The sequence below is a fragment of the Oryx dammah genome, unplaced genomic scaffold, assembly GCF_014754425.2.
Source record: "Oryx dammah isolate SB20612 unplaced genomic scaffold, SCBI_Odam_1.1 HiC_scaffold_5, whole genome shotgun sequence".
In the NCBI taxonomy this organism is placed as follows: domain Eukaryota; kingdom Metazoa; phylum Chordata; class Mammalia; order Artiodactyla; family Bovidae; genus Oryx; species Oryx dammah.
In genome coordinates, this window is record NW_024070189.1 from 50294447 (window position 1) to 50366535 (window position 72089).

The 72089-nt window shown below is 39.0% G+C and overlaps 2 protein-coding genes and 1 pseudogene across 2 annotated transcripts; all 3 read right to left on the reverse strand.

Moving 5' to 3' along the window:
- The window catches only part of LOC120864465, a 20889-nt pseudogene extending 19264 nt beyond the window's left edge, over positions 1 to 1625 (reverse strand).
- Positions 1626 to 4947: 3322 nt separating this feature from the next.
- SPINK9 (serine peptidase inhibitor Kazal type 9) lies at positions 4948 to 10345 on the reverse strand. Its single transcript, XM_040239656.1, has 4 exons — positions 10200 to 10345; positions 9412 to 9440; positions 6471 to 6595; positions 4948 to 5127 (listed from the first exon to the last, which is right to left on the reverse strand). The coding sequence occupies exons 1-4, from the start codon at positions 10252 to 10254 to the stop codon at positions 5082 to 5084; spliced, it is 255 nt and encodes an 84-aa protein (XP_040095590.1). The 5' UTR covers positions 10255 to 10345; the 3' UTR covers positions 4948 to 5081.
- A 16726-nt stretch (positions 10346 to 27071) lies between these two features.
- Positions 27072 to 31122, reverse strand: SPINK7 (serine peptidase inhibitor Kazal type 7). Its single transcript, XM_040239657.1, has 4 exons — positions 30983 to 31122; positions 29723 to 29748; positions 28820 to 28944; positions 27072 to 27386 (listed from the first exon to the last, which is right to left on the reverse strand). Exons 1-4 carry the CDS (start codon positions 31098 to 31100, stop codon positions 27341 to 27343), a joined length of 315 nt encoding a protein of 104 aa, XP_040095591.1. The 5' UTR covers positions 31101 to 31122; the 3' UTR covers positions 27072 to 27340.
- Positions 31123 to 72089: the final 40967 nt, after the last annotated feature.

Consider the following 72089-nt stretch of genomic DNA (forward strand, 5'->3'; position numbering starts at 1 on the left):
CTGACTCTTAGGGTGGGATCAGGCATGGGTTATAGGGTGGGGCTGGAAAGAAGACAGGGAGGGGCCAGAACCTGAAATAGAACAATCCATTGTGCTTAGGATACAAATTTAGGGCAACCACAAGTTTTTGCTCTGTTATTTTTAAATCATTTATTAATTTTTTGGCTAATTATGTGCCAGGCACAATAGTATATGCTGTATGTATAGTGGTTCATACCAGTTCACGAGCAGTTGCTTTTGCCCCCATTTTGAAATGCAAGAACTGAGACTCAGAGGTTAAATCACTAACTCAAGGTCTCAGAAGTAGCAAATCTAGATTTGACCCCAAAGTTTTCTTTCTTCAAAACCCCTCGTCTTTTTTTTCAGCTTCCTTAGAGTTTTTTAATCTGTGTTTCTTTAAAATTGAGATGTAATTGATATATAATATTAGTTTAATGTATACAACATAATGATTAGACATGTATATATACCATTTTGCAAAATGACCACCACCTTATCCATTGTATCACAGATAATTTCAGTCTGATTGAGGGACATGTTCATATCTAAAGAGTGGCAGCAAGCAGATGGTAGTCCAGGCAATGTGTAGGCCTCATAGGTAAACTGGAGCCCAGACAAGCAGTCTAAAAACAGGCAGACAAGGCAGGTGAGCACCACAGGAGAAGTCTGCCAATATTTTGGGGGTGTCTGCCACTGGGCTTCATTTCTAGGAGCAGTAAAACAGAGAGGAAGAGAGAAACAGGGAACACAACCTGGAAGGGCAAAGAGCCAAAAGATCTGGCTTCTGGGCCAGTTACAGAGGTGGGGCTTCAGGTGGGGTCTCCCACATGAAGAATGAGATTCAGGAACTGGGATTAGGGAGAGTGAAACCCCAAAACTGGGCTTGTTGATGGATGAGCCATGGAGGACTTGGCTAGGCCTGGCTGTAGTTCTTTTAACCTCAGAACCTATTTTTGAGTGTTAAATACCTTACATCCCAGAAGGAAGTGCCTAGGAGTCTGGCAACAGGTAACGATCCAGTAGTTTTCAGATCTCTCCAGAAGCATTTTTCAGAACTCTAGTAGTTCTATGTAGAGTTTTATTAGGCACTCTTAAAAAGCTTACTTTTCTGTGAACTCAAAGTTTCTTTTCTTCAGAAATTCTGAAAAGTTTTCAGTGTGTGTCCATGTAGATATTTTGTTGAGGTGTGTTTTTCTGGCTCTGGCTTACATTTCCTTGATCTGTACTATTATTGTTAATTAAAATTCCAAAGTCAAAATCAGTGCTTCCACTTAGCTTTGTTTTTGGAGAGAGACAGGAGTGACCTGTTCCAGGAGGACAGGTTTATTGGATATAGTAATACCTGCTTTGCTTAAATATGAGGAAGAAAAAGAAGCAGAGTGAGATTTCTTAGAATTTTAATAGGGAACACGTTTTGACAATGTATTTAATTTTACTTTATTTTATTTGAGAATCTTTAAAATTTGATGGCAGTTTTCATGCTAAAAATCATAAGGATTGACTTACAAGACAGCGTTGCAAGATACAAATATAGAGAACAGGAACATAACGGAGAGTTTTAGGCTGTGGGTGTGCAAGGTAACCATCATCTCTGTCTTTATGGCAGTCTCTAGGAAAACAGTCATTGCTATTATTTGTGTGTCTGTGGATTCTGTTTGCAGGAACTTGAATAACCATTCAGAGCTTCAGTTGGTGTAGAATGCAAACAGATGCAAAAATTTCAGGTGAATCAGGAAGTGACATCTGGTTTTAGGGTTATCTGGGAAAAGACACCATGGTTTGCTTCCTTACTTGTTGATAGAAGTAAAATTCAATTAATTTTAGTTTAATTCATTAATTTATAAAGCATTATTTGAACAGCTGCAGTGTGCCAGCTGTGAGCTCACAATGTAACAAAAGAGATAGGTATTTATTAAGCTAATGAGAATATAATGTGAAACATGCTGATCTAGCAGGACTGAATACATAGGAGGAGATTTTTAGAGAAGATAACCCTGGGGCTGAATCTTTAATGAGTGGAATTGGTATTGGAAATTGAGAAAGAGAAATACTGGAAGAGGGAGCAGCATGTGGAAAATTGCAGAGTTCATGCAAGGTTCTGAGAGTGGGAAGCAGTTCATATCAAAATGTGGAGTGGAGAGGGATGCAGATGGAGAGCGAGGTGGCCGGTACTGATGGAGGATTAGGCAGTGATACTCACTAAAACAGTTTTTGCAGGAAGATGACAAGATGAGATCAGTGTTTCAGAAATATCACTTTGGAAGTAATTGGAAAATAGATTGTGGGGAGTGGATTATAGAAGGGGCTTAGGAGGAAGAGTGGTTTAAAAATATGAACTCACCAACCGTTGGTGTCAGTTACTTTGTTCTCTCTGCTTGTAATGATGCTTCTTGCTTCTTAACCCCATGACTATTGCCTCCCACCCTACCCCCAACTACACTCCTGCACCAGACATCATTTTCTGCTTAACTAGTCTCAAGATTCGCCATACACTCAAACACACATATATTTGATTGGTATCTTATTAATATTATTATTCCTATATAATCTTAAAGCTTCATAAAGAAAGAATGAATTTTTATATTTGCTTATTGCTGGGATAAATATCAGTAACCTCAGATATGCAGATGACACCACCCTTATGGCAGAAACTGAAGAGGAACTAAAAAGCCTCTTGATGAAGTGAAAGTGGAGAGTGAAAAAGTTGGCTTAAAGCTCAACATTCAGAAAATGAAGATCATGGCATCTGGTCCTATCACTTCATGGGAAATAGATGGGGAAACTGTAGAAACAGTGTCAGACTTTATTTTTGGGGGCTCCAAAATCACTGCAGATGGTGACTGCAGCCATGAGATGAAAAGACGCTTACTCCTTGGAAGAAAAGTTATGACCAATCTAGATAGTATATTGAAAAGCAGAGACATTACTTTGCCAACAAGGTCCGTCTAGTCAAGGCTATGGTTTTTCCTGTGGTCATGTATGGATGTGAGAGTTGGACTGTGAAGAAAGCTAAGCACCGAAGAATTGATGCTTTTGAACTGTGGTGTTGGAGAAGACTCTTGAAGGTCCCTTGTGCTGCAAGGAGATCCAACCAGTCCATTCTGAAGGAGATCAGCCCTGGGATTTCTTTGGAGGGACTGATGTTGAAGCTGAAACTCCAATACTTTGGCCACCTCACGCGAAGAGTTGACTCATTGAAAAAGACTCTGATGCTGGGAGGGATTGGGGGGCAGGAGGAGAAGGGGATGACCGAGGATGAGATGGCTGGATGGCCTCACTGACTCGATGGACGTGAGTCGGAGTGAACTCTGGGAGTTGGTGATGGACAGGGAGGCCTGACATGCTGCGATTCATGGGGTCGCAAAGAGTCGGACACGATTGAGCGACTGAACTGAACTGAACTGATTGATGCATTTCTAGCATCTAAAAAAATGTGGATATTTAATTAGTATTTGGTGAAAAGGTAAATTACATTCAAGTCAGTATTTTCAATTTCTCTAAAGAGTTTCTTTAAGGAGTGTTTTTTTAAAACACTCGGGAAAACAAGAAAATAACCACTATAACAGACAGTATCCTACTTGAAGTCCTACTTCATGTCATTGTGGTGGACAGTCTCAGTCCCTAAATTTCTGATGGATTTGTGAAATCAGAACACAATTCAAAAGAGCTTAACTTTTTCTCCCTCTTTGCAGAGATCACGTAGTTAGATTTTCGTATGTTATATACTTATATAATATGACTCTGTTATAATACAATTGAAATGTTGCTTAATTTTGATTCAGTGTTACTAAACATATTTGTATAATATTACTTTTGTACAGGATGCTGTACTAAGCATGGCAAATAACTTTTCCACAGAATGTGAACTCTAAGAGGACAAGACCAAATCAATTCTATTCACTATTATATGCTACCAAGTCTAACATAGACTCAAAGTAGGCATTAATAGATATGTGTTCATTGAATAGAAGTACAGTTAGATTTAAAAGTTTGCAAGGCACACTCTGTTTTGGGGAACAAATAATATGATCTTTGAAATATATAATAATATAATTTTGTGATACATAATGTATTAGTAGGATTTCAAGTTTTAGGTCTTAGACCTGAGATCAGACTTTAAAGAAAGAAAAACATGGGAGACATCAACTAATTCATGGGAACTTGCACAATTTTCCTGGCTGTATTTACTTGAAATGTTTTACAGACATATTCTCTGGGAAGAAGTAGCAGTCTCAACCCAGGGTTGCTTTCAGTGTCTTAAACACAAGAGACATATAGCAAAACAGTATTTCCTGATTGTTGTGCTTGAAGTCTCCCTCTTTATGTGTTCAGGAATTTTTCAGAAATAGGCCAGAACTAAGTTATACACAGGGAATGTTTTCCTAGCCTGGGCAAGAGAAGGCACCAGCTTTAGCTCTTTTGATTTTTCTGGTTCCTGCTTTGTTGTTGTTCAGTCTGACATGACTGAGCAACTGAGCAAAATAACAACATGCTGATTTTAATTTAATGTTGTTATACTTAGTTGTGGGGAGCAGTGTGTACTGGCATTCTTTATTTTTATTTTATTCTTTAATTTTTATTGGAGTATTTGTTGCCATTCAGTCTTTCAGTCGTGTCTGACTCTTTGCAATCTCATGGACTGCAGCATGCCAAACTTCCCTGTCCTTCACTGTCTCCCAGAGTTTGCTCAAACTCATGTCCATCGACTCAGTGATGCCATCCAACCATCTCATCCTCTGTCATCCCCTTCTCCTCCTGCCTTCAATCTTTCCCAGCATCAGGGTCTTTTCCAATGAGTCACCTCTTCACATCAGGTGGCCAGAATATTGCAGCTTCAGCATCAGTACTAGTCTTAATTGGCCCCTTTCCCCCAGGATGTGGCCCTAAAGTTGTCTTACAGAGATTATGCAAAAGTGAAGCAAATCTAGAAGATTCAACTCCTAAACAAAAAGTTAGACATATATTGATTTCACTTTATTTTACAAGCAAATCAAGACATAATAGTGACAAGATTAGGTAATATGGTATAGGTTATATGGGAGAAAAAATGTGTCTCTTGTGTTTGTAATCATAAGACAGATTCAACATTTTCCAAAGTGTACAAATTTAAGTTTGTTGTTAGTTTTCCTGTGGAGACAAAAATAACAACAAGTGAGAAATGCTGAGGCCATAGGCATTTCATTAGCATCCACATTTCACCAGTGAGCCCCTCAAAATGTAGCCAAGTCTCTCCATTTATTGATGCTTTTAAAAGGAGTGACGGCAGTTTAGGGATTTTTTAGCAAGTGGTGCTGATTACATAAGGAGGGGCTCATAATACATCACAGTCAGTTTATGTCCTAAAAACATATTTTAATGGATTTTTTATTTGAAGAAGATACATGTAAGCCTTTTTTATAAGAGTTCATAAATTTTTCTTAATAAAACAGAATCAGAACAATATGCCATATATATTAGATGCTAGTTTTCAGTCATGTTTGTTTTAAAAGCACTTAAAGGGAACTGTAAGTTTCTAAATACACTCTAGTATATTAGTCATCATTTTGTGCTTTTTGAGCTGATACTAATATATCTTTTGGATGATTACTTTGTAATCTTTAAACTGCTTCTGGTTATTTGATTTTCTAAATTTAAGTTTATTATACCTCCAGCATACTTTTTTTTTTTTTTTTTTGAGAAATTATACTCAGAACAAGTTCTTTAGGTTTTTCAAATAGTATCCCCTTTTGGACCAGTCGTTAAGGAGCTCTGACATATCCAGACTTAGTTGTTGAAGCTGAACAATAAACACAGATCATCCTAGCAGTTGTGGACTGGCATGCCTAGATAGAGGGATAGTTCTTTTTTCCTAAAAATAAACAAAACATTGACTGCGAGCCAAACTGGTAAATCTTTCGTGGGAAGAGTTTAAGCAAGAGATTAATAGGTAGAAGTTGAACTGCTGCTAAGTCTGCTGCTAAGTCACTTCAGTTGTGTCTGACTCTGTGCGACCCCATAGACGGCAGCCCACCAGGCTCCCCCATCCCTGGGGTTCTCCAGGTAAGAACGCTGGTGTGGGTTGCCATTTCCTTCTCCAATGCAGGAAAGTGAAAAGTGAAAGTGAAGTCGCTCAGTCATGTCCAACCCTTAGTGACCCCATGGACTGAAGCCTTCCAGGCGCCTCCGTCCATGGGATTTTCCAGGCAAGAGTACTGGAGTGGGTTGCCATTGCCTTCTCCTGGATGACCTTTAAATTTCTTTCCACGATTCCTTCCTTCTAAGGTTTTCTACTCACTCTTACTGTCAATATGTAGTGACATAGTAATACCAGTGACTCCCAAATCCTGTAAATTATGAGAATTCTATTCATCAGAGTCAGCATGAGATGATTTACATATTCTATACCATAAACAACTCCTTCTGTTTCAAGTACATTTGTCTTAACACGTAATTATTAACCCTTAAATGTAGAAAACTATTTCAATACTTACTCAACTTCATAACAAAAGTAGCAATCATTGCCATAAGTTTTGCCATCAGATCCACAAATTGGTGTATATATGTCATAACAATATCTTTCTTCTAATGGTAGTGTTTTATATTTACTACAGTCAATCTGGAAATACATATAAAAAGCCTTGAATTCCTTAAGCAAAATTTTTATTCTCAGGATTTAGGATTTTCCAAGCAAGTTCAGAAAGCTCTCAGTGCATTTGTGTCTTATTCCAATTGTCTATTCTCAACTAACCCCAAGATACAGTAAGTAAAAAAAAAAAAAAAAATTATGTCATATATATAATCATGAGTGATAAAAGTTCTTTATAATAACTGGTAACTGAATCATTATTTATTTTAAAATAGAATCTTTTCCACCATACTGGTTGATGCATCCATTCTCAACACATAGCATATTCACAAGTACAACCATTCCCATGGGATTAATTTTCTACATATCTCATGTAGTAGTTTGCTACTCCTCTCTTTCACTTTAAAAGTTCTGCCTGAATGTAAGTATGAGATATATTATGAGGATAACTACTATAGTTATAAGAACTATTACATCATAGCAACATTTGCCATTAATTATTGGTAACAAGGTACTTGATATACACTTCACTAGCACATAGGTAAACAGATATATTTTAACATTGTAGTTGAGATCCACTAATCTCAGTTTCTGGAGCCAAAGCCAAGGTGATAAGTTGCCTGCAGGAGCAAGTAGGCAATTACCAAGAAAGAATTTTCTAGGTTTTTCATCTTTGAGCAAATTGTGCAGTGTGGACATTAAAGTCAAACATGTTGGAATTCAAATCCTGACTATATAACTCTGGGGCAATTATTTTTCCTCTCTAAGCCTTACTTTATTTATCTGCAAAATGAAGGCAATAATAACTGTATGGTAATAGTAAAGTAAAACATACATAACTGAGAAGATATGTATGAAATACTTAGCAGTACATGGCATGGTAAATAGTGAATACATGATAGCTATTAATTTTGTTCTGGCTTTACTTCAAATTCTACACTAACTCCAGTTCTTTACCAAAGACTCTACCTTTCCAGCTCCTTCTGTCCCAGAGTTTCAGACATCATATTTTTCTTCTTTAAAAAATTTATTTTTATTGAAGTATAGCTGATTTACAATTTGCAATGTTGTGTTAGTTTCTGGTATACAGCAAACTGATTAAGTTATATAGACATTGAATATAGTTCCCTGTAGTGTACAGTAAGACCTTGTGTACTCATTCTATATATATTAGTTTGTATCTACTAATCTGCCCCCCACCCCTAGCAACCTGTCTCTTCTCTATGTCTGTGACTCTGATTTGGTTTCAAAAATGAGTTCACTTGCAGACATGCTATTTTTCTAATGTTTGAGTATCTCCACTTAGATAACTCAAAATATGCTTAAATTCAAGTTCCCCTTCAGATATATTTCATTTAATTCATCTACTCCTTTAGTTACTATACTTTATGAACCTTCTAAATTTTAGAGCTGAGCTGAAGGCTGCCAATACAAAGATTACTAAGCATGACATGATGGGAGGGGACTTCAGAGGCTAGTACAGCTTGGTGGAAAATGGAACCGCAGTGCCCCATGTCAGGTATGGCTTCCCTGTGGTTTGTGAAATGTCCTTTTCATTACAGGGGACTGGAATGCAAAAGTATGAAGTCAAGATATACCTGGAGTAATAGGAAAATTTGGCCTTGGAATACAAAATTAAGCAGGGAAAAGGCTAACAGTTTTGCCAAGATAACATGCTGGTCATAGCCAACACCCTCTTCCAACAATGCAAGAGATGACTCTACACATGGACATCACTAGATGGTCCATACTGAAATCAGATTGATTATATTCTTTGCAGCCAAAGATGGAGAAGTTCAATATAGTCAGCAAAAACAAGACCGGGAGCTGACTGTGGCTCAGATCCTGAACTCCTTATTGCCAAATTCAGACTTAAAGCTCCAGTACTTTGGCCACCTCATGCGAAGAGTTGACTTATTGGAAAAGACTCTGATGCTGGGAGCGATTGGGGGCAGGAGGAGAAGGGGACGACAGAGGATGAGATGGCTGGATGGCATCACTGACTCGATGGACGTGAGTCTGAGTGAACTCCGGGAGTTGGTGATGGACGGGGAGGCCTGACGTGCTGCAATTCATGGGGTCACAAACAGTGGGATATGACTGAATGACTGAACTGAACTGAACCTTTTCATTCTCATACAGCTAATAAATCATGAAGGAAGGCTTGAACTCAATCCTGACTCCAAAATTTACAGTCTTAATCTCTTATTTTCTTTAACAGGGAAACTAAAAATTTTGACTTAAAGAAGTGGAAGGGACTGCCTGGGCCATAGGGTCATGCAGCTGGAAAGCAGTAGAGCTAGTATAAAACCCAAATTGCCTGGTAGCTAGCTTAAGTCTTTACTACCACACCTAGATTGTCTCAACAGTAGTCATTATTTAATGAGTAATGAAAAAAAGGTTAAATGAAAATCTTCATTCTTTAAGATAGAGAACAAAGATGTATGTGACCCATTTAGACATTTTAAGTCATGACTTGTCCTTCCTGAGCTTTACTATGTGTCAGGTACTCTGCTAAGCCCTTTTTAAATATTACAGCTTTAAATTTCACAATATTGTGAAATATGATGCAAGTATTGTTTCCCATGGGCACACTATCAAACAGCTAGAATTTAATCAGCACCTATTCACTCTGATGCTAGGTGTCTAACCACTCTGTTCTGCCCCTTCCTTTTTAGAAAGGTCTACCTACAGTTTTTTAAAAGAAACAATTTTTGAAACTTAAAAAATAAACCTTCAAACATGTAGAAATTTAATTAATATATAGTGTTGAGTATTTATTTACTGATACTAGCCTTTAAAATTATACAAAAGTAGTACTTTCATGTCAAGATGGGCATACAGACCTGTTCATGGTGTTTGACACAGTCTACATCTGTAAGATAAAGACAAAGAAAGTTAAACTCTGGAAGAATCTAATCTTAATAGAAAACTAATCTTTGTTTTGTTTTAGCTCTCAGACTGTCATCAAAATATAAGATTCACTTCAAAGCTGTGTGAGCATAATATTAAAGGTTGAAGCTCTTCACACAGAACTTTTCATTTTCTTTTTTGAAGTGGGTTTTAAGTGTAGCCCCAAAGATGAAATAGCTATTATAATAATGAGTTTGTGCTGTTCTTTCCTACTTCATAATCTGAACTTAGAAAATATTTTTTTAAAAACCTACAAGTTTTATATATTGGAAGTGTCTGCTGTTATGTAACAAGCCTAGAGGCAGAAATTGGACTAGCAGTTGAAAAGTCTAGGGAGGCAGATTTCAACTCAGTAATGGAAGAAGAAGAACAGTAGTTCATGCTGCCAAACTATAGATTGCCAGTCAGGCATTGAATTGTTTTATGATGAAATGAGACCCCAATAAAAAGTGATGTTAAGCCCAAGGATACATTGGATAGACATTTCCCAAAGAAGTTTTACTAAATGTTTATATGGATAGCAATTTGGCCTTGGTTGACCATTTAGGTCCACTTGCACCCTGATGATATAATTTGGTCATTTATTGGTACAAACAAAAAAGTGCATTTCAAAAATTTTCCTTTATTATATGTGTTGCATATATTTCAGAATTATATGGATAGAAGATAACATGAACTCTCAATATCAGTGCAGGGGCACGGTTATGAGGGAGATACTCACTGAGGATGGTTGGAAGCACCAGGGCTGAGAGCAGGACAAAGGCTGTTGTTCTCATGCTGCTGAAGTGGCCAAGGGCAGTCCAGTGGAGGAAAAAGAAGTGACTTTCTGGTGTCTGCCCAGCCCGGATGGGTTCTGCCTTATGTATTGTCAAGAGTTCTGTCTCAGTTGTGAAATAGCTATTTCCAGAAATGGAAGCCTGGGAAAAGGGCAGAAACACCTGCTAAGGAGGGACTTTTTTTTGTTATGAAAGAGAGGTGATTATATATGACATTTTAATAGATCATAGGACCCAATAAAGTTGGCATTATTTCCTCACCTCTTTAAGTTTGTGTGCTTTTACATCTGTTACACAGTTTGCTCATCATAACAGATAGTAACTAACATTCTGACAGATAGTAACTACCATTTTCTTTGTTCTACAGATGAGGGAATGAAGTCACAAGGAAGTTAAGTGATTTCACTGGGTTTACTACATATTCTTTGGTGTACTGCTTTTTCTAGGCAGAGTCATCAGTATGGCAGCTTTATAGGTTTTAACATTTTCTCAGGTTCCCCTCTTTCCTCTTCTCTCCTCTAGAACCAAAGGGGTAAATGTTGGCAGTTGAGACCCCAGACAGGGAACAGAGAAAAGGTATCAGCATCCAAGTCTTGATTCAGCACAAACAGGCAATAATTCCTGACTTTTAGGAAGAGGGTAATTTCCCCCCAAATCCCATATTTGGGGAGATGGTATAATGGGTGGAGTTGGGGAGCACTCATACCTCATTTACCCACCAGATCTCTGGTGAAAGCTTCTTTATCAAGAGCCCTTAGGAGGAGGATTTCCCTAAAGCCAGTAATGAAGAGGTATGTAATGATCATAGCAAAGAACAGAGCTAGTGGATGCAGAAGCTAGACTGTCCCTGGAACTCTGGCCATGATTGTCTGGTCCCCAAATGCAGGCTGATGATTCAAAAATGAGATGGTAACTTGCCCTGGCAAGTTGTTACACACAGGGTCAGTGCTGGTGGTTTAGTTGCTAAATTATGTCCAACTCTTGTGAACTCATGAACTGTAGACTGCCAGACTCCTCTGTCCATGGGATTCTCCAGGCAAGAATACTGGAGTAGGTTGCCATTTCCTTTTCCAGGGGATCTTCCTGACCCAGGAACTGAACCTGGGTCCGCTGGTGATTGCAGGCAGATTCTTTACCGACTGAACTATGAGGGAAGCCCTGCTAATAAATAACTTTCAATAGATAAGCCACCAGCCATTTAGTCATGATTTGAATAAGCTTAATTGTGCTTTCATCAAACTATGCTTCACTTGAAGTCTTTGATAAAGGCTACAAGAACACTTTTTGGAATGTGCCAGTTTTTGAGTAAAGTGCCCCTGTGAGAAGACCTCAGAAGCAATTCTTGCAGTTTTGGTAGATAAGAGTTGGAAGACACGGTCTATACCACTAATGAAGGTAGTGCCAAAGGCTGAGAGACTAAAATTCATATTTGTTTCCCTTCAGAAGGATAAAACAACTGGAAACTGTGCTGAGATGGTTTGGAGGGCAGGCATCATAATGTTATATGAATTCGTTGCCACCTCCACCATTCCCGACTTCCCTGGTGGCTCAGATGGTAAAGCATCTGCCTACAATGCCGGAGACCTGGGTTCAATCCCTTGGTTGGGAAGATCCCCTGGAGAAGGAAATGGCAACCCACTCCAGTATTCTTGCCTGGAAAATCCCATGGATGGAGGAACCTTGTAGGCTACAGTCCACGGGGTCCCAAAGAGTCGGACACGACTACTGAGTTTCTTCACTTTCACTTTCCACCATTCCCTGTGTGACCTTGTGCAAATTATTGAGCTTGTAGAAGCCTTAGTTTCTTTATTTTCATTTGCTTACTCAGTGATTATTAATGGAGATTCACTATGTCTTAGAGACTATAATACAACTAGGTTATACCATGAATAATGAGAAACTATTGCCAGTGTCTTCACTGTAGCTTTACTAAGATTCTCTTCTTTATCAAACTTGAGTTAGGCTTCTCTGAGTTCTCTTGTCAAATGGACCTTGACTTCCCCACACCTCGCTTCTCTCTGCCTCCCCTCTACTTCATGTCTTTGGCCTTTCCAGGCATGTCTTAGCATAGAATTCTGCTAAGTTGTCTCCCTGCTTTTGATATCTGATCACCCTTTATATTTGATCAAGTTTTTCATACCCACTTTAAATATATAAGTCCTTGGCCTGACTTTAACAAGAATCCCCTTAGTATCTCGTATTAGTAATTTTCCATCTACTGAGTACTTAACCCAGCTCCTTGGCTAAAATATCCATTTGCTATATTTAGAGTTAAGCCCAATCTTTCCCCATTGCTATAGGGGTATTACAGTAAGGATATTCAAGACTATACCTTGAATAATGCTTTCCTTACCATTTTGACAAGTGTCAAATAACTTTTCTTTAACAAGCTTTCAGAATACAGTTAATCATGGCACCATGGCCCAAGCTGATTATGATTTTCATATGTGATTGTAAAGCACTTATATACATCCTGTTAATGAGGGTGAAAGAGGAGAGTGATGTGCCTCCAGTTTCTTAAACTTACTCTGCTTCTGATGAAGGCTGTCACCAGTTTGGAGCCTATTAGTGTGCACATATGTGTTAGGTGTTCACCTCTGGGAAGAGTAATGTTGCGGAATCTGGGAACCAGGAAATCCTGGATAGAAAGTCCCTTGAATATCTCAGAAATCTCTTTCAAAACAATGGCAGTCCTTTCTTCTTATGTAAACAAGATCTTTTAGGCAACTCTGATTTATACTGAAAAACAACTTAAAATGTCACTATGAAATTGAGATTTCCTAAGGAATTCTAAAATGTTTTCAGTGTATATTAGAGGTGGAGGAGATAGGGAGAATCTTATAGTTTATTTGAAAATTTACTTAAAAACTCAACCTAGATAGCATATCCTTTCCATATTATCTTGATATTTAACATTTTGAAGTCACTACTGTGCTTTGACTTTGAATTCTTGTAAGAATGATTTTATCAGATTACTAGTACCTGCTTTGCACAGAAGTTAGGAAACACACAGTTTTAAATTTTAACTTTTTATTTTGAGATAATTGTTGCAAGAATATAACAAGTAACTTCTTGTGTGCTCTTCACCTCAAGACTCTAATTTACATTTTACCATCTGTGCCAACAGTGCCTTTATAACAAAATGATCCAATCCAACAAAATTTAATATTGTTAAGATGGCAGTGCTGTCTATCAAAGTTAGCTGCCCTTTTTGGAAAATGGATGAGCTAATCCTAAAATTCTTATGGGAAATACAAGGTAGCTAAAAGAGTCTTCAAAAAGAAAAAAGGTGGAAGGTTCACACTAAACACTTTAAAATTTTACTGCAAGATTATAGTAATCAAAACAGTGTGTAATAGAATTGGGAATTCAAAAAATAAATTCTAATATGTACATTTAATTGATTTTTGACTAGAATGACAAAACAAGTTAATGAAGAAAGAATAATCTTTTAAAAACTTTGTCTGGGACAACTGGATATTCACATACAAAACAAATGAGATTGAACCCCCACCTCATTTTGTGTTAAAAATCATAACATAAATTAACTTGAAATACATAAATGTGAGAGCTAAAACTATAGAGTTCTTAGAAGAAAATATAGGTGTTCATCTTTGTGACCTTTGAATAGTTGATTATTTTTTAGATATGACACTAAATTACAAGAAACAAAAGAGGAAATAGATAATTTGGACATCATCAAAATTAAAGACTTTTGCATGTAAGAGGAGAGACCACAGAATGGGAGAAAATAGTTGCAAATTATATATCTGATAACAGACTAATATCTAGAGTATATTTTAAAAAATTACATTTGCAGCTTACAATGACCAGAAAAATAATTTATTTAAAAACAAAGCAGAGGGTTGGAATAGATATTTTCCAAAACAAAACATGAAAATATGCTCATTGTCATTAGTTATTCAGTCAGTTCAGTTCAGTCGCTCAGTCGTGTCTGACTCTTTGTGACCCCATGAATTGCAGCATGCCAGGCCTCCCTGTCCATCACCAACTCCCAGAGTTCACTCAGACTCACGTCCATCGAGTCAGTGATGCCATCCAGCCATCTCATCCTCTGTCATCCCCTTCTCCTCCTGCCCCCAATCGCTCCCAGCATCAGAGTCTTTTCCAATGAGTCAACTCTTCGCATGAGGTGGCCAAAGTACTAGAGTTTCAGCTTTAGCATCATTAGTTATTAGGTAAAGACAAATCAAAGAGATACCATTTCCTATCCATTAAGATGACTAAAATTAAGAAAACAGACAGACAAGATGTTGGTATGGATGTGAAAATGTTGAAATTCTCATACATTGCTGGTGGGAATATATTATAAAATGTTGTAGCTACTTTGGGAAATAGTTTGGTAATTCCTCAAAAAGTTAAATGTAAAGTTACCATATGACTTAACAGTTCCATTCCTAGGTATTTGCCCAAGAGAATTAAAAACATATATCCACTAAAGACATTAATGTTCATAGCAGCTTTATACATAATAGCCCCAAATTGGAAATAATCCAACTAGTCATCAACTGATGGATGATTAAATGCACTACATCTGTAGAACATAATATTATTCAATAAAAAGGATAAGGTCTTCCATGCTCTAGCATGGAATAATCCTATAGACAAAAGGCCACATACTTCATGATTCTATTTTAGTGTAATGTCAAGAATAGTGAGTCTATAGAGAAAAGTCAAGTTAATGATTGCCAGGGGCTACAAAGATAGAGCTTCCCTCATGCACCAACAACATGGCAGAGTAGAAGGATTGTGCACTCATCTTCTCCTGTGAGAACTCCAAAATTGCAACTCACTGCTGAGCAACCATCAATGGGAGAATGTTGGATCCCACCAAAAAAAGATACCCCATGTCCAAAGGCAGAGAAGCCCCAACAAATGGTAGGAGAGGTGAAATCACATTTAGAATCAAACCCCATACCCATCAGAGTATTCAGAAGGCTCAAACAAAACATGTGCACCAGGGCCTAGAGACCCCAGAGAGACTGAGCCAGACCTGCCTTTGAGTGTTTGAGTGTCTCCTGTGGCAGCACAGGTCAGCAGTGGCCTGTCACAGGGACGAGACTCTGTGCAGCAGACCTGGGTCACCAAGCATGTGGCATAAGCTCTCTTGGAGGAGGGCACCATTAGCCCCACCATATAGCCACAGAACAGATGACCCACAAACTGCAGAACAATTATACCAAAGAAATTTTTGTACTGTTAAGAAAGTTCTAGGACCCACAGTAGATCTCCCAAGCTGGGGATCTAGCAAAGGGACTGAGAACCCACAAGGAATTTGACTTTGGAGGCCAGTGGAAGACTGAGCCAGAATTGTCTGTGAGTGTCCATGGGTCTCCAGTGGAGGTGTGGGTCAAACAACAGGGAGGGAACACAGCCCATCAATAGAAAATTGGATTAAAGTTTTACTGAGCATGACCCTGCCAGTCAGAATAAGATCCAGTTTCTCCCACAGTCTCTCCCACCAGAAAGCTTCCATAAGCCTCTTATCCTTATTCATCAGAGGGCAGACAGAATGGAAACAACAATCACAGAAAAACAACCAAACTGATCACATGGAGCACAGCCTTGTCTAATTCAGTGAAACTATGAGCCATGCTATGTGGGGCCACCCAAGATGGACAGGTCAAAGTGGAGAGTTCTGACAAAACGGGGTTCACTGGAGAAGAGATTGGCAAACCACTTCAGTATTCTTGCCTTGAGAACCCCATGAACAGTATGAAAAGGCAAAAATATATGACACCAAAAAAAAAGCTTCCCAGATGGAGAAGCCCTATAAAGTCAGCAAAAACAAGTGTAGCTCAGATCATGAACTCCTTATTGCAAAATTCAGACTTACTTGAAGAAAGAAAGGAAAACCACTAGACTATTAAGGTATGACCTAAATCAAATCCCTCACAATTATACAGTGGAAGTGACAAACAGATTCAAGGGATTAGATCTGACAGAGTGCCTGAAGAACTATGGATGGAGATTCCTGACATTGTGTAGGAGGCGGTGATCAAGACCATCCCCAAGAAAAAGAAATGCAAAAAGGCAAAATGGTTGTCTGAGGAGACCTTACAAATAGCTGAGAGAAGAAGAGACATGAAAGGCAAAGGAGAAAAAGAAAGATACACCCATTTTGAATGCAGAGTTCCAAAGAATAGAAAGGAGAGATAAGAAAGCCTTCTTCAGTGATCAGTGCAAAGAGATAGAGGAAAACAACAGAATGGGAAAGACTAGAGATCTCTTCAAGAAAATTAGAGATACCAAGGGAATATTTCATACAAAGATGGGCATAATAAAGGACAGAAATGGTATGGACCTAAGAGAAGCAGAAGATATTAAGAAGAGGTGGCACAATACACAGAAGAGCTATACAAAAAAGATCTTCATGACCCAGATGACCATGATGGTATGATCAGCCACCTAGAGCCAGACATCCTGGAGTCCCAAAGTCAAATGGGCCGTAGGAAGCATCACTATGAACAAAGCTAGGGGAGGTGATGGAATTCCAGTTAAGATATTTCAAATCTTAAAAGATGACACTCTGAAAGTGCTGCATTCAATATGCCAGCAAATTTGGAAAACTTGGCAGTGGCCACAGGACTGGAAAAGATCAGTTTTCATCTAATCCCAAAGAAAGGCAATGCTAAAGGGTCCTCAAACTACTGCACTATTGCACTCACCTCACACGCTAGCAAAGTAATGCTCAAAATACTCCTAGTGAGGCTTCAACAGTACGTGAACTGAGACCTTCCAGATGTTCAAGCTGGACTTAGAAAAGGCAGAAAAACCAGAGATCAAATTGCCAACATCCATTGGATCACTGAAAAAGCAAGAGAGTTCCAGAAAAACATCTACTTCCGCTTTATTGACTACACCAAGGCCTTTGACTGTATGGATCACAACAAACTCTGAAAAATTTAAAGAGATGGAAATACCACCTTACCTGCCTCCTGAGAAATCTGTATGCAGGTCAAGAAGCAACAGTTAGAACTGGACATGGAACAATGGACTGGTTCCAAATCAGGAAAAGAGTGCATCAAGACTGTATATTGTCACCCTGCTTACTTAACTTCTGGCAACCCACTCCAGTATTCTTGCCTGGGAAATCCTGTGTATAGAGTAGCCTAGGGCTACGTTCCATGGGGTCACAAAGAGTCAGACTGAGTGACTAATGAGTGAGCGACTAACAGTACCCTGGTTTTCAAGTACGTTAACTCATAACTATATCTGCTTGTTTTAGCGTGATAGTCGTATAGGTTCAGACACATTCTAAAAGATCTACATTTTTTCTCCCATCTTCACATTATGATTTTGATCTTCTGTTTTACATGTTCTTGTTTATCCTTTTGCTGTTGATTATAGTTTTATAATTTAAAATTGCTTTTATAAAATTTTTTGATGGTTTCTTAATCTACATACTGGCTTACGTAAATAATCTTCAATCCTTTCATATATTTGCCTCTCCTGTTGTATTTTTTCCTTTCCTATAATTTTTTGTTTCTTCTCCATTTAGAGAAGACCTTTAAATACTTGCCATTATGTTAGGTTTAGTACTGTTGTATTCTTTTAATTTTTGCTTCTCTAAGAAACTTTTTATCTCTCCTTTTGTTATAAATGATAATTTTACTGAATAGAGTATTCTAGGTTACATATTTTTCCCTTTCAGCCATTCAGGTGGTCATACCTCTCTCTTCTGGCCTAGAAATTTTCTGCAGAGAAATCAGCTGATAACCTTATGAAGGTTCCCTTGTAACTTACTCTTTGTTTTCCTCTTGCTGCCTTTAGAATTATCTCTCTAAGTTTTTGCACTTCAATTATTATGTTTTGGTGTGGGTCTTTTCATCTTGTTTGGGACCCTCTAATTCTTGTACCTGGGTATCTGTTTTCTTTTAGGTTTGGAAAGTTTTCAGCCATAATTTATCCAAATATATTTTTGATACCATCTTCTCCTTCTTCTGGAATCTCTATTTTGCATAGGTTTACACACCTTTATATTATCCCATACATCTCATATGTTGCTTTCATTTTCTTTTTGTTTTCTGTCTGGTGCTCTGATGAAGTATTTCCATTATTCTGTCTTCCAGATCACTTATTTATTCTTCTGTTACTTAGTCTGATATTCATTCCTTTTAGTTTGGTTTTTATCTTTGCAACTGAGTTGTGTGATTTTGATTGGTTCCTTTGCAGTTTCTAGTTCCTTGTTACACTGATCTGCATTGTTATTGATAATCGTTCTTATTTTTTTCATCATTTTTACTATCTCCATTTTGAACTTGGGGTCTGGTAGACTTGAGAGGGAGAAGGCAATGGCACCCCACTCCAGTACTCTTGCCTGGAAAATCCCATGAATGGAAGAGCCTGGTGGATACAGTCCGTGGGGTCGCTGAGGGTCAGACCCGACTGAGCGACTTCACTTTCACTTTTCACTTTCATGCATTGGAGAAGGGAACGGCACCCCACTCCAGTGTTCTTGCCTTGTGAATCCCAGGGACGGGGGAGCCTGGCGGGCTGCCGTCTATGGGGTCGCACAGAGTTGTACACGACTGAAGCGACTTAGCAGCAGCAGCAGACTTGAGAGGTCTGTTTAATCATTTGTTCTTTCAAGGGATTTCTCTATTCTTTTAATTGGAAATAGTTTCTCTACTTTTTCATGTTACTTAATTTTCGTTGTCTCCCTGAGTTTATGGGAAACAGGTATCTACTGTGGTCTTGAAGGGATGTGTTAATGTGGGAATATCCCTGTGTAGACTGTGTGAGTCCAGTATTTTCAGTGCCAGGGCTGTTTTGGTATGGATGCCAGCCACTTCTTTCTTCAGCTTGTGCTGGTTTTTATCTCCTTTATAAAAGGTGTGATGGTACAGTAACCAGAACCTGAACTGGATGATGGAAGGGGTCTCCTCTTTGCTCCATGGCTGTCACAACCCTGTTGACAGTGATACCTCCTCCCCAGTTTTTAGAGCAGAAGCCCTGAGGGTCAGGTTCACCAAGGATCCGTTGCCTTTGTGTGCTCTGTCGCCAAGGAGGTGAACACTGAAGCAGGTGAGGCCCATGTGGTCACAGTGAACCTGTGGACCGCATTTGCGGTTCTGTCCAGCGGCAACCAAAGTTTGTGTCCCTTTCTCCATTGTGTTTGTCCCAGACTACTGCTCGGCATTGTAGCTCCAGGAATGAAAAGATGGTTTTGCTTCTTCTTGGGACCTGGCATGCCTTTGTTTACAGCTCCCCCAGGATCTGTTCACCCTAGATCTGGCTCCAAAATGTGGTATTAGTTGGGTGGAACTTGAGTGCTCCTGCCTGGAAAGGAACTCTGAGTACTCCTTCCCAAGTGCTGGACACTGGGACCACCCCTGATGTGCACAAACATGATGTTAATTTGCCCCATGACTAACAATGCTAACTGTAATCGCTTGAGGAAGCTGGTTATAACTTCCAGGTTATCCACTATTCAGTTACTCTTTTTACTTTATTATTAATTTTTGTGTGTGTGTATTTACTATTTTTCCTTTATTATGTTTTGTTTCTCTTAGAACCAAAGGTTCTTGAAAGTTGTTAGATTATCAGTTTCTTTTCTTTTTTTTTAATTTATTTTTTATTTTACTTTACAATTCTGTATTGGTTTTGCCATACATTGCCATGAATCCACCACGGGTGTACATGCGTTCCCAAACATGAACCCCCCTCCCACCCCCCTCCCCACAACATCTCTCTGGGTCATCCCCGCGTACCAGCCCCAAGCGTGCCATATCCTGCATCGGACATAGACTGGCAATTCGGTTCTTACATGATATTATACATGTTTCAATGCCATTCTCCCAAATCATCTCACCCTCTCCCTCTCTTTTTACTTTAAAAATTAATAAATATTTTGTAGTGATATTCCTTGAGATTATGCAAATATCATTTTTATTGCAGTTCTGCTCATGCTATTGTGTTAAGTGAGGCCATGTTCAAATGGGGCAAACTATATAAGTAAATGTGTGTAATCTTACATGTTTAAACTACACATTCTCTTTTTCTCTTCCTAGTATCAATTTCTAATGAACAGAAATGTTACCATTTCTCAAACCAAGAAAAATACATGAGCATTTACTGGTCATGAGTATTTAACATGCCAAGCATATTCCAAAAGAATGTGGTATATATTTTTATGCCTTTGTAAGTGATGGAGAAGAATCGGGATATACATTATAATCATCCCTTTTCACTTCTATAAGACTTTATAATTTACAAAGCATGTTCACATGCATATCTCATCTGATTCTCACAATATACATGTTAAACAGTAAAGGAAAAGATACTGCACACCTGGAGTACCTATCCACAGCTACACCCATGGTAAAAGTCCACGTTGGGGTAAACACACAGTCTTCTGTTTAAAGTTTCCTTGTGTTCTCCTGAGTTGCTTGGTGGAGTTTTATAATGAAGACAATGATGATGAGGATGATAAAGACCTCAGTGATGCAAATGTTGACGAGTACAGAGAAGCAAGTAAAACTAAATAAAATCATGTCTTTGCCAAGGCCTAAACTTGGAAATTTAAAATAGGAAAAGGAGTATGTCAAGGCTGTATATTGTCACCCTGCTTACTTAACTTATATGCAGAGTACATCATGAGAAATGCTGGGCTGGAGGAAGCACAAGCTGGAATCAAGATTGCCGGGAGAAATATCAATAACCTCAGATATGCAGATGACACCACCCTTATGGCAGAAAGTGAAGAAGAACTAAAGAGCCTCTTGATGAAACTGAAAGAGGAGAGTGAAAAAGTTGGCTTAAAGCTCAACATTCAGAAAACGAAGATCATGGCATCTGGTCCCATCACTTCATGGGAAATAGATGGGGAAACAGTGGAAACAGTGTCAGACTTTATTTTTTTGGGCTCCAAAATCACTGCAGATGGTGATTGCAGCCATGAAATTAAAAGACACTTACTCCTTGGAAGGAAAGTTATGACCAACCTAGATAGCATATTAAAGAGCAGAGACATTACTTTGCCAACAAAGGTCCATCTAGTCAAGGCTATGGTTTTCCCAGTGGTCATGTATGGATGTGAGAGTTGGACTGAAGAAAGCTGAGCACCAAAGAATTGATGCTTTTGAAATGTGGTGTTGGAGAAGACTCTTGAGAGTCCCTTGGACTGCAAGGAGATCCAACCAGTCCATCCTAAAGCAGATCAGTCCTGGGTGTTCATTGGAAGGACTGATGTTGAAGCTGAAACTGCAATGCTTTGGCCACCTGATGCAAGGGCTGACTCATTTGAAAAGACCCTGATGCTGGGAAAGATTGAGGGCAGGAGGGGAAGGGGACGACAGAGGATGAGATGGTTGGCTGGCATCACCGACTCAATGGACATGGGTTTGGGTAGACTCTGGCAGTTGGTGATGGACAGAGAACTGGTATGCTGCAGTTCACGGGGTCACAAAGAGTCAGACATGACTGAGTGACTGAAGTGAATTGATTTGACATTTACATTTATGATTGGATGTCTGGCTTTCCTGAACCAGACATAATCCAGAGCCCCAAGTATGGGGGCAAGACTGATCCATTCTTCTGCAAAGTTTCCAAAGAACACAGAGGTCCAGATCATTGGCTTCAGGAAGTCAAGTGCATCATGTCTTCACTATTACAGGCAGAATAACTGTGGAACATGAAGAAACCATTCACTTGCCCCACCTCTCAGGCAACTCTGTGAGATTGCTTGTAGACATGGTAGGAAACAAATAAGATTGTTAGAAGACACTTTTTTCAGCTTTATAGCCTCAAACTAATAACCAGAAGGAGACCCAGACTGAGACATGCAGTGAGTTGCTGCTGCTGCTGCTGCTAAGTCGCTTCAGTCGTGTCCGACTCTGTGCAACCCCATAGATGGCAGCCCACCAGGCTCCCCCATCCCTGAGATTCTCCAGGCAAGAACACCTGAGTGGGTTGCCATTTCCTTCTCCAGTGTGTGAAAGTGAAAGGTAAAAGTGAAGTCGCTCAGTCATGTCCGACTTGTAGTGACCCATGGACTGCAGCCTACCAGGCTCCTCTGTCCATGGGATTTTCCAGGCAAGAGTACTGGAGTAGGGAGCCATTAGGCCAACTCAATTAAGCCTCAATAGAAGCAGCTTGTCACAGAGGCACAGAACTGGTTTGAAATCATTTAACTCAAAGCAACTGGATCAAAACAATAGTTCAGGTTGAAAAATTATTTTGTTATAAATGATTATGACAAAACATTTATAACAAATGTTATAAATTCCTTAGCCATGTTTTATTTTTTCTGTTATTTTGTGTTTTAGCTTTTTACTTTAATTCAGTTTCAGCCTTTCATTACTTGGGGAAACCAACAACAGGAACTAATTTGTCACAGTGTAAATAGTCAACAATAAGATACTAAATGAATCAATCTACATGTTTATTAACTGAAAATGAGTTAACTCACTATATTTTTATACATATTGACTTTCAGACACAGTTCTTAAGGTCAGGTTACTGGGGCCACCAGTCATGACCTGGTCATCTGTAAAGAGAGTCACATGTGAACATACACCTATGTAGTTACTAGCATACAAAGTGAGATTGTAGCTTCCCATGGTGTAATCACACATAAGCAGAGTACAACATGTATATAAACATAGGCATTTCAATTCAATCGATGAATAGAAATAAGACCCAGAGACAGCAAAACATTAGGACTACAGTTTTTAAAGCTTAGGACGGAGTTCAGTGTTGGTTCTCAGATTCATTTATATGAAATGAATTGCATGCATATTAATGTTAAAGATTTGAATTTTGACTTAAAGGATAGAATAAAGAATTGGCCTTTGAAGGGAGTGGTTAAGCCTTATGCTATAGAGCAGTTGTGAAAGGTAAAAATTGGGATTTAGATATAAGGTGAATTTTGGGTTTATATGAAGTCAGAATTTATTTTTAAATGTCGAGGTATAAGCTATCAATTAGGCTATAAGCGTAGGTAAGGATTTGACTGTAGAATAATATATGTGGTAGACATTTTGGAGGTGAGTCCCCAGCTTTCTTCATTTTGAGACAAATGTCTAATAACTTAAAATTTCCCCAAGTGTGTATATGGCTTATGTGCTTATCTGACCATTGCTACAAATGGAGATACAGCCAGACCTTGAGATATGGAGGCTGGAAGGCTTTGAATAAATAAAAGATGCTTGTAAAGACTATAGAAAGTGAGGAAAAGGTAATGAATTTAAGGAAAAGGTAGGAAAAGTTTGCAATAAGAAATAACAGGGAAGGAATATATAGAAAAAGGAAAAATAGTATAGAGAAGAGGAGAACTATTTGAGAGAGAGGAAAGGGAATAGAAAAGAAAGGAGAAAAGATGAGCTTTTGTTTTTATTCACTACTCAGCATTTCTGGACCAGTGTTTCTTCTCTTTTGTGCATTTAGACACTGGTTCTTTGTGTTCACAATTCGGTTGAGAAGGTGTGTCACAAAGATCAAAGACTGAGAAATATTAGATTACTGAGTGTCTTACTGTGATTAACATATTGTGAACTTTTAGTGTTAAACATAGATTTGAGTTAAATACTATGAACTGTCTAGGAATGTGGATAAATTAGGCATTTAACATTAGGATTAGGGGGTTGAGAATCCAAAATCATGGGTCAGGATTTATTAATAGGGAATAGGTGATGTTTGTGGCACAATTAGATTGATAATTAAAATGATAAAGATGGTTCAGAGCTGTGTTAAATTTGAAGCAGGATTTGCAAGTGTGCCCTCCTCCCTTGAATCACACAGCATTCTTGTGTCACCTTGTGTCACCTTGTATCACCTTGACTGGTTTGTCAAGTAAAGAAGACTCAATTAGGAATTAGAGTTTCATTAGAGCAATTAGGAAATTAATTGCCCAAATAGGGTCTCTATTGCAAATGAAAAATTTTTGTCAATTTATTTTAAACATATAATTTTTTAAAACCTTCAGTTCAGTTCAGTTCAGTTCACTTCAGTCGCTCAGTCGTGTCCGACTCTTTGCGACCCCATGAATTGCAGCATGCCAGGCCTGCCTGTTCATCACCATCTCCCGGAGTTCACTCAGACTCACGTCCATCGAGTCCGTGATGCCATCCAGCCATCTCATCCTCGGTCATCCCCTTCTCCTCCTGCCCCCAATCCCTCCCAGCATCAGACTCTTTTCCAATGAGTCAACTCTTCACATGAGGTGGCCAAAGTACTGGAGTTTCAGCTTCAGCATCATTCCTTCCAAAGAAATCCCAGGGCTGATCTCCTTCAGAATGGACTGGTTGGATGTCCTTGCAGTCCAAGGGACTCTCGAGAGCCTTCTCCAACACCACACAGTTCAAAAGCATCAATTTTTCGGTGCTCAGCCTTCTTCACAGTCCAACTCTCACATCCATACATGACCACTGGAAAAACCATAGCCTTGACTAGACGGACCTTTGTTGGCAAAGTAATGTCTCTGCTTTTGTTTTTTTTTAATTTTTTTTTAATTTTTAATTAATTAGTTTATTTTTTATTTTACTTTACAATTCTGTATTGGTTTTGCCATACATTGACAGGAATCCACCACGGGTGTACATGCATTCCCAAACATGAACCCCCTTCCCACCCCCCTCCCCACAACATCTCTCTGGTTCATCCCCGTGTACCAGCCCCAAGCATGTCGTATCCTGCATCAGACATAGACTGGCGATTCGATTCTTACATGATATTGTACATGTTTCAATGCCATTCTCCCAAATCATCTCACCCTCTCCCTCTCCCTCTGAGTCCAAAAGTCCACTATACACATCTGTGTCTGTTTTGCTGTCCTGCATACAGGGTCATCATTGCCATCTTTCTAAATTCCATATATATGTGTTAGTATACTGTATTGGTGTTTTTCTTTCTGGCTTACTTCACTCTGTATAATCGGCTCCAGTTTCATCCATCTCATCAGAACTGATTCAAATGTATTCTTTTTAATGGCTGAGTAATACTCCATTGTGTATATGTACCACAGCTTTCTTATCCATTCATCTGCTGATGGACATCTAGGTTGGCTATTATAAACAGTGCTGCGATGAACATTGGGGTACATGTGTCTCTTTCAATTCTGGTTTCCTTGGTGTGTATGCCCAGCAGTGGGATTGCTTTTGAATATAATATCTAGGTTGGTCATAACTTTTCTTCCAAGGAGTAAGCGTCTTTTAATTTCATGGCTGCAATCACCATCTGCAGTGATTTTGGAGCCCCCAAAAATAAAGTCTGACACTGTTTCCACTGTCTCCCAATCTATTTCCCATGAAGTGATGGGACCGCATGCCATGATCTTCGTTTTCTGAATGTTGAGCTTTAAGCCAACTTTTTCACTCTCCTCTTTCACTTTCATCGAGAGGCTTTTTAGCTCCTCTTCAGTTTCTGCCATAAGGGTGGTGTCATCTGCGTATCTGAGGTTATTGATATTTCTCCCAGCAATCTTGATTCTAGCTTGTGTTTCTTCCAGTCCAGCATTTCTCATGATGTACTCGCATATAAGTTAAATAAGCAGGGTGACAATATACCTTCTTGACGTACTCCTTTTCCTATTTGGAACCAGTCTGATGTTCCATGTCCAGTTCTAACTGTTGCTTCCTGACCTGCATACAGATTTCTCAAGAGGAAGGTCAAGTGGTCTGGTATTCCCATCTCTCTCAGAATTTTCCACAGTTTATTGTGATCCACACAGTCAAAGGCTTTGGCATAGTCAATAAAGCAGAAATAGATGTTTTTCTGGAACTCTCTTGCTTTTTCCATGATCCAGCGGATGTTGGCAATTTGATCTCTGGTTCCTCTGCCTTTTCTAAAACCAGCTTGAACATCAGGGAGTTCACGGTTCACGTATTGCTGAAGCCTGGCTTGGAGAATTGTGAGCATTACTTTATTAGCATGTGAGATGAGTGCAATTGTGCGGTAGTTTGAGCATTCTTTGGCATTGCCTTTGTTTGGGATTGGAATGAAAACTGACCTTTTCCAGTCCTGTGGCCACTGCTGAGTTTTCCAAATTTGCTGGCATATTGAGTGCGGCACTCTCACAGCATCATCTTTCAGGGTTTCAAATAGCTCAACTGGAATTCCATCACCTCCACTAGCTTTGTTAGTAGTGATGCTTTCTAATGCCCACTTGACTTCACTTTCCAAGATGTCTGGCTCTATATTAGTGATCACATCATCATTAGGAATAAGTTAGATTGTTTAAGCTATGTCAGAGAGTTCAGTGGTTTATTTTGATAATTTTTGCTATAAAATGTGTTTATGAAATAAATTTGTAGTTGTGAAGGTATGTCATTCTTGAAAATATTTATGACTGTGCTATAGGCATTACAAAGGGCTTCCCTGGTGGCTCAGTGGTAAAGAATCCACTTGCCAGTGCAAGAGATTTGAGGTTGATCCCTGGGGTGGGAAGATCCCCTGGAGAAAAAAATGGCAGCCCACTCCAGTATTCCTGCCTGGGGAACCCCATGGGCAGAGAAGACTGGCGGGGTATAGTCCATGGGGACACAAAGATTTGGACTTGACTCAGTGACTGAACAACCACAATAGGCATTACACATATTTTGCTCCTTATGTTCTGTTTAAAGTAGGTTTTTATCTTTTGATCTATTGAAGTTACTAGGGAGGGATTAGGGGCAGGAGGAGAAGGGGACAACAGAAGATGAGATGGCTGGATGGCATCACTGACTCGATGGACATGAGTCTGAGTGAACTCTGGGAGTTGGTGATGGACAGGGAGGCCTGGCATGCTGCGATTTGTGGGGTCGCAAAGAGTCGGACACGACTGAGTGACTGAACTCAACTGAAGTGAGGTAGATAGTAGTTCTGCAAAGTTTTTAATAAGCATAATTATTTTGATGCTTAGAACTCAACAATGAGCTGTTACAATTTCATTGTACTTTTTATTTTGACATGTTTGTATTTGTCAGTCAGTGAGACAGAAGTCTGAAGGAGGGCACAACTTTCCCCACCCAACAAAGATGACTCTGGGTCTGTCTCTGCCCCCTCCCTACCAGTCCCACCCTCCTGGAACCAGGGATGATGACAATGACGATGATATCCTTGCTCTGTATCCACGTCTGTGGGGAAGTTAACATACTCCTTCATGAAGAAACTGAACTTTTCCATAACTCTTCCTATGGGAAGACACAGTTAAGAGGATCATTAACACAAGAGGAAAATTTACATTATATTAGAGCTGAAAGGAACTACAGAGATTACAGCCATAACCTGATCTTACACATGAGGAAAATGAGTCTCTAAAAAGGAGTGTCCTTGCTACAGGCAGTTTCTGACAGAGGAGTAGCAGAATGTCCCGAGTCCAGTGATATTTTCATCCCACCTGCTCGCTCTACTGATCCTAGAGACCAAACTAATCACCCAGTGTCTTAAACCAGCAAGAAGGAGGGCCTCTGACGAGGGAAGCTGAGGTGGCCGGCCCCTCAGGCTCTCCTGGTCCGCAGGGCCCGTGGTGGGGCCGGACCCTGCACTAGTGGGAGGGACGTCCATCACGTGTCCTCTTCAGTGTCCTTGGATGCAAGCTGTTTTCTAGGTGGAGGGCCCAGTGTCTGTGCACATTAGGGAATCTTCCCTTTTGTGAAATAAAAGCTCCTGAGTAGGAATCAATGTGTAGACATATCCTTCTGGGCTCAGGCCCTAATGTGATATTTTAACTTGTTAAGATAATCACAAAGATGAAAAAAAAAAAAAAAAAAAAAGCTAAGTGGCCAAAACCCGGGGGTCTAAAAGAGAGTTAACAGTGAGTAAAGGAAACTGGTTGTTACGACCCCTGAGTTGCTTATTTTGCATGAAAGAAGTGTCTTCTGCCTGATTATATTGCCTTCCAAAACATTGTGTAAGTCAAACAAAATAGTTAAAGAATGTCCATGAGGATTCTAGCCCAAATTCTGACAGCTTGGACTGTATTGTATTCCTTATTTCAGATTGAAGAAAAAATCTTTGTGGTAGCCTTATCCTCCCTACTGCCTCAGGCTATGGATATTTACAGCCACCAGGAAATTGAGGAGGATAAAGACCTTCTGATCACAGTTTATCTAAGAATCATCTATTGGCCATTAAGCCTCTTAGAAGTAGGATAAAAGCCTTCTATTCTACATGATAGGATAGTAGGTTTCAATTATTTTTTAGTGTGGGATTCAGAAACATTTCTTCCAATAAAAAATTATGTGGAACTCCACTACTTAAAAGAGCCCAAAGCTGGTTAGAATTGGAGACCTCCCCATATGATCTCTGTAACCTCTTGGGTGACTCCTAACTTCCCTCTACAGAACCTCTGGGCTCTAGAGACAGTAATTTGAAGGCTTCTGGTCTTGTTAGACTCTATGCTGACAGATGGGAATTAGAGACTCTGTCATGGAGGGACCAGTCCAAGCTGGCAGAGCAAGTGGCTCATCCTTAATCCCACTGTGAGGCAGCAAGTTTTCTGTCTCCCAGATGCTCTGGGTGGGTAAGTACAGTTTTTAGAGAGCTGAGCATGCTGGTGGAAAGAGGAGAAGATTGCAGTGAAGGGCAGTGCCCTAGCTTTTTTTCCTTCCCATGAGGTACTCACAAATTCTCAATACACAAGTGACATTCATTCCCATAGGTGATGTAGTCAGAACCACAGACAGGCAGGTATGTGATGGGGCAGGGGATGGCCACCACTGGGTACTTCTTGTAAATGCTGCAGTTCACCTGCAACATACACAAGAGAATGTCCTGCTTTTCTCCTTGTCCTTAAGCTAGGCTACCCTGGCCTCTATCTGACAGGAAGCCCAGTACCATCTGGAAGTTCCAGCTGCTATACTCTGAAACTGCTGTGGCTACTTCTGTTGATAACACTATGGCCACATGGACAAATAAATGCTAGTACTACCAGTATCACTTCTATTACTACTAGTACACACAGTTAACAGCTCCTGCGTATTTCCTTGCCAGGCATTAAACTTAAATCTTCCATGAATTTCTTTTGTTGTTTAATCTTCAGAAAACTGAAGTGGGTAGGTTCTACTATTACCCCTATTTACAGATGAGGGAGATCTGGGCTTTAAAAAAGAGAGAATTTGTATAATATAAAAGCTAGTTAGTGGTAGGGCTGGGGTTTGAATCCAGAACCTGTGCTGTTAACCAAGGTAACTGTCTTTTGCCTCTCACATGTTGCCCTTTCCATGGAGACATCACCAGCTTCTCAGCTAGAAGTACCCTCTCTCTTTTTTTAAATTTTGGAACATTTTCTTTACACTTAGATTATTTATTTATATGTATATCACATTTCTACAGCTGCCTTCTGAAAAGCAGAGGCAACTTACCTACAGCTGCCTTGCCTTTCACCTGGCCACTCACCCCACCACAAGCATACTGAATTAACGTTTCATATGTATTTCTCAAGTGTTTTTTGAGTAAATACAGTAAATAGAAAATTAAACTAAGTACGAAATTAAACTGAAATTAAATTGTGTTTCAATATACTCACTGTTTTTAAAGGCAGGCTAGCAGCTTCTGAAAGAGAGATTCAGTTGGAAACATTAAAAATAAAGCAGAGTTGTGAGGTCTCATTAATTAACGTAAAGTCAGTCTGTCGAAAAAGACTCTGTGGTTCTTCTCGTGATTAGTTTCAGCACCTTACCCTATCGTTTCACAAAACCCAACTGTATTCTGACAAAGCCAGATGGCCACTGTGTTAGGTAATCCTTGGTTCAAGCAAGAGAATTATCCAAATTTCCTCCCTTTATATGCCACGGGATGTTTTCTAGAGCTCACTGTGTCTCTGATAGTATTTTAAATCAGATACCAATAAAAGTATTGCACTCACTATTTCTAAGAGCCTGAAGCACCATCTTCGAAAGTCTCTCCCTCCTAATTGATATGAAGAAAAGTAATAGAATATCTCTAAGGTATTATAGTCTTATTTAAGTAATTTTTCACTATATAAATGTTTAATTGTTGACTCCTGGGTTTTGGATAATTTTTTTTTCTATTTTCCTGGATTAATTTGGAGAGAGATTCAAGTTCTGGATTAATTTGGAGAGAGATTCAAGTTCTTCTGCATCTTTGCGATGAGGAGTAGTATCTCATAACACCAGCAGTTTCCAGGTCCTAATAAAATGGGCTTCCCCGGTGCCTCACATGGTAAAGAATCTGCCTGCAATGCAGGAGACTCAGGGTCAATCCCTGGGTTGTGAAGATCCCCTGAAGAAGGGAATGGCAACCCACTCCAGTATTCTTGCCTGGAGAATTACATGGTCAGAGGAATGTGGTGGGCTACAGTCCATAAGGTCACAAAGAGTCAGATATGACTAAGCGACTAACACACACAATAAGATGGTAGACTTATGAAAAAAGTAGTGTGTGTGTGTTTTTGTGTGTTTTTGGTTTTGGTCCCATGAATGGAAATAAAAATCCTTAAAAGGGATTGTTCTAGATCCAAACCCTTCAACTCCAATTGGGACATAAGATCTTCCCTTTCCAGGCCAGGGCTGTTTCTATTACAAACTGCTGCTGCTACTGCTAAGTCACTTCAGTCGTGTCCGACTCTGTGCGACCCCAGAGACGGCAGCCCACCAGGCTCCCCAGTCCCTGGGATTCTCCAGGCAAGAACACTGGAGTGGGTTGCCATTTCCTTCTCCTATTACAAACTAGTATCCTTAGTATCCTTTAAATCCACATGACCAGGAGGGGCTATGTCAGAGAACAAGCTTATGGCTATTAAGGGCACTATCTACCCTTAACTCACCTGAGCAGGAGCAGAGATGGGCTACTACACAGAGCAGAAGGAGACCCCCAGTGGTCTTCATGATGGAGACAGCTGTGATGCAGAGGTTACTAAGGATGGTCACAACTGCATCAGCCATACCCTAGGAAAGGATCATGTTTATAAGGCAATGTTTGACTTCTCCGCCTTTCCTGTGAGGTCATCCAAAGTCAGGGTTGGCTCTGAGAGGCTCTCAAAGCACAATGTCACACCCTGGGTGGTGTTACAGTCCTTGTCACTTAATTGCTACTTCCTGTCTGATCAACAAATTGATTATTCAAGGTGAGAAGTATTTTTCTGCCTGCTCTAGGGGTGGGGAATGTTGTTCCTTTGAATTCTAAAACTTAGAGTAGAAGAGATTAAGTATAGGCTACTTGACATAGTTACGGAATAAATGAAAATATCAAACTTTCTGTATTTTACCAAAAGAGAGACTATTACACTCAGATCAGTCAGATTACACTTTGTACTTGTGCTGTGTTGCTCAGTCATGTCCAGCTCTTTGCGACCCCATGGGCTGTAGCCCGCCAGGCCCCTCTGTCCATGGATTCTCCAGGCAAGAATACTGGAGTGGGTTGTCATGCTCTCCTACAGGGGATCCTCCCAACCCAGGGATCAAACCCAGGTCTCCTGCATTGCAGGCGGAATCTTTACCATCTGAGCCACCAGGGAAGCCCAAGAATACTGGAGTGGGTAGCCTGGCCCTTCTCCAGGGGATCTTCCTAACCCAGGAATCAACAGATTACACTTAGGTTTATATTTTGGCTCCTGGGAAAATGTTGTTTTATTTTCAAGGCAAAAAGTTCATGAAGCAAACAAGAATATAGTGAAAGGAATAGTGACCTTAGTTAGCCCTTTTGAGGCTTGGAGAAAGGCATTGACATTTTCTAGCTGTGGTCTTCAGGAAGTCCATTGTGCCATGAGGCTGTATCAGTTAGGAAGACCCGATTATGTTGTGGTAACATATAACCCCAAGATTTCTGTGACTTAAAGCAATACCTGTTTATTTTTATTCATACATATAAGCTATACATGTATGATGGTCAGCTGATGGTGCTCCATTGCTTCAGTGCATTCTAGGTAGACAGGATAGTCACCATTTTGAATGTTGTTAACTGTCAAGGTGAAGTGAAGACGTATTCCTAAGGATTTCCATTTACAGCAACTGAATATTCCAGCTCAGAATTGGCACCTATGTCACTTTGCCTCACTATCATTGGCTCTTGTGCAACCATAGAGATTACGGAATACAGTGTTACCTTGTCTCTTGAAAACCAGAATGGGGAAGAACTAGAAATAATTGGCAAATGATACAGAGCCCACCCCAGAGCATTAGTTTCATGTCATGTCAAGTGGGACCCATTGCTAGCCCTAATAGAGTTCACATAATTGAAGTCTTTTACATGAAAGTCTGTTCTAAAGTGCAGTGCATATAATTGTTGCTATGAGTGTTGTTATTATTATTGACAGGCCAAGAGTATCTGCTAGGGTTGCTGACATTAGATTGTAAACTGTATTGTCCAACTACAATTGTCCAAATGGCCATTGTTTTCATCTTTTGGGCCTGGGGACATAGGTATGAAAACCTGGGGGAAGGCAGTAGACTGTCCTACCAGTGCTTTGCTTTCAGGTTTATTGTAGTACATCCCAAAGCATAGCACCTACAAAAGATAATAATAAATGACATTGCATGCCTCTCCAAATATTGACTCATATTTGTTTCAGTTCAGTTCAGTTCAGTCGCTCAGTCGTGTCCAACTCTTTGCGACCCCATGAATCGCAGCACGCCAGGCCTCCTTGTCCATCACCAACTCCCGGAGTTCACACAGACTCATGTCCATTGAGTCAGTGATGCCATCCAGCCATCTCATCCTCTGTCGTCCCCTTCTCCTCCTGCCCCCAATCCCTCCCAGCATCAGAGTCTTTTCCAGTGAGTGAACTCTTTGCATGAGGTGGCCAAAGTACTGAAGCTTCAGCTTTAGCATCATTCCTTCCAAAGAAATCCCAGGGCTGATCTCCTTCAGAATGGACTGGTTGGATCTCTTTGCAGTCCAAGGGACTCTCAAGAGTTTTCTCCAACACCACAGTTCAAAAGCATCAATTCTTCAGTGCTCAGCCTTCTTCACAGTCCAACTCTCACATCCATACATGACCACAGGAAAAACCATAGCCTTGACTAGACGGACCTTAGTCGGCAAAGTAATGTCTCTGCTTTTGCATATGCTATCTTGGTTGGTCATAACTTTTCTTCCAAGGAGTAAGTGTCTTTTAATTTCATGGCTGCAATCACCATCTGCAGTGATTTTGGAGCCCCCCCCAAATAAAGTCTGACACTGTTTCCACTGTTTCCCCATCTATTTCCCATGAAGTGATGAGACCAGATGCCACGATCTTCATTTTCTGAATGTTGAGCTTTAAGCCAACTTTTTCACTCTCCTCTTTCACTTTCATCAAGAGGCTTTTTAGTTCCTCTTCAGTTTCTGCCATAAGGGTAGTGTCATCTGCATATCTGAGGTTATTGATATTTCTCCCAGCAATCTTGATTCCAGCTTGTGCTTCATCCAGCCCAGCATTTCTCATGATGTACTTTGCATATAAGTTAAATAAGCAGGCTGACAATATACCTTCTTGACGTACTCCTTTTCCTATTTGGAACCAGTCTGTTGTTCCATGTCCAGTTCTAACTGCTGCTTCCTGACCTGCATATAGATTTCTCAAGAGGAAGGTCAGGTGGTCTGGTATTCCCATCTCTTTCAGAATTTTCCACAGTTTATTGTGATCCACATAGTCAAAGGCTTTGGCATAGTCAATAAAGCAGAAATAGATGTTTTTCTGGAACTCTCTTGCTTTTTCCATGATCCAGTGGATGTTGGCAATTTGTTTGGGAAGCAATATAATCTTAGTAAAGAATATGTGCATTGGGACTTCCCTGGTGGTCTAGTGGCTAAGGCTCCATACTCCCAATACAGGGGACACAGGTTTGATCCCTGGTCAAGGGACTAAGATCCTACATACTGCACAGTGCAGCCTAAAAAAAAAAATTTTTTTTTTTTTAAATTTTAAAACAGAACGTATTCATTGAGTCCCATGGATCTTATTTGTTTCTAATAAATATTAGAAACGTGTTTCTAATAAATACTGGTTGTGTGACTTTAAGTGAGTAGATTAAGTTCTGATTATTTAGTTTCCTCATCTGTAGAAATTATATTTACCTCACAGAGTGGTTTTGAGTGTGAAATGCAATTATACATATATATATGCATACATATAGTCTGTGTATATATAAACATGTAAAATCTCTGGTGTGTGTGTATATATGTATCAGATACCAGTATCATAATTAGAGCTTGATATACAGTAACTAATGATAGGGAATGTGATATTAATCACAACTCATTGAGGGAGGAATTTTTATTACTCTAATTTTATCCGTAAGTGGAGGCTCAGAGGATTTAAGTGATCTTCCCAAGATCATAATACCAATTAATGTAGGAAACCATTGAGTTCAGTCATGGAAAAAAGGGGGAGTGAATATTCGAATAGAGTTAATTATAAGCTTTATTGTTTGCTATGAAAGTTTGAAGAGAATGATTACTAAGAAAAAGCCATTATATTTCAAGAAGATGTTTTGTTGCAGTTTAAAATGCAATATTAGCTAAAAGGATTGGGAACAGATTCAAAGAGTGATTGGGATGAAGTGGAAAGATAGGGTTATTTTTTTTTTTACATGTTTGATTGTCAAAGGAGGAGAATGGAAGAATTGAAGGCAGCAAGGTCTCAGATGGACTAAGCATGTTTTAAAGTCAAAGGGAAAAAAAAAAAGTCAAAGGGAAGACAAAGAAATTTAAGATCACCTGATGGAAAGGGGCTAATTAGAATAGTCTAGAAAAATAAGAAATAAGACTAAGAGCACAAGTGTAACACCATTCCCTGTGACAGGAAGGCAGAGAAAAGCAGATGAGTGGAGAGACAGATATTGTGAAAAGAGGGGAAGAAAGATGAAGGGGAACCTATTGTAAGCTTGACTCTGACTGTTACATTCTGGGATTTCCTTTTGCAGTGGAAGAATCAAGTTTGTCTGAAAGCTGGAGTAAAATAAAGAAGGCTTGGCATAGAACTTGATGGGAGCAAGTCAGAGAATCAACAAAGGATATAAAATTAGTGGCCACTAAGGAATGATGCTAAAGCTGAAACTCCAGTACTTTGGCCACCTCATGCAAAGAGTTGACTCATTGGAAAAGACTCTGATGCTGGGAGGGATTGGGGCAGGAGGAGAAGGGGACAACAGAGGATGAGATGGCTGGATGGCATCACTGACTCAATGGACATGAGTCTGAGTGAACTCCGGGAGTTGGTGATGGACAGGGAGGCCTGGCGTGCTGCGATTCATGGGGTCGCAAAGAGTCGGACACAACTGAGCGACTGAACTGAACTGAACTGAGACAAAATTAGTACTAGTTTTTAGCAGACCCAATCAGTACCATGCTTAATATTTCTCCCACAATATGACACTGAGTACACACTGGGAGTGTGTACATCAGAGACTTGAGGGTGGCCCTAAAGTCTATAGGAGGTTTGCAAGGGAGTCAAGTGTTTCACAAGGTTTTGATGAACTATGCAAGGTATGAGCAGTGTAGGTTTAGAGGTCAAGGTTCAGGCAAAGTTCGCACTTAGTAGGTGTGACGAATAGGAACAATTGTTTATGGAAGCTGTAGCTGATAAGCTAAGTGTCCTATTTAATTTCTCAGGGCTGGGGCCAAGATAATGATCTTCAAGCTGTATTCAAAGATAAAGTAGATGAAGAATGGGTGGAGGTAAATGTCTATAGATTCATAAGGTCAGGAAAAAGTCAGTTCAGGGGATCAGAGTAGGGTTGCTTTGACTTTTGTTAACTGTATACATGGAGAAGAAATTTTCAAGCTGCACAATGAGCCACAGATTATGGAGATTTCTTTGGAGGTAAAAGATGAAGGCTCTGAAGATTAAAAAAAAAAAAAAGCAGTCGGTGCATTTTAGGCTGAAGGCAGTTTGCTTATTCATCCCCATAGTCCTGGGAGGAGTGGAAAGTTGAAGTCTCCTCACAGAGGATCATGATGCCCATCCTTCCATTCTAGGGAAGGCAGGATAGAATTAGTGAAGAAAAATATAAAAATAAAATGAGAGAAAAGATTGAGACTATAAGAATTCCTTCCCTAGTAGATTTTAGATGTCATAGGGAGGGGAAAGGCAACCTATTAGTAATTTAGAGAACAGACTGGTTCCAAATAGGAAAAGGAGTATGTCAAGGCTGTATATTGTCACCCTGCAGAGTACATCATGAGTACATCATGAGAAACGCTGGGCTGGAAGAAGCACAAGCTGGAATCAAAATTGCCAGGAGAAATATCAATCACCTGAGATATGCAGATGACACCATCCTTATGGCAGAAAGTGAAGAGGAACTAAAAAGCCTCTTGATGAAAGTGAAGGAGAAGAGTGAAAAAGTTGGCCGAAAGCTCAACATTCAGAAAATGAAGATCATGGCATCTGGTCCCATCATTTCATGGTAAATAGATGGGGAAACAGTGGAAACAGTGTCAGATTTTATTTTGGGGAGGCTCCAAAATCACTGCAGATGGTGATTGCAGCCATGAAATTAAAAGATGCTTACTCCTTGGAAGGAGTGTTATGACCAACCTAGATAGCATATTAAAAAGCAGAGATATTACTTTGCCAACAAAGTTCCGTCTAGTCAAGGCTATGGTTTTTCCAGTGGTCATGTATGGATGTGAGAGTTGGACTGTGAAGAAAGCTGTGAAGAGTGCCAAAGAATTGATGCTTTTGAACTGTGGTGTTGGAGAAGACTCTTGAGAGTCCCTTGGACTGCAAGAAGATCCAACCAGTCTATCCTAAAGGAGATCAGTCCTGGGTGTTCATTGGAAGGACTGATGCTGAAGCTGAAACTCCAATACTTTGGCCACCTGATGTGAAGACTTGACTCATTGGAAAAGACCCTGATGCTGAGAGGGATTGGGGGCAGGAGGAGAAGGGGACGACAGAGGATGAGATGGCTGGATGGCATCAGTGATTCAATGCACATGAGTTTGGGTGAACTCCAGGAGTTGGTGATGGACAGGGAGGTCTGGCGTGCTGCAATTCATGGGGTCACAAAGAGTCGGACATGACTGAATAACTGAAATGAACTGAACTGAGAGGATTAAGTTGGAACTGGGCCTGAGTGAAGAGTTCCTAGGACAGTTGTTGTTGCTGTCACTAGGTCATATCTGACTCTTTGTGACTCATGGACTACAGTGTGCCAGGCTCCTAATCTTCCACTATCTCCTGGAGTTTGTTCAAATTCGTGTCAGTTGAGTCGTTGATGCTATCTAACCATCTCATCCTCTGTCGCCTCTTTCTTCTTTTGCCTTCAATCTTTCCCAACATCAGGGGCTTTTCCAATGAGTTGGCTCTTTGCATCACATGGCCAAAGTCCTAGAGCTTCAGCTTCAGCATCAGTCCTTCCAATAAATATTCAGGGTTGATTTCCTTTAGAATTGACTGGTTTGATCTCCTTGCAGTCCAAGGGACTCTCAAGAGTCTTCTCTAACACCACAGTTCAAAAGATCAATTCTTCGGCACTCCTCACAGCTTTCTTCACAGTCCAAATCTCACATCCATACATGACCACAGGAAAAACCATAGTCTTGACTACACGGAACTTTGTTGGCAAAGTAATATCTCTGCTTTTGAATATGCTATCTAGGTTGGTCATAACTTTCCTTCCAAGGAGTAAGTGTCTTTTAATTTCATGGCTGCAATCACCATCTGCAGTGATTTTGGAGCCCCCCCAAAATAAAATCTGACAGTGTTTCCACTGTTTCCCCATCTATTTCCCATGAAGTGATGGGACCAGATCAAAAACAGTTCAAAAACACTCAGCCTTCCTAATGGTCCAACTCTCACATCTGTACATGACTACTGGAAAAACCATAGCTTTGACTATATAGACCTTTGTCAGCACAACGATGTCTCAGCTTTTGAATATGCTGTCTAGGTTTGTCATAGCTTTTCTTCCAAGTAGAAAGCATCTTTTAATTTAATGGCTACAGTCACTGTCTGCAGTGATTTTGGAGCTCAAGAGAATAAAATATGTCTCTGTTTCCAGTTTTTCCCCATCTATTTGCCATGAAGAGATGGAACTGGATGTCAAGGTCTTAGTTTTTTGAATGTTGAGTTTTAAGCCAGTGTTTTCACTCTCCTCTTTCACCCTCGTCAAGAGGTTCTTTTGTTCCTCTTTACTTTCTGTCATTAGCATGGTATTATCTGCATATCTGAGGTTGTTGATGTTTCTCCTGACAATATTGATTCCAGCTTGTGATTCATACAGCCTGGCATTTTGCATGATGTACTCTGCCTAGAAGTTAATGAGCAGAGTGACAATGTATAGCCATGATGTACTCCTTTCCCAATTTTGAACCAGTTATTTGTTCCATGTCTAGTTCTAACTGTTGCTTCTTGTCCTGCATACAGGTTTCTCAGGCAACAGGTAAGCTGGTCTGGTACTCCCATCTCTTTAAGAATTTTCCATAGTTTGCTGTGATCCAGTCAAAGGCTTTAACATAGTCAATGAAGCAGAAGTAGATTTTTTTTATGGAATTCCTTTGCTTTTACTATGATCCAAGGGATGTTAGTAATTTGATCTCTTATTCCTCTGCCTTTTCAAAATCCAGCTTGTACATCTGGAAGTTTTTGGTTCATGTACTGTTGAAGCCTAGCTTGGAGGACTTGGAGCATAGCCTTACTAGCATGTGAAATGAGTGCAATTGCATGGTAGTTTGAACATTCTTTGGCATTGACTTTCTTTGGAATTGGAATGAAAACTGAACTTTTCCAGTCCTGTGGCCACTGCTGAGTTTTCCAAATTTGCTGGCATGTTGAGTGCAGCATTTTAATAGCATCATCTTTAAGGATTTGAAACAGCTCAGCTGAAATTCCATCACCTCCACTGGCTTTGTCTGTAGTAATGCTTATTAAGGCCCGCTTGATATCCCACTCCAGGATGTCTGGCTCTAGGTGAGTGATCACACCATCATGGTTATCTGGGTCATTAAGACCTTTTGTACACTTCTTTTGTGTGGTTTTTTTTTTTTTTTTTTTTCACCTCTTCTTAATCTCTTTTACTTCTGTTAGGTACTTGCCATTTCTTTTTTTTTCCCCATGCCCATCCTTCTATGAACTCTTCCCTTGGTATCTCTAGTATCTCTAATTTTCTTGAAGAGATTTCTAGTCTTTCCCATTGTATTGTTGTCCTCTACTTTGCATTGTTCGTTTAAGATGGTCTTCTTACCTCTTCTTGCTATTCACGGGAATTCTGCATTCAGTTGGTATATGTTTCTCTTTCTCCCTTGCCTTTTGCTTTTCTTCTTTCCTCAGCTATTTGTAAAGCCTCCTCAGACAACCATTTTGCCTTCTTGCATTTCTCTTTCTTTGGGATGGTTTTGTTCAGTTAGCCTGAGGGGAAAAGGGAAGCTAGTATTTCAGCTGGGCAGTAATTAGGTGTGGAAGATTGGGTGTAGGAACGGAATCTTAAAATGAGAAAATCCACCAAACACTAAGCACTTACTTGTGCTGGAACTGTGTTATACCTGCTGACTGCATGAAATAGTTTAAGACCATCTCATGAGATGGGTGTTGCTATTTGCCCTGTTACTTAGTTAAGGCAACAGGGACTTAGAGAAATGGCTAGTTTATGGTTAAGGTTAAGAGTCCATGTTTTTAATCATGGGTGTATTGCCTTTAAATCTAAGAGGGAGCCTTGAAGACATATTGGAAATTGGAGTAACAAGGGTAAAACTGGCCAAATCAGACTAGTCAGGAAGGATAGCTGATGTCTCAAGTGAGCAGGCAGAGGGGGCTGAGCACCAGGTCAGGGTGCATGGCATTTTCATGTGTGAGGATCCTCTGGAAAGGAAGAGGATCCCAGTGGGAGAGGGGTTGATTGAGAACCAGGGGACAAAGGCTCCTTCTCTGTCCCCCACCTTCATCTGTCTAACATGCAATACTGTGACCGTCCTTTCACCATTTGGTACTTTCTGCTTCTGCCACAACTGGAGAGATTAGACTGGTGCTTCAGGTTTTCAGGTTAAAACCCCTCCAAGGAACCCTGATATGTTCAAGTGATAAATAAGGCAGCAGATTGGGAGTGGCTGGGAAGAAGTCAGAAGTCTACTACTTGATTCTGTTTTTCTCTCCTAATTACTTCACCAGCTCGCCCTCAACGCCCAGTGCCTTTCTTACTGGCATCTGTCACTTTCAAGGCCTTCTTGTGGAGTTTGCAGTCAGTGGCCTAGATCTGGCTGAACTAACTGTAACCTTTTGTCTGTCCTCTTTTCCCTTCCCTATGTGACCCCTGAATGTTTCAGCTTTTGTTGTTGTTGTTGTGGCAGGTGGGATCCTCGTTTCCTGGCCAGGGATTGAACCTGCACCCCCTACACGGAAGCATGGATTCCTAACCACTGGACTGACTGGGTATTCTGCTCCAACTCTTTTTCCTTTCCCTTCCTTTCCCTTCCCTTTTTCCATTGTGATCATGCCTCCATGCACTGGGCACAGTGACCCAGAGATCTGAATATTTGCATTTTGATCTTGTGTCTGATGGGACCTTATACCCTACTTCTCACGGGAAAAGGAAGTTAGCACATCTAGGAATTCTATACTTTGGTTCCATTCAGTTTAATTGCGTCACCGAGGCTTAATAGTTTCAATCATGGGACGAGATGATGTGAATTAACAGTAAGGACTATTTTGTCCTGTTGGTTCATGTTGCTTCTAAGTAAGCTGACACTATCTGGATCTAGATTATATACACACACATGCACCTCCCGGCTCCTATTAGTAAAATCATGGCTACTGTGCTCAGTGCTGAAGGGAATATCTGTAACCCCAGAATTAGCCAACATTAGAGACTGTGTCAGTCTGCTAGAGCTGCCATAACAAAATACCAAAGACCGAATGCTTTAAGCAACAGGAATTCATTTTCTCACAGTTCCAGCGGCTAGAACTTCAAGATCAATGAGCCAGCATTGAACCAGCCAGGCTGGTGTCTCCTGAGGCCTCTCTCTTTGGCTTGTAGACAGCCACCTTTGCACTGTGTCTTCATAGGGACTTCACTCCGGGTGTATGAGCCCTGGTGACTCTTACTCTGCTAATAAAGGCACAAGTCCTATTAACTAGGGGCACACCTTTATGATATCAGTCATACCTTAGTTACTTCTTTGAAAGCACTTTTCCAAATACAGTTACATTAAGGGTTGGGACTTTATCACATGAATTTTTGGAAAGGACACCAATCAATCCATAAAGTTTACTCCTCTGTACGCCCAGCCCCACCAGTTCATGTCCTTCTTCGGTAAAAAGAACCATAGACCTTTGATCTTTAAGACACTGGTATCCCATGAAATGTTAACTAGTATTTCTTGAAAAAGGAGCTCTCTGGTCATTTAGATTTGAGAAACCTGAGATACTATTTCATTTGGAGAGATGGAGAGAGTCATAATACACTTTATTTTATTAAAGGCTCTATTAAATTTTCTACAATACAGATTTTTTTTTTACTTTAACTTAATTTCCCCCAAAATTAATTTGCCACAGTCTACTTATTGTGTTATAGAATACTTAATAACATCTAGTGAGATGTTGGTGTTTTCCTGGACATTAAGAAATAAGGATTTACTCCAGTTTCACATAAAGTCATAATGATCAATATATGGACTAGTTACCAAGGAAGGTCACTGAATTTTTGGTCTGTTTGGACTGCTCAGAAGTTCTTTACCATATTCAATGAACCGTACCTCTGTACAGTTTTCATATATTCTGTACAGCTTTCATATATTCTGGTTCTTTACAGTGGAGCTCAAGGGAATGTGTCTGCTCTCTCATTCCAAATGTGCAAAGGCAGCTAGCTCTAAAGTGCCTAGTAAAGGCCTTTTTTCTCCAGATGATACAGATCAGCTTCTTTAATACTTTTTGCAGTATATAATCCTGTAAGTCCTCCCTACCCTGATATATCAACATCACTTTACTATTAAAACACAGGTAATAATCAACCTCACCATTTCCTTTCTCTGTCCCAGGCAGTGTTATTGTCACAGAGATAAATAAGACAGATGAGGGCTTTACTTCTTGGACTTCACGTTCTTGTAGAAAAAGAATTGATCAAAAATAACATAATATTGAGATGATTTCAGGTTCTGACAAATATTTTAAAATATATATATCATGGTATTGGGATAGAGAATAACATGGATGTGGGGGCCAGATTTGAATGGTTGATCAGAAAAGTTTTATCAGAGGAGCTATTTGAACAGACACCTGAATGATCGGAAGGGGCCACTCTAGGAGGGCTGGGGGATCAGACAGTACAGAAGGAACAGGAGGTGCATTGGCCACAGGAACATAAGCCTCGGGAGTGGTTCACTTTTCTCCAGTTTCATACGCAATGGCTAATTTTTCCGGAAAACTTTCAACTTGTAAACTGACAAGCTATAGCCTGTGTCTTCTGTGATTAGGCTAAATGTTTTATACTGAATTCTATCTGACACTGCACTGAAGAATTCTATAATCTATTTTTTTAATTGCCATTTTCCTTCTTTCTCTCTTCTTATTTTCTATGGCAAATTTTCTTTATGATTTTAATTGGCATCTGGGTCTAGGAGTTTATGGTTGCAAATATTCATTTAGCCTCTGTTTATTTAACTCATAAGATATGTCTCACTTATTATTATATGAACATGTTTCATTCATTTTTATCACAACATTCATTACAACTTAGCCCTGTCTGTTCCTTTATTTGTGTATTATTCATCTTTCACCACTAGAATGCAGGTTCCACAAGAAGCAGATCTTGCCTATCTTGTTTACTTGCCTATTATCAGCCCCTAGCACAGTGCACTGCACAGAGTAAAAATTAGTTACTAAATAATTACTAAATAAATGAATAGTCCTAAGATTCAACATTATTAGTCAAAAGGTAGAGTAACACTGGAAAAGGGAATGTCTATCCACTCCAGTATTCTTGCCTGGAGAATCCCATGGACAGAGGAGCTGAGTGGGCTACAGTCCATGGGATCGCAAAGAGCTGGACAGAATTGAGTAACTAATACTATACTACACTAGAGTAACACACAATTCACTCAGTATTTGGCAGGAATAGTCTTTTGCATAAATTAATTTAAAAATAAATAAACCCAGAAATTCCCTGATGGTCCAGTGGTTAGCACTCCACGCTCTTACTGCCAAGGGCCCAGAATCAATCCCTAGTTAGAGAACTAAGATTCTACAAGCTATGAGATATGGCCAAATAAATAAAATAAATAAAGCCTGGCTCACTGGAACTTATAAGAGTTCAATAATTTTAGATTAAATTTAACTTTAATAAGAATAGGAAACTGTGAAACATTTAACACATTCTCTACTTTTTTTTCAGATATGACTCAAAATCATCTTTAAGTTGAAATCACTGTGTTATCTGAGTGACTAGGGCTCCTTTAACTACCTAATAGAGGTGAAAAAGAACCACTGCCTGCTTCTTCTTAGCTGCTACCCCATATGTCCATGTAAGTGTTCATACATAATTAAAAATTTACCCACTAACCTAAAGGCAGTGTTAATTAAGGTAATGCCTACAAAGAAACAGTGGAAACAGAATGTGAGAAATAAAGTAACTGGAGCCACACTCATTGCCCCAGAAAAAGAAATTAAGTATGTAATGAGTAGAACATTAAGTATGTAATAAATATTCATTGGAGGGACTGATGCTGAAGCTCCAATACTTTGGCCACCTGATGCAAAAAGCTGACTCATTGGAAAAGACCCTAATGCTGGGAAAGATTGAAGGCAGGAGAAGGGGACAACAGAGGATGAGATGGTTGGATGGCATCACCGACCTGATGGCTGTGAATTTAAGCAAATTCCGGAAGATGGTGAAGGACAGGGAAGCCTGTCATACTGCAGTCCATGGGGTGGCAAAGAGTCGTACAGGACTGAACAATGACGACAAATGAGCAGAAGACAGGCTATTTATCTTCTGATGCTAATTGGGAGAGAGTAAGCGCCTTCTGTTTTGTCATGAAAGTCTGATGGCTGAAAGCACCGTGAATGTAGGTTTGGACTCAAGGTAAGCAATGCTCCTAACAATCAAGCCAGTACAACAGTGTTCATGATTCATCACGAGATGAATTTTCCATCAGCGGGAAATTCTGGCTGATGCTAGCTCATTAGGGATATTATAGAGGAAGTCAGAGATTGTTTCAGTGGTTTTTGAGTCCTCAACCCAACTCTGAAAGCCTATGACCGTACTAAAATTAGGCTCTCTGTCAATACATCTTGGGTTTAATTGACTTTACCCGTTTGATACGATGACAGACTCTCCTTGATCATGCTGTAGTCACGCTCACCTGAGCCCTCTTCTCAACTTGGCTTCAACTTTGACCTATAAAAACTGTAGATTCTCAACACAAATAGTTTTACCCCCACCCCTAACACACACACAAACACCTCTGAGAGACTTGAACATGGTTTCAAATAGCTCGAAATCATTCTTAGGATGACCCAGCCCCATTTAAAATGCCTGCTTGAGAAAGCCCAATGTGGCAAGAAGAATCTAGCATTTGATATAGTCACAATGTGATAAGCAGACAGACCCTTAAACCCCTCTTAGAGCACTTACAGCATGTTTTTTAAAAGGTTAGAGTGGTTAATGCAATTTTACATCTTTTATCTACCATTTAAGTTATAAGTCTACCACCCAAACAGTTTCCTCTAGGACCTGAGAGCTGGCCCTTTGAAATGCAACCTTTCTGGGAGATAACTCTCCTTTTTACTCCCAGTTCCTTTGGGAGTGCTGTGCTGTGCTTAGTTGCTCATTCATGTCTGAGTCTGTGACCCCATGGACTGTAGCCTGGCAGGCTCCTCTATCCATGGGGATTCTCCAGGCAAGAATACTGGAGTAGGTTGCTGTGTCCTCCTCCGGGCAATCTTCCCAACCCAGGGATCGAACCCAGGTCTCCCACATTGCAGGCAGGTTCTTTACCATCTGAGACATCAGGGAAGCCCAAGAATACTGGAGTGGGTAGCCTATTCCTTCTCCAGGAGATCTTCCCAACCCAGGAACTGAATTGGGGTCTCCTGCATTGCAGCTGGATTCGTTACCAGCTGAGCTACCAGGGAAGCCCCTTCTTTGGGAGTAAAATGGCCTTAACTTTGGTTTCTTGCTCTGTCATCATCGCCTCCTGACACCCAGATATAAGAAGTTTGTTTCTCCTCTGGAGAAGCACCAATTAGCAAACCTACATGGCCTGGTCACGTTAATTAACCTCTGAAAGTGAATTTGTTAGTTGCTCAGTCGTGTCCCACTGTTAGTGATCCCATAGATAAAGGAGCCTGGCAGCCTATAGTCCATGGGATTTTCCAGGTAAGCATACTGGAGTGGGTTGCCATTTCCTTCTTCAGGGGATCTTCTCGACCCAGGGATTGAACCTGCGTCTCCTGCATTGCAAGCGGAGTCTTTAGCACTGTGCCACCTGGGAAGCCCAAAAATAACCCCTATTCTCTGCCTTTGTATAAATTTCTACTTCCCTGACTGCTTAACTTCCACCTTACTCATCCCCCTACTCCCTCATTCTCTTTTTAAAATGCCCAGTCATCTCTGAACAAATCAAAGTTGAGTTCAGATCAGTCTGGGCTCTTTTCCCTATTGCAGTAGTATTGCTGAACAAAACCTACCCTTACCTCTCTAACTAGTGCCTGGCTTTCTTATCTTGGACAAGGATTAATTCATAACCTCTAAGTGGAGAAAATCTATGGGGTCGCACAGAGTTGGACACGACTGAAGTGACTTAGCAGCAGCAGCAGCAGCAGCAGCAGCAGCAAGTGGGGAAAAAACAATTTTGACACAGAACTGTTAGACGTGCTTGTCAAAGTTTAAACAATGGATCAAAATCTGGTCTCAAATGCTTGATGAAAAGCAGAATGTATTTAGACTTAGTCTTGTTAGAAAGAAGATTAGGAAGTCCAATAGAAATTTCTCTGGGTGCAGTGATGCACTCTCTGATGGTATATTCAATTTTCTGTCTGTACTCCTATGGCATTCGCCCTCACCTTCACAAAAACTCCCCATTATATCTGCCTCAAAATAGAGATTTTTCCTTTCAGTCCTTTTTATAAGCAATTTTTTATTTATTGTTGTTTTTTTGATAAGTCATGTCCAACTCTTGGCGACCCCATGAACTGTAGCCCACCAAGCTCCTCTTTACATGGGATTTCCCAGGCAAGAATAATGCAGTGGGTTGCCATTTCCTCCTCCTGGAGATCTTCCTGACCCAGGGCTTGAAGCTGCTTCTCTTGTGTCTCCTGCATTTGCAGGTAGATTCTTTACCACTGTGCCACTTGGGAAGCCATTGTATTAGTAGGATACATCAATGGTGGTGAGATTTCTGGGTCAGAGTATGTGTGTGTGTGTGTGTGTGTGTATATATATATATATATATATATATATATATATATATCTCCCCAGAAATTTTATGTCAAGACTAAAATTTCTTAATTAAAATTGAGGGACAAGCATTAGAGATTCCATAGATTCCCTGAAATTTTATACATCATTTGGAATCTATATGAGCACATATATAACTTTGTCTTTATGTTAGAATCTCAAAGGGACATCTCTTTAATTCTCGAGTATGTCCTAGACTCTAAGATGCCAGAAAGTTGAGTTTTTAAAGTTTTCTTCAGCACGGGTCTCTGCACATAGTAAGTATTAGTAAATGATAAGAACAGTTTTTCAAAATATAGTCCTTTGAACTAATTTTTTTCAGCCAACATAGCAGTGAACCTGGAATATTTTTATAAACTTATCTCCCTCTTGTAAGGTCTTATTTTTTTTATTGCCCTGAATTTCCTTGTCAGTTGTTCTTTCGTCTCACCAGCTTGGGGTGAGAATGGAAATGGGAATGGTAAGGAGGGAGAAATGTGCAGAATGGTTTAAGTTCTACAGAACAATAACATCTGTGGGGAAAGGGTAACTGTGGCTCTGGGATATGAAGGACAGAGCTATTTAACCCTGCTCTCCAGGAAAAGTGAACCCCTCACTCAGGCAGTTGCATGTGTTTTCCTTCCAAGTGGTGTGATTGCCAGTGAAATTTGGCATGAATGCCACCCCCAAATATGCCACTTTGGCATAGTGATTATTTTGAGCTAAAGGCACTTATAAAACAGCAGGTGCAAGAAAGGTATACTGAATAGTACATGGAAACATGAATTAACACTCTCATGTGAAAGATGTCCTCTCTACACCAGGAGAAAAGACACATCACCAAAAACAAGAGTCCATGCCAAGAGAATTGTATGCAAACAGACCTTATTAAAATAACTCTTATCTTCCTTTGCCCCTCATATATTTCAGTTACTTTTCCACAATTGCCTCCCTTTGTTTAGCCAAGTATAAAAACATTTAGGTCTTCTTTGATTCTTTACTTCCTCCCATTTTATAAGTAAACCTTATACCAAATATATTAGTGTGCTTTTTTCTTGTTAATATGTCTTTTGTAACAGAGTCCTAGTCAAGATGTAAGGCAGGTAGAAGAAATGTTTTCCTCCCCCTGCATCATGTTGAATGGCTGATGACATCACAAGCTTCCCTGCTCCTCTTTGTTAGATTCAATCTCTGCACATGCTTGGCAGAGGATTTAGCCTGCAGCTTCTTAGAATTCTTTCTCACACATCGAGAAGTTTTCTCAAGTTTTGAATGGAGATAATGTGGGTGGGCACAGCTATCATCCAGAGTCATCATTTGGACAGATCATGAGCATAAGTATGAACAGGCATGCCAGCATTGCAAGAAAGAAGCAAATGGGGAGAAATCATGGCTAGTGCCTTCTATTTTCCCAGTCTGTGAAAGAAAACCCTCAGGCTACCTCCGATGGTATGCCCTCAGAATAATGGTAAAGGGAAAAACTCCAGGTCCTTAGGTAAGGAGATTGGAATGTGAAGACATTAGAGTGGGTTGACTTATAGAGTGAAGGGCACAGAAGTTAGGAAAGAGTGCCTGAGGCAGGTGTGTGAGAGAGGAGGGTGTAGGAACTAAGGCTTTGAGAAGATGACAAAACTGGAGAAAAGGAATTTTCAGAGGAGTGGCTAGGCAGCAAAGATAGAGGGTTAGGAGTTGAAATCTAGGAAGAGAAGAAAAGAAGCAGGAAATTACACAGGAATTTTCTATGATTCTTTCTTTTCCCAGTTGGGAAAATTAACTACAATGAGAGAAGAATAATGTCAAGTTTTATAATGGAGACTATAAAGGAAGAAGATGAAAAGAGTTAGCATTGTAAAGAGACCCAATCTGGAAGAGCACTGAGGATGAGAGGAGGTTTAATAGGGGCTAGAAGTGATCAGTAGCCAAAATTTGAGAAGCTATTAATTTAGAAGGAAAGAGCTAGAAGAAAAAAATTAGAAAGTATCAAGTTATGAAGAGGGAAAGTAGAAGGGATACCACTTATTGTTTCTAAGTGACAGTAACTTGAACAGTGAAAGAATTTAAAAGTTTTTTTTTTTAGTGTGAAGTGAAGTGAAGTGAAGTGAAGTCGCTCAGTCATGTCCAACTCTTTGCGACCCGTGGACTGTAGCCCACCAAGCTCCTCCATCCATGGGATTTTCCAGGCAAGAATACTGGAGTGGTTTGCCATTTCCTTCTCCAGGGGATCTTCCCGACCCAGGGATCGAACCCAGGTCTCCCACATTGCAGGCAGATGCTTTAACCTCTGCACCACCAGAATTAGAACAAATAATCGTAAAATTTTTATGGAACCATAAAAGACTCAGAATTACCAAAGAAATCCTGAGGAAAAAGAAAAAAGTAATCAAAACAGCATGGTATTGGCACAAAAACAGAAAATACATCAATAGAACTAAATAGAGGGTACAGAAATAAAACCACACACTTAGAGTTAATTAATCTTCAACAAAGGAGGCAAGAATATACAATAGAGAAAAGATTATCTCTTTGGCAAATGGTGTTGGGCAAGCTGGATAGCCACATGGAAATCAGTGAAGTTAGAACATTCCTTCAAACCATACACAAAAATCAACTCAAAATGACTTAAAGACTTAAATATAAGATCAGTTCAGTTCAGTTCATTTCAGTCGCTCAGTCGTGTCCAACTCTTTGCGACCCCATGAATCACAGCACACCAGGCCTCCCTGTCCATCACCAACTCCAGGAGTTCACCCAGACTCACGTCCATCGAGTCAGTGATGCCATCCAGCCATCTCATCCTCTGTCGTCCCCTTCTCTTCCTGCCCCCAATCCCTCCCAGCATCAGAATATTTTCCAATGAGTCAACTCTTCGCATGAGGTGGCCAAAGTACTGGAACTTCAGCTTTAACATCATTCCTTCCAAAGAAATCCCAGGGTTGATCTCCTTCAGAATGGTTTGGTTGGATCTCCTTGTACTCCAAGGGACTCTCAAGAGTCCTCTCCAACACCACAGTTCAAAAGCATCAATTCTTCGGCACTCAGCCTTCTTCACAGTCCAACTCTCACAGGACACCATAAAATTCCTAGAAGAGAACATAGGCAGAACATTCTCTGACACAAATTGTAGCAATATTTTCTTGGGCAGTCTCCCAAGGGAATAGAAATGAAAGCAAATATAAACAAATGGGATCTAATCAAACTTAAAAGGAAATCATCAAGAAAACAAAAAGACAACATAAGAACTGGGAGAAAATATTTGCAAATTATGAAACCAACAATAGGTTAATTTCCAATATATGAAAACATCTCATCAGTTAATATTTAAAAAAAAAACACAACCCAATCAGAATGGACAGAACTAAATAGACATTTCTCCAAAGAAGACATACAGATGGCCAACAGGTGCACGAAAAGATGCTCCACATTGTCAATTATTCGATAAAGGCAAGAAAAAACTACAATGAAGTTATCACCTCATACCAGTCAGAGTGCCCATCATTAAAAAATCTACAAAAAATAAATACTGGAGAGAGCATGGAGAAAAGGAGCCCTTCTACACCATTGGTGGGACTGTAAATTGATGCGGCCACTGTGGAGAACACTTAAGGAGGTTCCTTTAAAAACTAAAAATAGAGTTACCATATGATCCTGTAATCCTGCTCTTGGGCATATATCTGGAGGAAACCATAATTTGAAAGATACATGTACCCCAATGTTCACTGCAGCATTATATACAATAGCCAAGACAGGGAAGTAACCCAAATGTCCATTGACAAATGAATGGATAAAGAAGATATATATGTATCTTCCCCGGTGGCTCAAATGGTAAAATATCTGCCCACAATTTGGGAAACCCAGGTTTGATCCCTGGGTCGGGATGATCCCCTAGAGAAGGAAATGGCAACCCACTCCAGTATTCTTGCCTGGAAAATCCCATGAACAGAGGAGCCTGGAGGGCTACAGTCTATGGGGTCGCAGAGAATTGGACACGACTGAGCAACTAACACTTCCACTTTTCATGTATATGTATGTATATATACATATGTATATATATATATATATATATATATACATGAAATGGAATATTACTCATAAAAACAAATGAAATTATGCCATTTGCAGCAACATGGATAGGCCTAGAGATTTTCATGTAAGTGAAGTAAGTCAAAGAAAAACAAATATCATATGATATCACTTACATGTGGAATCTATGAATCTATGATACAAATATACTTATTTACATAATAGAAGCATACATAAAAAAGGACCTGTGGTTATCAAAGGGCAAATGGTTGAGTGGAGGAATAGATTAGTAGCTTGGAATTAGCAAATACAAGCTACTATATATATAAAAAATAGACAAACAGCAAGATTTGACTGTATAGCACAGGGAGATATATTCAATATCTTATAATGACCTGTAGTAAATAAGATGGAGAAGGCAATGGCACCCCACTCCAGTACTCTTGCCTGGAAAATCCATGGACGGAGGAGCCTGGTAGGCTGCAGTCCATGGGGTCGCTAAGAGTTGGACATGACTGAGCGACTTCACTTTCACTTTTCACTTTCGTGCATTGGAGAAGGAAATGGCAACCTGCCTGGGTCCAGCCCCGGTGGATCCAGGGTGATTCGAAGGTGGGGACAGAGTCGGCATCCTTGGAAAAATACATTTTTAATTACAGATATAGAGGGAGATTAGAAACAGATAGTGTAGTAGGAGAATTAATGGAGAAAAGAGGCTATGGAATACTAATCACCACCTACGCAGGCCACAGGCGTCTTTCCATTCTCCCGAAGGAGAGGAGGCACTGAGGCCTCCCGGGTCCGATCTCAGAAGCCCAGGCAGAATTAGCAGGCTTGGTGAGTCCCCACATTTCAGATGGGAATTCAGCCAGGAAAGCGGGGAGCAAGAAAGAAACGACACGGGGGAATCAGTCTTTCCAGAAACTGATCCGATTTCTTTATTTTTCAGGTTTGTTTATATACCTTTTTGTTATACATAGGGATGAATACAGAGTCATGCGGGGGTCAGCAGACCTGACCCTTGTCACAGTCAGGTGCTTCATATAAAATTATACAAAGGTCTTATGAGTTTCATCATCTTCTGGCCATGAGGTCTGCTGACATTTTATGGCCCTTTTGATACCGGTCAGTTAACCAGAAAACTTATTTTTCCAGGGGTAATTTTTTTCTTAAATCAGGCACCACCCTCCAAATAAAGTTGCATTCCTATAGGGTGAGGGTGTAGTGAGTTACAATCAAGAAAGGAATTTACTTAACCTAAGGTTTAACATGATTAATCTTAAAAGTTAATACTTATTTCTCCTATATGCTAGTTATATTTATTATAAGGGCAGGAATATGGAGATTTAGCAGCAAATATTGGCTCAACAAATGTAAACCGTTCACCAATGTTCCCCTTAAGATCTATTTTGTCCTAAGATAGTGATAAAGTTACATTTTTACATAGCATAGTGATTTATAGTGATTTATAACAAAGTACAGTGATCTATAACAAAAGAGAAGATTCATTAACTCAAAAGTCTAGTATTGCTAACATCAAAAACTACTATATTTCCTTTTCTATATTCCAAATACATTGATTAATATATTCCCAGGTGCCTAAGGATATGGAGGCCTGATGGCAATCATTGACTCATCAATGAAAAAAGCCCTATGCTAATACTCCAAACTCTCTGTGCTGTTTATGGCTGAGAGGCTGTCACACAAGCTAGTCTGTCAGCAGAGGTTTGACCTGAGACATCCTTGTCACACCCAGGGCAGGGAATTAGCAGTAATTATTGGCAGGACAAATGAAAAAACCCTTCACCAATATAATTCCTAATCAACCTACTAATACTATACTAATGATCTTCTAACTTCTCAAAAGAGTCTGTATTTAGAAAGTTTTAAAACATCCCATGCCTCTCACAGTTGGGAGGCTGTAAACAATTATATGTGGCCGGAGGAGCCTGATCAGGCAGGCCAGAGAACCTTCAGAGTTCGTAAGTTGAAACATTCTTATCACGCCCAGGAATTTTTATTAACTTGGAGCTGCAAGTTTACTCCTTCTCTGAGAGAAATGGTTATGGGGGAGCGCTCCCCGTAAAGTACTCTGGTTTTGGGGGTAGATGCTCGGGAACAGGGGGTTTCCTGAGGCTTGATCACGCCTTTGCGTATGCCAAGCTTCCTTCCTCATGACTTTGCCATGGGCGGAGTTCCTCACGCTGGCCCCCAACAGCAACCCACTCCAGTATTCTTGCCTGGAGAATCCCAGGGACAGCGGAGCATGGTGGGCTGCCGTTTATGGGGTCACACAGAGTCGGACACGACTGGAGCGACTTAGCAGCAGTGAATAAGAATATGAAAGAGTAATTCTAAAATTTGAAAAATTCTAACCTACACAAAATTCTGAAACATTACATTGTCAACAAATGTGGTCTTAAACTAAGGTTTTGCCTAGTTGTAGTTTTTGATACTAAACCTCTAATGATAAGAAAGCATGCTTAATGATTCTCTAGATTAAAGAGGTGGCACTAGAATATAAATCGCTCTATCTTTTATGGAGAAAGTTTCACTATGAAAAATACTCTTAGTAGTTGAACTAAATGTTCTTAATGATGTAGTAAGAATTGTGAATTATATATGGCTAATGCATTACCACTTGGATATTACTGTCTTTTTTATATGATAATATGGATGTTGATCTTAACCATGGTTGTTCTCTGTGCTTATCAGAAGGAAATGATCTGTTGAATATTTTACCACAGAATATACTCCCACTGTTTCTGCAAGACCTGAAACCAGTTTGATCTCAAATTTTAAAGATATGAATAAGCCAGACTTATTTGTCTGATATGTTGAGTATGTTTAATTATTTTAATATATCCATTCAAAGAAGGAGTGTAAGTTTTTTTTTTTTTTTTTTTTATTGGAAAAGGTAAAAAAAAAAAGTTAGATGTTTGGATGAACAGAGTATCTACAAATTATTATGACATATATGATGATTTAACAATTATCAATAGCTAGTGATAAATTTGGTGTTGAATGTCTGTGAAAAGTTAACACCAAAATCTTACATATTTGTATCTAATTTAAATTTTATTTTCTGTCAAAAGAATATTCATGCATAGGAAATTTTTTAATTAATTAATTTATTTTAATTAGAGGCTAATTACTTTACAATATTGTAGTGGGTTTTGCCATACATTGACATGAATCAGTCATAGGTGTATATGTGTCCCCCATCCTGAACCTCCATCACCCTCCCTCCCTATCTCATCCCTCAGGGTTATCCCAGTGCATCGGCTTTGAGTGCCCTGTTTCATGCATCAAACTTGGACTGGTGATCTATTTCACATATGGTAATATACATATTTCAATGCTATTCTCTCAAATCATCCTACCCTTGTCCTCGCCTACAGAGTCCAAAAGTCAGTTCTTTATATCTATGACTCTTTTGCTGTCTTGCATAAAGGGTCATCATTACCATCTTTCTAAATTCCATATATATGCACTAGTATACTGTATTGGTGTTTTTCTTTCTGACTTACTTCACTCTGTATAATAGGCTCAGTTTCAACCATCTCATTGGAACTGATTCAAATGGGTTATTTTTAATAGCTGAGTAATATTCTGTTGTGTATATTTACCACAGCATTCTTATCCATTCATCTGCCGATGGACATCTAGGTTGCTTCCATGTCTTAGCTATGGTAAACTGTGCTGTGATGAACATTGACGTACATGTGTCTCTTTAAATTCTGATTTCCTTGGTGTATATGCCCAGCACCAGTAATTGCCCAATTACTTCTTTTACCTTACATTTTTATTAACTCCTCTAATGATATACAGACAAATGAATTAGAAAATACAGGTCAAAAACAATCCTTATGGACATCATTGGTATCTGAATATACCCGACCAAATATAAATATCAAAATTAATGGTAAAAGATTTTCTAGTCTCCTCAATACTGGATTTGATATCACTATTATTTCCAAACCCTTATGGCCCAAATCTTGGCCTATACAAAAAATTTCTTGCCAAATTACAGGAGTTTCTCAAACCAAAATACAAGAAGCCTATCAAAGTATTCAGATTTATCCTTGTGAGGGACCAAAAGGCTAGCCTGTAACATTACAACCTTATGTGATAGATGCACCCCTTAATCTCATAGGAAGGGATTTACTTATGCAATGGCAAACTCAGATATACATTCCGCAGTTTTCTTATGGGCCACTGCTCATTTAACAAACAATGCAATTATTAAAATAACTTGGAAAAATGATGAGCCTATTTGGACAGAGCAGTGGCCTCTTACAAAAGAAAAATTACAAACTGCTAAAGAATTTATAGATACACAATTGAAATTAAAACATATTGAGAAATCTTATTCCCCTTGGAACTCTTCCATTTTTGTTATGAAAAAGAAATCTGGCAAATAGCATCTCTTCAGTTCAGTTCAGTCACTCAGTCGTGTCCGACTCTTCGTGACCCCATGAATTGCAGCACGCCAGGCCTCCCTGTCCATCACCAACTCCCGGAGTTCACCCAAACTCATGTCCATTGAGTCGGTGATGCTGTCCAGCCATCTCATCCTCTGCGTCCCCTTTTCCTCTTGCCCCCAATCCCTCCCAGCATCAGAGTCTTTTCCAATGAGTCAACTCTTCGCATGAGGTGGCCAAAGTACTGGAGTTTCAACTTCAGCATCATTCATTCCAAAGAACACCCAGGACTGATCTTCTTTAGAATGGACTGGTTGGATCTCCTTGCAGTCCAAGGGACTCTCAAGAGTCTTCTCCATCTCTTAACAGACCTTAAAAAAGTTAATGCATCTATAATACCTATGGGTACATTACAACCAGAAATCCCATCACCTATCATTATTCCTCAAAACTGGCATATTTTATTATAGATTTACAAGATTGCTTTTTTTAAAATATGCTTTTGCACCCTTTAGACCGAGAGAGAGATTTGCTTTCTCTCTTCCTTATCCTAATCACACCGGGCCTCATAAACGGTACCAATAGACTGTACTTCCTCAAAAAATGATAAATTCTCCCACCACGTGCCAATACTATATAGCCAAAGCCCTTAAACCTGTAAGAATACAATTTCTTAACCTTCTTGTTATTCATTACATGGATGATATATTATTTTCAGCTCCATCTGTTTTAGAAACTCGACACATGTTTAATATAGCTCAACAATGCTTGAAAGACTGGATTAATCATTGCCCCTAAAAAGATTCAAACCTCTACACCTTACCATTACTTAATATTTGTTGTTAATAAATAACATATTACTAACACAGATTTACACTGATAAATTATCAACCTTAAATGATTTTCAAAAACTTTTAGATGATATAAATTGGATTAGATCTTCTTTAGACATTGCTAATTATCAACTGACTAATCTATTTATACTTTGAAAGGAGATCTCAATTTAAATAGCCCTCATTCACTTTCACAAGAAACATGAGAAAAACTCTATTTAATACAAAATAAATTGCAAAAGCAATTTCTTACACATATTAGACTTAATTTGCCTCTAAAATTAATTTATACTCCCCTCTCTTCATTATCCCACAGGACTTCTTGCCCAACAAAAACACCCAATAAAATGGATCTATACCCATTTTAGAGGGACAAAATCACTTCCATCCTATCTTGATTTAATCGCTCTAATCATTATCAATAAAAGAAATAAAACTGACTTTAATTGGCTCCAATCCTTATAAAATTGTAATACCTATTGATAAACCTCAATTCAAGAACACATTACAAACTTCTGATTTCCAAATAACTTTTCTGGAATATTTTGGAGAAATTTCATTATCCTTCTAATAAGCTCTGGAATTTCTTCAAAAATACTGAATTTATTATCTCCCACATCGTCAACTCACAGCCTGTACCTCAAGCTGATGTTTTCTATATAGATGAGACTAAAAATGCCCAAGCCTCATTCTGGTCTCTCAAACAATATGAAGTCTTTTATACTAAATTTCATTCTGCTCAACAAAACAAATTATATGCTCTTATTCAAGTTATTCACCTACATCCTTAATCCATTAATATAGTCTCTGACTCCTTATATTTAGTTTTTGTATTATTAAATATAGAAACTTCCACTATAAACTCCAATCAACCTATTATTCAACAACTTTTTTTCAAACTGCAATCTATTATTAAAAACCACAGTTCTTCCATTTATATTACTCATATTCAAACACATTCCTGCCTTCCCGGCCCTATGACTAATGGAATAAACAAGCTGATAAACATTACTTTTGCTACTCCCAGGAAACAGTATGCTTTATTACGCAATAATGCTGGCTCCTTATACCAAATTTGAAAAATTCCATACCGCCATAACAACAACAACAAAAATCATTAAAAATTGCTCTACTTGTAGGCCCCTACATCGTTGACCTATTACACAAGGTATCAATCCTTGAGGATTATAACCCAATGAACTATGACAAATGAATGTAACTCACTGCCCTGAACTTTCTCCCTCTTCCTTCTTACATGTCTCAATTGATACAAATTCTTCTTTTATATGGGCCACACCTCTCTGAGGTGAAACTACATGACATATTATAACCCACCTGTTAAGTTGCTTTACAATAATGAAAACTCCTAGTTCTATAAAAACAGACAATGGCCCTGCCTATATTTCTAGACACTTCAAACAATTTTTACAATCATTTTCTATTAAACATGTCACAGGTATTCCTTACAATTCACAGACACAAAACATAGTCAAACGGACACATCACACACTGAAACTGCAAATGAAATAATAATTAAAATTTTAAAAAGGGCAATACACAGGAACACTACTATCTTCCTTATCTAAAGCAGACTTTACTAGATTCCAACATGTTATTTTCTAAAGCTATAACTATTGTTAATACAGTTTTATTTGTTTTAAATTTTTTAAACTTACCACAAGGAGATATTTTGACAACAGCAGAAAAACATTTTGAGACATTGAAAGATACCTCCTTTCCTCTGCCCATTTGGTATCAAAACGGGTTGACTAAACAATGGAAATCTGAAAAATATTACAGAAAAAGAGATATGCTTATATTTCTCCAGATGGATCCAGCGAAATCAATTAGTTCCTTCTTCAAAAGATCCGCCCCCAGGGAACTACCAGCGTTCAAGATAGAGAGGAAAAGGCAAAATCCCCGGAAAGAAGAGGTTCCAATACAAGCCATAGTGGCTTTAGAGATTTCCAAAAAACACTGCACTCAACATCATCTACCTCGTAGATCACTTGGAGACAGATAAAAACCCTTACTAATCAAGCTGAAAATCTGGTTTCTCAACAGGAAATGCCTCAGAATCCAGAAAATATTTTTGTCTCTATGCTTGCTTTGCTTGCTTTTGCTCTCCCTGCTCAAGCTGAATATATTAATCATACTTACTGGGCTTATATACCCAACCCCTTTTACTGCAGGTTGTAAAATGAAGACAGAATGATGCAGGGGACCCAAGTCTCTAGTGGAACAAAGGCATTTTATTAGCAGAAATGCATGCTTATATAGCTTCAGTAAAATGATTACTCAGCCATTACAAAGAATGAAATTCCACCAGTTGCAACAAAATGGATATTCTAATAAACACAAGGTCGCTGAAGAGAGTCACTGAAGGGAGTCACTAAAAGAATCCAAGCAGGTGCCCTTTCCCATGGTCTCAGTCCTGAGAACTGTGTGCAGCCCTACTCGTTCCTGTATTCCAAGAACTGATAAGGAACAGAGAGTCCTTGAGAAATGGCACACAAAGGAAAATGCAACATATTGGATCCCTTAAAATTGAATGTCCCCTGACAGTATGGCAGTTCTATTTCCAGTTTTTAAAGGAATCTCCACACTGTTCTCCATAGTGGCTATGTTAGTTTGCATTTTCACCAATGGTGTAAGAGGGTTCCCTTTTTTTCCACACCCTCTCCAGCATTTATTGTTTGTAGACTTTTTGATAGCAGCCATTCTGACTGGCTTGAGATGGTACCTCATTGTGGTTTTGATTTGCATTTCTCTGATAATGAGTGATGCTGAGCATCTTTTCATGTGTTTGTTAGCCATCTATATGTCTTCTTTGGAGAAATGTCTGTTTAGTTCTTTGGCCCATTTTTTGATTGGGTCATTTATTTTTCTGGTATTGAGCTGCATGATCTGCTTGTATATTTTTGAGATAAATTATTTGTCAGTTGCTTTGTTTGCTATTATTTTCTCCCATTCTAAACACTGTCTTTTCACCTTGCTTATAGTTTCCTTCATTGCGCAAAAGCTTTTAAGTTTAATTAGGTCCCATTTGTTTATTTTTACTTTTATTTCTACTCTAGGAGGTGGGTCATAGAGGATCTTGCTGTGATTTTTGTCAGAGAGTGTCTTTCATATGTTTTCCTCTAAGAGTTTTATAGTTTCTGGTCTTACATTTAGATCTGTAATCCATTTTGAGTTTATTTTTGTGTATTGTGTTAGAAAGTGTTCTAGTTTCTTTCTTTTACAGGTGGTTGACCAGTTATCCCAGCACCACTTGTTAAAGAGATTGTCTTTATTCCATTGTATATTCTTGCCTTCTTTGTCAAAGATAAGGTGTCCATAGGTGCATGGATTTATCTCTGGGCTTTCCATTTTGTTCCATTGATTTATATTTCTGTCTTTGTGCCAATACCATACTGTCTTGATGACTGTAGCTTTGTTAGTAAAGTCTGAAGTCAGGCAGGTTGATTCCTCCAGTTCCACTCTTCTTTCTCAAGATTGCTTTGGCTGTTTGAGGTTTTTTTGTATTTCCATACAAATTGTGAAATTATTATTTTTAGTTCTGTGAAAAATATTGTTGGTAGCTTGATAGGAATTGCATTGAATCTATAGATTGCTTTGTGTAGTATACTCATTTTCATTATATTTATTTTTCTGACCCATGAACATGGTATATTTCTCCATCTATTTGTGTCATTTTTTATTTATTTCATCAATGTTTTCTAGTTTTTTACATATAGGTCTTTTGTTTCTTTCAGTAGATTTATTGCTAAGTATTTTATTCTTTTTCTCACAATGGTGAATGGAATTGTTTCCTTAATTTCTCTTTCTGTTTTCCCGTTGTTAGTGTATAGGAATGCAAGGGATTTCTGTATGTTAATTTTATATCCTGCAACTTTACTGTATTCATTGATTAGCTCTAGCATTTTTCTACTGGTATCTTTAGGGTTTTATATTTAGAGGATCATATCATCTGCAAACAGTGAGAGTTTTACTTCTTTTCTAATCTAGATTTCTCTTATTTCTTTTTCTTCTCTGATTGCTGTGGCTAAAACTTCCAAAACTATGTTGAATAATTGTGGTGAGAGTGGGCACCCCTGTCTTGTTCCTGACTTTAGGGGGGAATGCTTTCAGTATTTCTCCATTGAGGATAATGTTTTCTGTGGGTTTATCATATATGGCTTTTATTATGTTGAGGTATGTTCCTTCTATGCCTGCTTTCTGGAGGGTTTTTATCATAAATAGCTATTGAATTTTGTCAAAGGCTTTCTCTGCATCTATTGAGATAATTGTATGGTTTTCAATCTTTCAATTTGTTAATGTGGTATATCACATTGATTGATTTTCAAATATTGAAAAATCCTTGCATCCCTGGGATAAAGCCCACTTGGTCATGATGTATGATCTTTTTAATATGTTGTTGGATTCTGTTTCATGCATAGAATGGATCCAGATCTGTTTCTTTCATCAGATCTAATTTCAATTTAACTGTAATTTTACACAACTCATTTTGGAACCGGTTACTGATGAAAAGTTAAATGTCAGTTTTAAAAATACAATATCACTTCCTTTATATCCTATAAAAGTTAAGAGTGAATATCCTGAGCTTTCTTGAAATTGCTTTAAATAGCTTCTAAAAAAACTTAGGTAAATATTGTTTAGGTTGTTTTTTATTTAAATAAAACAACAAAACAGAAAAAGTTTTAAACATACATTATCCTCTGAGGCAGCTTTGTCCTCTGGAGACAAGATTAGATGAGTTAACTAGCAAGGGGCATATTAAAACCTATAAAACTACAGGAACACAATTCTTTCAAAAAAATCAAATAGGTGTTTCTTACTGGGAATTGCTATTTTACTCAATTATAATTGCAAAAACAATACATTGTGAGTGAAAAAATAGCAATTAACTATATTAATCACCTATTTGTTCAATTTCAATAAACAAGTACAGTGTTCTAATTTTTTTCTATTTTTTATGTTGTATTTGCATTTACTTAATTTATTAAAATTAATTTTATATGTGAATTTAATGTTGACTATTGTTTTGAGAAATAATGTTGACTATTGTTTTGAGAAATTTTTATCATTTTATTTTCTAGTAATGCATTTTGCATTTTATAAAATTATTGATCTTTGAAGGGTTGAATTTTAAAAAAATAATTGGTCTTTAGATAAAAGTGGTTAAAGAACTTCACTTGAGAGTTTGGTGACTTTATGGCTAAAGGAAGAGTCACTAGGGAGATAAAGGAAGAATAGCATTTTTGAGCCTCATAACAAAATAAATCTCCTTGGACTAAAACTGGGCCAGCAGGAAGAGGAGTTGGCTTGTGTGGCAAGGTGCTTGGTTGAATTTGGACCTTTAGATTGTAAGATGATGATAGAAAATTCAGATACAGGGTCTAGCAGGAGATTGGAGAGAAGGGACTGAAGCTCAGGTCATGGAAAAGCACAAGGAATCATTTGCACAAATGTTGTAGTTGGGTGGGTCATGAAAATGACAAGACATTCAAAAAAATGAATATCCTATGAGAACTGATTGCACAATTGCACTCATCTCACATGCTAGTAAAGTAATGCTCACAATTCTCCAAGCCAGGCTTCAGCAACTCTTGAACCGTGAACTCCCTGATGTTCAAGCTGGCTTTAGAAAAGGCAGAGGAACCAGAGATCAAATTGCCAACATCCACTGGATCATGGAAAAAGCAAGAGAGTTCCAGAAAAACATCTATTTCTGCTTTATTGACTATGCCAAAGCCTTTGACTGTGTGGATCACAATAAACTGTGGAAAATTCTGAAAGAGATGGGAATACCAGACCACCTAACCTGCCTCTTGAGAAATCTGTATGCAGGTCAGAAAGCAACAGTTAGAAATGGACATGGAACATCAGACTGGTTCCAAATAGGAAAAGGAGTTTGTCAAGGCTGTATATTGTCACCCTGCTTATTTAACTTATATGCAGAATACATCAGGAGAAACGCTGGACTGGAAGAAGCACAAGCTGGAATCAAGATTGCCAGGAGAAACATCAATCACCTCAGATATGCAGATGACACCATCCTTATGGCAGAAAGTGAAGAGGAACTAAAAAGCCTCTTGATGAAAGTGAAAGAGGAGAGTGAAAATTTGGCTTAAAGCTCAACATTCAGAAAACGAAGATCATGGCATCTCGTCCCATCACTTCATGGGAAATGGAAGGGGAAACAGTGGAAACAGTGTCAGACTTTATTTGGGGGGGCTCCAAAATCACTGCAGATGGTGACTGCAGCCATGAAATTAAAAGACGCTTACTCCTTGGAAGAAAAGTTATAACCAACCTAGATAGTATATTCAAAAGCAGAGACATTACTTTGCCGACTAAGGTCCATCTAGTCAAGGCTATGGTTTTTCCTGTGGTCATGTATGGATGTGAGAGTTGGACTGTGAAGAAGGCTGAGCGCCGAAGAATTGATGCTTTTGAAGTGTGGTGTTGAAGAAGACTCTTGAGAGTCCCTTGGACTGCAAGGAGATCCAATCAGTCCATTCTGAAGGAGATCAGCCCTGGGATTTCTTTGGAAGGAATGATGCTAAAGCTGAAACTTCAGTACTTTGGCCACCTCATGCTAAGAGTTGACTCATTGGAAAAGACTCTGATGCTGGGAGGTATTGGGGGCAGGAGGAGAAGGGGACGACACAGGATGAGATGTCTGGATGGCATCACGGACTCTATGGACGTGAGTCTGAGTGAACTCCGGGAGATGGTGATGGACAGGGAGGCCTGGTGTGCTGCGATTCATGGGGTCTCAAAGAGTCGGACACAACTGAGCAACTGAACTGAACTGACTGATGAGAAATGAGCATGCAGATTTTATCACAGAGTGACTTTCAATAAAATTGGTTTACACCTTTTACAAATGTTGTTATTTTCTGAACTGATTTACAGTTTTCTAAAGAGCTGGGCTTAGGAAAGACAGGAACTAGAGATCAAAATGCCAACATTCATTGGATCATAGAGAAAGTAAGGAAATTCCGGAAAAACATCTAATTCTGCTTCACTGACTATGCTAAAGTCTTTGACTATGTGGATCACAACAAACTGGAAAATTCTTAAAGATGAGAGTACCAGAACATCTTACTTGTCTCCTAAGAAACCTGTAGGCAAGTAAAGAAACAACAGTTAGAATTGGACATGGAACAATGGACTGGTTCAAAATTGAGAATGGAGTCTAACAAGGCTGTATATTGTCACCCTGTGTATTTAATTTCTATGAAGAGTACAACATGTGAAATGTGGGGCTAGATGAAACACAAGCTGGAATCAAGATTGCCAGGAGAAATATCAGCAACCTTAGATATGCAGATGATACCACTCTAATGGCAGAAAGTAGAGAGAAACAGTTGGAGAAGGAAATGGCAACCCACTCCAGTGTTCTTGCCTGGAGAATTCCAGGGACGGGGGAGCCTGGTGGGCTGCAGTCTATGGGGTCGCACAGAGTCGGACACAACTGAAGTGACTTAGCAGTAGCAGAGAGAAACAGAAGAGCCTCTTGATGGAGGTGAAAGAAGAGAGTGAAAAACCTGGCTTGAAACTCAGCATGAAAAAAATGAAGATCATGGCGTCCAGTCCCATCATTTCATGGCAAATACAAGGGGAAATTGAAGCAGTGATAGATCTCATTTTCTTAGTCTCCAAAATCACTATGAACAGTGAATGTACTTGTTAAAGTAAAAGACACTTGCTCCTTGGAAGGAAAGCTATGAAAAACTTAGTGTATTAAAAAGAAGAGACATCACTTTGCTGCCAAAGATCTGTATAGTCAAAGCTATGGTTTTTCCAGTAGTCATGTATGGCTGTGAGAGTTGGACCATAAAGAAGTGCTAAGCACTAACGAATTGATGTTTTTGGATTGTGGTTCTAAAGTCTACTGAGAGTCCCTTGGACTGCAAGATCAAATCAGTTGATTCTAAGGAGGAAAACAGCTATGAATATTTATTGGAAGGGCTGATGCTGAAGCTGAAGCTCCAATACTTTGGCCACCTGATGCAAAGAACTGACTCATTGGAAAAGACCCTGATAATGGAAAGATTGAAAGTGAAAGGAGGAGGGGGTGGCAGAGGATGAGGTGGTTAGATAGCATCACCAGCTCAATGGACATGAATTTGCCCATAATTCAGGAGATAATGAAGGACAGGGAAGCCTGGCATGCTGCAGTTCATGGATTCGCAAAGAGACATGACTGAGCAACTGAACGACTATTCTCCCTCCAGCTCTATACTCTTGCACAAGGCCATCTGAATGTGAACTCCTTGAGAATAGAGGCTTTTATGTGCCTAGTACCTAAAATGGTGTCTAGCATAGCATAGGCACCCAATAAATGTTTGTTATACAAATCAATAGGTTTTATTTGCCTGTGCTCTGGAAAAAAAATTCTTACTGTTTTATAGACAATAAGTAGATCTGTAGATCAGAAAACAGAAAATTGCCAGATTATATCTAAAAGATTGATACAAAGTGAGTATCAGCTAATTTAAACATCTGAAAAAAAATAAGCAGGACAATTGGCTCCCATTTGAGGAATTGTTTTCTAATTTTGCAAACAAAATTTTATTTTGATACATTATTTGTCCATTAATGCTTCTAGGCTCTGTTATTCTAGTCCTTTCTGGGTTTGTAGGCAACATAAGGTTGTGGTTAGGAGCAGGGTCATTGAGTCTAAATTACAACCCTCCTTTGTAAACTACGAGATTGCATAGTTTACCTTGTCTAAGTTTAATTACCTCATTTGTAAAATGGGGATGTCAACGGTAGCAGGCTCATAGGACTGTGGAGAGGATTCACTGAGACAAAGTAAATAAAAGACAGTACTTGGCATGGTACATGTCCTCACTGAACGTGGGCTAATTATTGTCAGTACTTACCTCTGCTTATAAGGCTGGGCCAAGGTGTAAGTATTCCCCTTTCTTTTCTGGAATACTTGTATTCTCATCTAAAGCTTCCGATGGTTATTTCCATTCTCAGTTTATTTTTCATATGAGCTTAGGTGCCATGTGTTTGTTCATATCAGTTTCCTAGTCAGCGCAGCATTTTCATACTACAGAGAAGCTACTTATGAGTCAGAGATTTCTAACTATTCCTGTTTATTTCCCTACTAAACTAGAATAATTGTGGACTCTCTCTTTTATCGAAGAGGGGAAAGTAAAAGAATTTTTATGTTCTCTCTTTTTTATTCTATAACAGCATAAGTTGTACCTCCCACCTCCTTTTTGGGGAAAAGATTCGGCTTTTGTTATGTTTTGGGAGATAGAGATGGAAAGATGAAATAATGTAATAGTCTTCAACTATACAAGATGATAAAAATTATTAAGAGAAGGTCAGTATTTTAAGAGCCTCTTTACTTTGAGGGACCCAAGAGAGCTGAAACTTTATCACCCCAGCTCCAGAGAGCCACCCAGATGGACCCTACTGACCAGGGCACTGGAGACAGGAGGGAGAAAGGTATTAGAGGATAAAGGTATCGCCTATTAGCAGAGACGGACCCGGTATATACTGAAACGGTGATGAAGAGACTTATGTGCTCTTTTCTGAACTCAGCTGGCTCAGTTCCTCAGTGAGTTAGAACAGTGAGGCTGGCATCTAGTGGCAGCAACAGGTACTAGGAACAGAGCACAAAAGCCTAAAGAGAGAGCTCCTCATTTTTCACTTCTCCAGATTCAATATAGTGATTTTATCTCCCTGTATTAGTTGAGATCTTTCAGCCATAAGTGACAGGTTATATATAGACCAGGTTAAGTAAAAAAGAAAAGAGAATTTATTGACTGGTGTAATATGAATGATGGGATGGAGTGAGAATTAGGCATGCTTGAATTGAGGGTCAAATGATAAGCACTGTCTCCCTTTCTCTCAAAAACATGCTTGTTCCCCAAAGCTCTTAACTCTTCTTTATTCCTTCTATTAATATTCCCTTCTTTTCTACACTACTGAAGGTGGGCTTCATTCATGAATTTGAGGTAGAAATTCTTAAACAATTGTATTCAGGTGTAAGGGGAATATTTTCTGTTTTGTTCATGTTTTTAAGTGAGATTAGCAGGACAGGGACTGACTTTGCAGATAAACCAGCAATTTGGGATAAATTGATTCAGGGGAGTGTTCATAAGCATATTTGATAACAGACCCAAGCAAAATGAAAGGTGACTTGAAACAATCAGTACCCAGAGATGAATACCTCCCTTTTCAGTATTGTGTTTATTTGTAATAAATGTGATACTCAGTTCTCCATTAGTTTTCTTTTGTTTCCAATTTTGTTCCAAATGTGGATGAAGCATAGAGGTGTGTTACTTATTTAATATACATATTCAAATTTCAAAAGAAATAATTTTCAGAAGTCATGAAAAGAATAAGCAAGTATAACACTTGGTTATCCATTAATCACATTTTCCATACTTTTGAAATTTAATATGAGGACCAAATTCCCTAAAGAAAAGAGAAAAAAAATAAAGATTAGTATCATAAAGAAAGAGGGCTTTGCTTCACATTCCTTTCTCTTCCAAATGAAGTCCTGAGAAGGAAAGCTGCTTCTATAATTCTCTTTACCCCATCTCTTTTCCATTTCTGTTCATGACCACCACAGTTGGCACATTCCTCACTCATGTCTTAATTATTCAAAAAGTGTTCTGAAGATGATGGAGGAGTAGGTGGATGTGGAGTACATCTCTCCCCACGGATACAACAGAAATATACCTTCAGACACAGAAGTGTATGCAGAACACAAGTTGAGAGTGGACAGGAGTACCTGACCAGTGGAAACAAATATATATAGAACCATGCAAAACTCAATATAAAGCCCTAACCTTTGGAGTGAGACCACTGACTCTAAGACCCTAGACTACCAGAGAACTAATCCTAGGGAGGATCAAATAGTGAGAACTCACACAAAGGAAACCACTTGAATAAAAGACCCAGCATCACCCAACCACCAGTAGCACCCTGTGCATAATGCCTCATCTAAACAACACAGCCTTACAAATAGCTGCGAAAAGAAGAGAAGCAAAAAGCAAAGGAGAAAAGGAAAGATATAAGCATCTGAATGCAGAGTTCCAAAGGATAGAAAGAAGAGATAAGAAAGCGTTCTTCAGCGATCAATGCAAAGAAATAGAAGAAAACAACAGAATGGGAAAGACTAGAGATCTCTTCAAGAAAATTAGAGATACCAAGGGAACATTTCATGCAAAGATGGGCTCGATAAAGGACAGGAATGGTATGGACCTAACAAGCAGAAGATATTAAGAAGAGGTGGCAAGAATACACAGAAGAACAGTACAAAAAAGATCTTCATGACCCAGATAATCACAATGGTGTGATCACTCACCTAGAGCCAGACATCCTGGAATGTGAAGTCAAGTGGGCCTTAGAAAGCATCACTACGAACAAAGCTAGTGGAGGTGATGGAATTCCAGTTGAGCTATTTCAAATCCTGAAAGATGATGCTGTGAAAGTGCTGCACTCAATATGCCAGCAAATTTGGAAAACTCAGCAGTGGCCACAGGACTGGAAAAGGTCAGTTTTCATTCCAATCCCAAAGAAAGGCAATGCCAAAGAATGCTCAAACTACTGCACAATTTAACTCATCTCACATGCTAGTAAAGTAATGCTCACAATTCTCCAAGCCAGGCTTCAGCAATATGTGAACCGTGAACTTCCAGATGTTCAAGCTAGTTTTAGAAAAGGCAGAGGAACCAGAGATCAAATTGCCAACATCGGCTGGATCATGGAAAAAGCAAGAGAGTTCCAGAAAAACATCTATTTCTGCTTTATTGACTATGCCAAAGCCTTTGACTGTGTGGATCACAATTAACTGAGGAAAATTGTGAAAGAGATGGGAATACCAGACCACCTAACCTGCCTCTTGAGAAATCTGTATGCAGGTCAGGAAGCAACAGTTTGAACTGGACATGGAACAACAGACTGGTTCCAAATTGGGAAAGGAGTACATCAAGGCTGTATATTGTCACCCTGCTTATGTAACTTATATGCGAGTACATCATGGGAAACACTGGACTGGAAAAAGCACAAGCTGGAATCAAGATTGCTGGGAGAAATATCAATAACCTCAGATACGCAGATGACACCACCCTTATGGCAGAAAGTGAAGAGTAACTAAAAAGCCTCTTGATGAAAGTGAAAGAGGAGAGTGACAAAGTTGGCTTAAGGCTAAACATTCAGAAAACGAAGATCATGGCATCCGGCCCCATCACTTCATGGGAAATGGACGGGGAAACAGTGGAAACAGTGTCAGACTTTATTTTGGGGCTCCAAAATCACTGCAGATGGTGACTGCAGCCATGAAATTAAACGATGCTTACACCTTGGAAGGAAAGCTATGACCAAACTAGATAGTATATTCAAAAGCAGAGACATTACTTTGCTGACTAAGGTCCGTCTAGTCAAGGCTATGGTTTTTCCAGTAGTCTGTATGGATGTGAGAGTTGGACTGTGAAGAAGGCTGAGCGCCGAAAAATTGATGCTTTTGACGTGTGGTGTTGGAGGACTCTTGAGAGTCCCTTGGACTGCAAGGAGATCCAACCAGTCCATTCTGAAGGAGATCAGCCCTGGGATTTCTTTGGAAGGAATGATGCTAAAGCTGAAACGCCAATACTTTGGCCACCTCATGCGAAGAGTTGACTCACTGGAAAAGACTCTGATGCTGGGAGGGATTGGGGGCAGGAGGAGAAAGGGACGACCGAGGATGAGATGGCTGGATGGCATCACTGACTCGATGGCCGTGAGTCTGAGTGAACTCCGAGAGTTGGTGATGGACAGGGAGGCCTGGCGTGCTGTGATTCATGGGGTCACAAAGAGTCGGACACGGCTGAGCAACTGAATTGAACTGACTGAAACAGCATACAAAACAAAAACACAAACCCAGTCCTCAGCAGACAGGATTACCACCTCACTTAGCCTTGCCCATCAGAGGAAAAGCAAACAAATAAAAACCAGCACAAATCTCACCCTATATGAAGCTTACACAAACCATTGGACCAACCTTAGGAGGGCAGAAACCAAAAGGAAGAAAGAATTCTACCTTGAATTCTGGGAAAAGGAGACCTCAAACAGAGTCACTTAAAAAAAAATAATGAAAAGGCAGAGAAATACTACACAAATGAAGGAACAAACTAGAAACACAGAAGTCCAAATAAACGAAGAGGAAATAGGTAAACTACCTGAAAAAGAATTCAGAATAATGATAGTAAAGATGATCAAAAACCTTGAAAACAGAATGGAGAAAATGAGAGAATTAATTAACAAAGACCTAGAAGAATTAAAGAATAAACAGACAAACAACACAATTACTGGAATTAAAAATACTCTAGAAGGAATCAAAAGCAGAATATCTGAAACAGAAGAACAAATCAGTGAGCTGGAAGATAAAATGGTGGAAATAACTTCTGAAGAGCAGAATAAAGTAAAAAGAATGAAAAGAACTGAGTATAGTCTCAGAGATCTCTGGGACAATATCAAACGCACCAGCATTCGAATCATAGGGGCTCCAGAAAAAGGGGAGAAAAAGAAAGGTTATGAGAAAATTTTTGAAGAGGTTATAGTTGAAAATTTCCCCAACATGGAAAAAGAAATAGTCAATCAAGTCCAAGAGGTGCAGAGTCCCATACAGGATAAACCGAAGGAGAAGCACACCAAGACACATACTAATCAAACTAACAATAACTAAACACAAAGAAAGAATATTAAAAGCAGCAAGGGAAAAGCAACAAGTAACATACAAGGGAAACCCCATACGTTTAACAGCTGATCTTTCAGCAGAAACTCTGCAGACCAGAAGGGAATGGCAGGATATATTTAAAATACTGAAAGGGGAAAATGTACAACCAAGATTACTGTACCTGCAAGGATCTCATTCAAAATTGATGGAGGAACAGAAAGCTTTTCAGACAAGCAAAAGTTAAGAGAAGTCAGTACCACCAAACCAGCTTTACAGCAAATGTTAAAGGGACTTAAATATTCAAGAAATACAAGAGAAGAAAAAGATATACAAAATCAACCCCAAACAATTAAGAAAATGACAATAGGAACATATATATCAATAATTATTCTAAATATAAACAGATTAAATGCCCCAACCGAAAGACACAGACTGACTGAATGGATACAAAAAGAAGACCCATATATATGCTATCTACAAGAAACTCACTACAGACCTAAAGACACATATAGACTGAAAGTGAGAGGATGGAAAAATATATCCCATGCAAATGGGAAGCAAAAGAAAGCTGGAATAGCAATCCTCATATCAGACAAAATAAATCTTAAAGTAAAGATTACAAGAGATAAGGAAGGACACTACATAATGATCAAGGAATCAATCCAAGAGGAAAACATAACAGTTCAGACGCTTTACTGTCTGAGCCACCAGGGAAGTCCTTGTAAATATCTATGCACCCAATATAGGAGCACCTCAATACCTAAGACAAACACTAACAGACATAAAAGGAGAAATTCACAATAACACAATAATCGTAGGAGATTTTAACACCCCACTCACACCAATGAACAGATCATCAAAACAGAATATTAACAAGGAAACACAAGTCTTAATGATACATTAGATGAGATGGATCTCATTGATATCTTCAAGACATTCCATCCAAATGAAGAAGAATACACCTTCTTCTCAAGTTCACATGGAACATTCTCCAGGATAGACCACATCTTGGGTCACAAATCAAACCTCAGTAAATTTAAGAAAATTGAAATCATATCAAGCATCTTCTCCAACCACAGTGCTATGAGACTAGATATCAATTACAAGAAAAAAAAAACTGTAAGAAACACAAACACATGGAGATTAAACAATATGTTTCTGAATAACCAAGATTACTGAAGAAATCAAAAGGGAAATTTAAAAAATTTATAAAAACAAATGACAATGAAAACATGACAACTCGAAACCTTTGGGATGCAGCAAAAGCAGTCCCAGGGGGAAGTTTATAGCAATGCAATCCTACCTCAAGAAGCAAGAAAAACATCGAATAGACAACCTAACTTTACACCTAAAACAACTGGAAAAAGAACAACAACAACAAAAAAAAACCACCCCAAAAATTAATAGGAGGAAAGAATTCATAAAAATCAGAGCAGAAATAAATGAAAAAGAAATGAAAGAAACAACAGTAAAGATTAATAAAACTAAAAGCTGGTTCTTTGAGAAGATGAAATTGATAAACCTTTAGCCGGACTCATCCAAAAAAAAGAGAGACAAATCAAATCAACAGAATTAGAAATTAAAAAGGAGAGATTACAACAGACAATGCAGAGCTCTTGCCTATCCTTCTAAAACTCTTTCAAAAAATTGCAGAGGAAGGAACACTTCCAAACTCATCACCCTCATACCAAAACTAGACAAACACAACACACAAAAAAGAAAAGTACAGGCCACTATCACTGATGAACATAGATGCAAAAATCTTCAACAAAATTTTAGCAAACAGAATTCAGCAACACGTCAAAAAGCTCATACATCATGATCAAGTTGGGTTTATTCCACGGATGCAAGGATTCTTCAATATATGCAAATCAATCAATGTGATATACCATATTAACAAATGAAAGATAAATACAATATGATCATCTCAATAGATGCAGAAAAAGCCTTTGACAAAATTCAGCACTCATTTATGATTGAAACTCTTTAAAAAATGGGCATAGAAGGAACCTACCTCAACATAGTAAAGGCCATATATGATAAACCTACAGCAAACATTATTCTCAATGGTGAAAAACTGAAAGCATTCCTCCTAAGATCAGGAACAAGACAAGGGTGTCCACTTTCGCCACTGTTAATCAACATAGTTCTGGAAGTCCCTAGCTACAGCAATAAGAGAATAAAAAGAAATAAAAGGAATCCAGATTGGAAAAGAAGTAAAGCTCTCACTGTTTGCAGATGACATGATACTGTATATAGAAAACCCTAAAGATAGTATCAGAAAATTACTAGAGCTCATCAGTGAATTTAGTAAAGTTGCAGGATGCAAAATCAATACACAGAAATCACTTGCATTTCTATATAACAACAATGAAAAAGCAGAAAGAGAAATTGAGGAATCAACCCCATTCACCATTGCAACAAAAAGAATAGAATATCTAGGAATAAACTTACCTAAGGAGACAAAAGAACTGTACACAGAAAATTATAAGACAATAATGAAAGAAATCAAAGATGACATAAACAGATGGAGAGATAGTCCATGTTCCTGGGTAAGAAGAATCAATACTGTGAAAATGACTGTACTACCAAATGCAATCTACAGATTCAA

Bases quoted from the DNA above. Each gene is read 5' to 3' on its own strand.
- SPINK7 (XM_040239657.1), bottom strand. From the start codon at position 31,100: ATGGCTGATGCAGTTGTGACCATCCTTAGTAACCTCTGCATCACAGCT. The intron at 29,749-30,982 runs GTGAGTTAAGGG...TCTCTCTTTCAG, and splicing joins CCATCTCTGCTCCTGCTCAG to AAGCTGCTAGCCTGCCTTTA. The intron at 27,387-28,819 runs GTGAGTACCTCA...GTCTTCCCATAG, and splicing joins CACTTGTGTATTGAGAATTT to GAAGAGTTATGGAAAAGTTC.
- SPINK9 (XM_040239656.1), bottom strand. From the start codon at position 10,254: ATGAGAACAACAGCCTTTGTCCTGCTCTCAGCCCTGGTGCTTCCAACC. The intron at 9,441-10,199 runs GTGAGTATCTCC...TTTATCTTACAG, and splicing joins GGTGCTTCCAACCATCCTCA to ATGTAGACTGTGTCAAACAC. The intron at 6,596-9,411 runs GTCTGTATGCCC...ATGTATTTCCAG, and splicing joins GTGTCAAACACCATGAACAG to ATTGACTGTAGTAAATATAA.